Here is a 65,736-nt window from a genome sequence, read left to right as displayed (position 1 = left end):
GGCTCTGAGAGACCCAACACCAAGCTAAAGCTTAGAAAGACCAGACGAGATTTTTCCTTTTATCCTGTCATATGTCCTAAGAGCTTGACTTCGTGGTCAGTAAGAATATTCTCTCTGGTCTTCGCCGCCTGGGTGGTACTTACTGGGGGCACCTTGGTGGCCAAATAGACCTGGGTTCTGATATGTGCAGTTACAAGCAGCACTTTGTACTTTTTACAAGAACTTTGGCTGTGCCAGTTCTCAAGGGGAGTTTCTCATAAAACGTCCTGGTCCATAAGGTCCTGAGCCTTTGTCGTCTTGTCCTTTGTTGCTTGTTAGTGTTGGAAAATTCCATTGTAGTTGTGCCTGCCTGGTGTCACAGATTAGCAGATCTATTCATTTTTGTGGGAGACCGGCAACACCATTTTCACTACAGCATCCTTACTGCCTGTGCAACATAGTCCTTTGCTTAATTAGATAATTTTGGGGAGTAAACTTTTGTATGACAGGGGTTGCATCATCTATGCCCTGTCTAGGGACACATCTTGCACCTTTGATTAAGCCATAAAAGGTCTTATTGTTTTGAGCTGCTACTGAAATTAATAAGATCCTACTTGTCAGTGTCCAGAAGAGAGATCCTTTGAATTGGCTGAATTTGAAAGAAAAAAATTATTTATGGAGAGTTCTTGATTATCTGATTAGTGTAATGACTAACCTGAGGGACTCCCTGGATGAAACGAAAAAAAAAAATTAGACTTAAGACATTAATGTCCAGGGGCGCCTGGGTGACTCGGTTGAGTGTCCAACTTCAGCTCAGGTCATGAGCCCCCAGTTCACCAGTTCAAGCCCCGCATCGGGCTCAGTGCTGACAGCTCAGAGCCTGGGGCATGCTTTGGATTCTGGGCCTCTCTCTCTCTCTCTGCACCACCTCCCACCTTACTTGTGCATTCTCTCTCTCTCTCTCTCTCTCTCTCTCCACCCCCCCAACCTCTCTCTCTTAAAAAAAAAAAAAAGACATTAATGTCCACATCCAACATAAATTCCCTTTTTTAAAATCCAGCCCCATCTGCCTGTGTTAACTTTCCCTAGAAGATTTACAGAGAACACTCTGGTCTAATCTCTAGTTTTAAAGTAGACAGGCTACTCAGGCTAGTCGTGCAAACGCTGAAAGCTAGAAAGGGAATTCAGCAGAAGCACCTGGGACAGGCCATAGGGCTCGCTTTGCTGCAATCAGGCTCTTTCAGCTTTAGGCATTTCTGCGCAGTGACCTTTACAGATGTATCCTAGACCCCGCCATTATAAAAACTGCATGTCTCCTGAACAGCAGCAGATCCTGTGAATTAAAAAGCCTTTTTTCCTCCACTTTCAGAAGATCCTACCAAATTTAGAGAAGAATTAGATTAATGGTTATTTACAACCCCACTCACAGAGACCTTGACTGGCTTCTAAGGTGAGTTCTACCACCCCATGATTATACTATGGTTATTAGTCCAGGCAGGCCCCTGGAGAAACCCTCCCTTCAGAGAGGAAACAGAAGACCAAAATTTCTCATGGCCCTCCTACAAATGAATTGGGGAAGACCAATTTTCAGGCACTAATAGAAGCCAAGGTTAAATTCTGTACTCAGAAAAAAGGCTTTTGTTAAAATGCTTGATACAGATTTTACAAAGGCATAAATCTTTTGATTCCCTTTTTAGTTGAAAATCTTCCTGCTATAAAAAACTAAAACTTTAATTAAAAAGGCAGATCAGGGTGCCTGGGTGGCTCAGTCAGTTAAGCGTCTGACTCTTGATTTTGGTTCAGGTCATAATCTCACGGTTCATGGGATCCAACCCCCGCTTCTGGCTCTGTGCTGACAGCACGGAGCCTGCTTGGGATTCTCCGTCTCCCTCTCTCTCTGCCCCTTCCCCACTTTCTCTCCAAATAAGTAAGTAAAAACTTTTTAAAAAGGAAAAGGCAGGTCAATCCATAGATATTTAGGCTATAATTCATTTCTTTGAGGGACTTGGAAACAACAGTCTTTGTCTTACAAATTGCTACAAAACCAGAAATGGAACTCTAGAAACCATTCAGGCCCACCCTGGGTTTTTTTTTTTAGGTTTTAAATTTTAATTCTAGTATAGTTAAAATATAGTATTATATCAGTTTCAGGTGTACAATATAGTGATTCAACAATTCTACACATTACTCAGTGCTCATCATGGTAAGTGAACTCTGATCCCCTTCACCTATTTCACCCATCTGCCAACCCACCTTCCCTCTGGTAACCATTATTGTTCTCAGTTCTCTATAGTTAAGTGTCCGTTTCTTGGTTTGTCTCTTTTTTTTCTTCTTTGCTCATCTGTTTATTTCCTGAATTCCATATATGAGTGAAATCATATGGTATTTGTCTTTCTCTGATTTCTCTTAGCATTATACCCTCTAGCTCCATCCATGTCATTGCAAATGGCAAGAATTCATCCTTTATTACTAAATGATATTGCTATGTGTGTGTACTACCTCTTCTTCCATTCATCTTCCATGTGTTGGCTATTGTAAATAATGCTGCTATAAACATAGGGGTGCGTGTACTCTTTGGAATTAGTGTTTTTATATTTATGGGGTAAATACCAGCAGTGCAATTACTGGATCATAGAGTAGTTCTATTTTTAACTTTCTGGAGAAACACCATAGTGTTTTCCAAAGTGGGTATACCACTTTGCATTCCCACTAACGGTGCACAAGGGTTTTTTTTTCTCCACAACCTCTCCAACACTTGTTGTTTCTTGTGTTTTTTAGTTTAGCCATTCTGACAGGTGTGAGGTGATATCTCATTGTAGTTTTGATTTGTATTTCCCTGATGATGAGTGATGTTGAGCATCTTTTCATGTATCTGCTGGCCATCTGGATATCTTTTTGGAGAAATGTCTGTTCATGTCTTCTGCCTGGTTTTAATTGGATTATTTGCTTTTGGGGTGTTGAGTTGTATCGATTCTTTATATATTTTGGATACTAACCCTTTATCAGATATGTCATTTGCAAATATCTTTTCCCATTCAACAGTTTGTCTTTTAGTCTTGTTGCTTATTTCCTTTGCTGTGCAGAATCTTTTTATTTTGATGTAGTCCCAATAGTTTATTTTTGCTTTTATTTCACTGGAGATAGAATTTTAAAAAGGGAAAAGAGGCTTTTTTGAAATAAAAACTGCTAAAAAGGCTGTTATGCTGAGACTCTGGCACCTGTGATAAGAAGCCAGTATATCTCAGGGTGCCTAGGTGGCTCCGTCGGTTAAGCGTCCAACTCTTGATTTCTGCTCAGGTCCTGATCTCGCAGTTGGTGAGATAGAGCCCGCGTCTGGCTCTGCGCTGGCAGCTCCGAACGTGCTTAGGATTCTCTCTATGCACCTCCCCTGCTTGCTCATGTTCTCTGGCTCTCTCTCATAAATAAATAAAATTTTTTTTTTTTAATGTTGTGAAAGGTTTATAGCAAAAGAAGCTTTGGAAAGGAATTTTATTTGTGTCCAGTACTGGCTAAGATTAAAATAAATTTCCTTAAGGATGTGTTTTATCAAAAGTACACTGTTGCAAAATTAGAATTTGGTTTTTCTCTGTTGAAAACAGGGGCACGTGGGTGGCTCAGTAAGTTTGGCTCAGGTCATGATCTTGTGGTTCATGAGTTTGAGCCTGGTGTCAGTCTCTGTGCTGACAGCTCTGAGCCTGGAGCCTGCTTCAGCTTCTGTGTCTCCCTTTCTCTCTAACCCTCCCCCTCCTTGCACTCTCTCTCTCTCAAAAATAAACATTAAAAATAAAAAAATTTTAAAAAGGAAAACCTTTTCTTAAGTTACTGATTTGCTTTTTATAAAATTTGTATACAAAGTTTTCCTTTACTTTTAATGTAATCTGCCTAGAAAAACAAAGATTCTATGTTTTGTCTCTGTTGGGTCTTTGATTATCAAAAAACCCAAGTCTTGTCTAAAAGAGCTAAGCTTTACTCACAACTATATAACCTTCTGCACTTGCCTTTGAAATCTTTTATCACTTTGGTTAAACAGACAAGTATGGTTTCAGAATGATCTGTGAGCCTATTTAATCAAATGTTCAAACCTTCTATTTTTTGAGAAACTTGCCAGGATTAAAGTCTAAAATGAAGTCTTTTGACCACAACCTTTTTTTTTTTTTTCCTTAACATTTATTTAGTTTTGAGAGAGCATGAGCATGAGCGAGGGGAGGGGCAGAGAGAGGGAGAGAGAATCCGAAGCAGGCTTCAGGCTCTGAGCTGTGGCTCGAACCCACGAACTGTGAGATCATGACCTGAGCCTGTCTGACACTTAACCGACTGAACCAGGTAGGTGCCCCTCTTTTGACCACAATCTAACTGAAATATTCCAGAGGGCCCACGGAACATTTCAGAAGATCTGTTCTCCATATAAAAAAGTAGGTATTGAGCTAATTGGGCTTATTTATCATGTTCAGTTACATTGGAAGAATTGTCAAAGAAGTGATACTAAACCCTCTTAGATTATATTTGTGTAGATATGTTATTAAAATGTTTTAAAAGTTGAATGAAATCTTATATGTGCTAATATGTTATTATCTTGATGTGTTAGTTGTCACAGCAATAACCAAATTTATTCGTCAAATGCATTACAATTCATTCTAATCAGATATTTTACCATGGCCATTTTTTTTCAACATTTTTTTTTAAATGTTTTTATTTTTTGAGAGAGAATGAGAAGGGGAGAGGTGGAGAGGGAGGGAGACAGTGGATCCAAAGCAGGATCTGCACTGACAGCACAGAGCCTGATGTGGGGCTCAAACTCACAAACCATGAGATCATGACCTGAGCTGAAGTCAGACACTTACCAGACTGAGCCACCCAGTCGCCCCTCATCGTGGCCATTTTTAAATCTTTTCTCATATACAAACAATTCTACTTTTACTTAGATGCTTTTACAAAAGCTTCCTGCAGATGGGTTTCATCTTCAGTGAGACTTGTGGAAACAATTCTGAGTACAGGTTTCTGATGACCTTAAGATTATAAAACTGAACTGGGTAAGAATTTCTGGAACTAGTGGAAAAATTGGATTCAAGCAGAAGAAATAATAACATGAGCCTGAATGAACTAAAGAGGAAGATTATAATTTCTATGACATTTTTATTAGAACCATTAGTGATTTTTTTTAATATTTTGGGTTTTTTTTTTCAAATTTAAGGGAAGTTTTTCTCTTACACTATGACTTACAGCAATTTGATAAATGTTTCAATTTGTTAACAAAGGTATATTTTATCTTTTTTCCCCCTACCTGATTGTTCCAGAGTTCCTAAACTCTCAGTGAGTATTCTTACATTTTCATAATAATTTTTATTTCCATAAGTTCAGTAAAAATCTGTTCTCCTTGTAACAGGACACAATTGGAAACATTGGTTGTATTACCAAGGTTTTCACTGAAATGTCGTATTTGAGGGAGACATGCATAGACTCAGACATGACCAGAACAGCTTTAAGGTTGACTGTATGGAATAAAGCTCCTTAGAAAAAGCTGGATACAGGTTTCCCAAGCAGTCTAAGTGAGTAAAGAAGGTCACTTCGTTGCAGGTGCAAGAACCTCAGGATTCTTTGGGGACCTCAAGAAGAGAGGACTTAACCCCAAACGATAGGTATTACAGGCGAGGTCTGATGGCAAATATTTGGCTTGGCTTCTGGGCCTTCAAAGGCTGTTAAAAGTCCAGAGATTCCTTACAAAAAGTTTAAGCAAAGCAGATTTAAAAGAGCCTGTATGATCCATCACTATTCTTGCTGTACTTCTGTAAATAATCAAGCCAAGTTTATTGAAACTATATTTATTCTGCAAATAAATTAGCCTTACTCTGGTAAAAATAAGGGTGAATATAGAGGGAAGAATTTTATTTCACTAACACACCTTTGTGTAAATTAGATTCTAATACAGTTCATTATAAACTGGACTAGATCCTGATTCCTTTTAGTTTCCTCTAGTGCCTGGCTACCGCCCTTCAAATGAGCGAATGAATGTCTTCTATTTTTTTCCCATCCTTTGACTTGGAATCATTTGAGAATTAAAACTTCTTTTTCTTGAAGCTCTGCCAACTGAATAGATCACCATAACAGCTCATATATAATCTTCATGCCTGTTGTTCTATGGGCCACTCAAAACCATCACCAGAAACATGCAAACTACAAAGAAAATCTGTCACATTGCCAGACCTGCCCTAAAAGCATCTATCTGAAGATGCTTTAAGCCTGCATCTAGAAATCCTTCTTGACTAGCTACCCTCAGAACTCAGAAATGGGTTCACAATTTGGTTCAATCGTTAACCATTGTTTTTCTTTTATTTCCATAAAAGTGCCTCTTATTACATGATTTTTTGAACCATAGGCTTAACGTTGAGAAGACACCTGTGTTCTGAAATGAGTTTAAGTTGGTTGACCTATTGTCAGTATTAAGACACTGATTCAACAAGAAGGAATAGTCTACCAGCTCAACTTGTAATGTGTGAAACTTCCAGGGAAGCTTCGGTGGAAGGAACTGTAGGAGCCAAGGGCAGGCCGCCCCAAAATGTCCTACTGTGGTATATTATTTTAAGTAAAAATTACTTAAGACCATGCAGGAGAGACACTGGGATCCCCTTCTGTCTTCCTGAAATCAGGAAATAAACACCCCCATGTGAAAAGGAAATAAATACCCTTCTTCTATCACAAGGTAAAGAGACATCCTTATCAGAGATAGGAAATTTAGAGCAAAGAAGTCTGTACAGAAAACGTTTGTTACTTGTTACTGACTACCTGAACCCAAATTGTTTAGAATTCCTTATTAATTGGGGTGCCTGGGTGACTCAGTTAAGTGTCCTACTTCAGCTTAGGTCATGATCTCACGGTTCGTGAGTTCAAGCCCTGCATCTGGCTTTGTATTGACCACTTGGAGCCTGGAGCCTGCTTCAGATTCTGTGTCTCCCTCTCTCTCTGCCCCTCCCCTGCTCACACTCTAACAGTAAAAAAAAAAAAAAAAAAAAAAAAAAAAAAAGAATTCCTTAGCAATTGAAACTCCCAAAGTTTTCTTTGTCCTGTCAAGTCCTTATAGATTTATACTCTGTCTTCAAAGTATAAAAATTGACTGCCTTCATTTCTTGAGGTCTCAAGTGCATTATTGAGCCTCTCTGCACATGTAGTAAAACTGTTTTATTTTCCTCCTGTTTATCTTCCCCTTTAATTCTTAGACCAGCTGGAAGAACCTTGATGGGTAGAAGAAAATTTAAATTCTCCCCCTACAAAGGATAGGAATTTTGAGAGGCAAATGATGGCTACGTTTCCTGGATCACTTCTTCCTGCCTTGGGGAGGTACTCCACTGAATTTGATTACGGTACATATTATATTTACTTTTATAAATTAACTTAGGCCAACACTGGGGTGCAAATTGTCATTATAGATGAAAATTGTACATATTTGATAGAATTTCAGTTACATCACTATTTAATACATTTGCAGACACTCCGCTTTATCCATGAAACACTTTATTTATAAAATTTGAATTAAGCAATATTAAGAGTTCATTTAATTCAGTTTAGCACAAATTTTGCTTATGGATACAAATCTCTATAAACACACACAACACATTTTATATAGAAAAGTAGATATCAAAAAAAGAATACTTGCTTGAAATGATAAAAAAAAAAGTTTGTTCTAAACTGGTATTATTTTCCCTGCAATTTGCTTTCATTGAACTATATTTTTTATATACTAAGTAGAAGGAATTTAGCAACAGAAAATAGTTGGCTTTGCTATGTTCAAAGTAATGAGAAATACAGCTTTAAAGGTAAGACCATCAATTTTTGTTTTGCTAAATACTGACCCAATTACAGTATATACCAATTGATTGTTCTTTTACATTTTAGGGCTGAAACCCTGAGAAACTTGTGGAGTAAACTGTTTAGCGCTGAGCAGAGTTCAGTATGCCTGTGTTCCCAGAATTAACAAAATAAACCAAACCAATCGAAAAACAAAAACCCCAGCATCTTTTAATTGTTAAGTATTATAACTGCAGGCTTTCTAAAAAATATTACAATACTTTATACCTTACCTATTTTGCCAGAATAATGATTTACACTATTTAATAGAGTCATTTTGTTTAGAATTTGGTATAAGCAGACCTTTTTTCTTTTCAGAAATTATTGAGCTCTGTTGGTGCCACAGCTGAACCTTCTTCAGTTCCAGAGGCTTCTTCTGGTGTCTGTAGCTCTTGACAGTGGTACTTCACTTTAAGTGGTTTGCCAGGGTACCAGACCAAGTGAATACGACAAGGAATGATTTCCTGGAAAATAAGAGTTCTAAAGTACTATGATCTGCAAAAATTTCTGGCAAAAGCATTTCTGTATCATAGGAGTGCTGACAATACTGACTCCGTCTTTGACCCTCCGTCTTGCTCATGTCTGTGCACTGACCTCCCTCAGGAACATGTTCCAGGTCCCTTGGAGGTAATAGGCCCTGCCCCAAGTGCAGGAAGGCTTGTCTTGATCTCCCCTAATGTTTTGGTAACTAGCAGAGCTTGCCTAGTGCCCATGCCCCCAACCCTGATGGTCCACGAGGTCTGTGAAAATATTAGACCGCTGACCTCACCACAGTGACCTCTGCACATCCCCTTGCTCTATAAAATCTGTGCACTAACAGTCCAGACTTTGCAGAGAACAGCTGCGCAGCGCCTCAGTCATCACCTGCCGATCCTCCCGTCAGTAAGTCACCCTGACTAAAACTCCGTGTAAACTGGGTGCAGCTGCCTGCTGTGTTTTTTGGTCTCCAAGTGCCTTCTCAGTTTGTACGATACTTTACTGTTTCCCTCCTCTACCTTCTAACCTATATACAATTCTATGTTTTACCTGTGTTGAGAATTCATGGAGTAGAACGGTATAATCAAAATCAATTGCATCGTCATTTGTTTTCTAGAGAAAGAAAAAGAGAATTAGTGTAATAAACGGGATAGATTTATATTAGTTCAGAGTTTGGAGGGCTTCTATCATTATAAATTCTTGTTTGGACGAGTGCCTTGAATCTCCTGCTGCCTCTTCAATCCTAGCCTCAGCTCCTTTAGTAGTAGCCTGCAGGCAAATATGAAAGCCAGGGTTCCTTACTGTTTTGTCACCAAGTTAGATGCAAATCTAGTTGACTGTCTTACTATCACTTGTTCTAATATGTATGGCTAAGTCCTGTGGGAGTAGGGAGAATCTTTGGACAGCCTTTGGAGTCTAAATACTGTAGATGCACCTGCATTTGTATGTTAACATCAATATGCCAGACACCTGGACAAGGGGCAGGGCAGGTGGCATTCTAAAATGCCACCATGGACCAAGTTCTGTGCTAAAAACTTTATACATTCGTCATGTAATTCTCTGTCTTGTAAGAATATGTACTACGGGCCTGGCTTTACAGGGGAAGTAACTTGAGGTTACAGCTGGTAAGTGAAAAATGGGGATTTGAACCCTGATTTACAATTTTCCTTTTAATTTAAATTCAGGTTAGTTAACATATAGTGTAATAATGGTTTCAGGAGTGGAGTTGAGTGACTCATCACTTACATAAAACACCCAGTGCTCATCCCAACAGGTCCCCTTCTGAATGCCCATCACCCATTCATCCCACCCCACCCCCTTCCCCTCCAGCAACCCACATTCCTTACGCACTGCTTCTAAAAGCTGTATGCTGGATATTTATAGGTAGGCAGGCAGACTATTTATGTATTTGTATAGTTTAAAAATTGGTTTTACTTATAAACTTGAAGTATTTTCTCAAGCCAATACCTTTTTATTCTGTTTTGGAAAATAGTAATCCTGAAGAAAATCCTAGCAGTGTCTAGAGTTTAGGCAAATCCTGAAACGATGAGTTTGCAACTTAATTTTATAAACTTTATTGCTAAATACACAGTGTTACATATTTTTTAATACAAAAGTTTGGATTATTATAATGCTTTTAAACCCTGTACCATTTAATTAAGACCTTCCTCAATAACATTATTAAACCTTTACAGTTTTGGTTTTATAGATTCTGCCTCCTCCAGGAGGAAGCACTCTTACCTCAAGCCCAAAAGCAGGGCTTATTAAAAAACCCAGAGAACGGGGGGCGCCTGGGTGGCGCAGTCGGTTGAGCGTCCGACTTCAGCCAGGTCACGATCTCACGGTCCATGAGTTCGAGCCCCGCGTCGGGCTCTGGGCTGATGGCTCAGAGCCTGGAGCCTGTTTCCGATTCTGTGTCTCCCTCTCTCTCTGCCCCTCCCCCGTTCATGCTCTGTCTCTCTCTGTCCCAAAAATAAATAAAAACGTTGAAAAAAAAAAAAAACAAAAAAACCCAGAGAACGGGACACTGCACATCCCAGCCTGGCCAAGTATTCCCGGGTTGGGCTGCCCCCACCAAGGCAAGCTCTGCCGAGAAGTAGTTATTTTTAATGTTATTCAGATATAATCTCCTTGGCTTCTATTCAAATTATCACAAATGCCAAAGCCTTATAATCCAAATTGATGATTTCCTGTCACATTTTCCAGTAATTCAGCACTTTCACCTTCCTAGAGGCCGACTGGAAGTGTTTTGTTTGTTCCCTCTTCCTTACTCGTGATCTCCACCACAACCAGTGTGGTTTTAGTTGAGTCAGTAGGCTTATATTATTAGTATATGCTATCCAAAGTAGACTTCTTAGTCGAATAAATAAGGTAGATAACAAGGTTTCTATAATGCACCCTTGGCTAGCGGGGGCCTCTAGGTAGGGGAAGGCCTTGGGCTGACTGCTAGTGCGCAGAATACTTTGGGGTGCTGATAGTGATTGGTATGGACAGATAAGAGAACAATGCTCACTTTTCCTTTTCTCAATTCATACTTAAAGGTTAAGCGTGTAGGGAAGGTCCTCATCTGTTTTGTTTTGTTTTCCTAGCCACCAAATACCTCCCTTGCCCTTGGCACAGTCCTTATGGCATTAGGAATAACACCCACTCTTGATTTCCAAAGTAGTAACTGTGCCAGTCAGATGGGTCTTACTTTGTATCTGTATTTTAGTCGTTACCCCCTCTTCTTTCAGGCCTTGTTCATTTGGAACTGTGAGTTTGTAAGCCTGCACTTCCTTACACTGTTGCATTAAAAGGAGACTTTAACCCTGAGTGTAAAGGTAATAATTCCCACCCTTTAAAAAGCTTTTGAAAAACTATAATCTCTATACTTTGCTAAGCCACAGGGCACCTGCAGTCACTTCCTGCCTCTGTGTTGTCTTGGCTTTATCAGCCCCACCACCTTCCTGTAGCTCGTCTCCTAGAACAGTATATAGATCTGATCTCAGTGACTTTTTAAACAGTTTCTTGTTTTGCTTGTTGCTGCGTTGCTTCTTTTGCTGAGAGATCATGAGAATCCTTAGTGGCTACCAAATAGCAAAATCCGAAAATCTATGTGGATATGTGCATACTTTTCTTTAAGGAAACTGACAAAACAGGAAAGAGTATCCAATGGAAAAAAGAAAGTGTCTTCAGCACATGGTGCTGGGAGAACTGGACAGCAACATGCAGAAGAATGAAACTAGACCACCTTCTTACACCATACCAAACTCAAAATGGATGAAAGACCTATGAAACAGGAAACCATCAAAACTCTAGAGGAGAAAGCAGGGAACAACCTCTTTGACCTCAGCCACAGCAATTTCTTGCTCGACACACCTCCAAAGGCAAGGGAATTAAAAGCAAAAATGAACTATTGGGACCTCATCAGGATAAAGGGCTTCTGCACAGCAAAGGAAACAATCAATAAAACTAAAAGATAACCGATGGAATTGGAAAAGATATTTGCAAATGACATACCTAAATGTGTATCAAATTTGAAATCAAATTTACCAAGTGATTCAGTGATTTAGATTTTTGTTAATTTCAAAGACTTCAGTAAATTTGTTAATCCTCACTTAATAGGTCCTAAGAGATGAAGTCATCTGCCTTGGGTGGCACAGCAAGCCAGTAACATTACTCAATTATTAGTTGTCTAAAACCAAAATCCCACAGGGTTAAAAAAAAAAAAAAAAAAAAGCTAAATTTCCTAAGTGATGGTTCTCCCTCTGCATTTAAAAAAAAATTTGTTTTAATGTTTTTAATTTATTTTTGAAGGAGAGACAGAGACAGAGCATGAGCGGGGGAGGAGCAGAGAGAGAGGGAGACACAGAATTTGAAGCAGGCTCCAGGCTCTAAACTGTCAGCACAGAGCCTGACGTGGGGCTCGAACTCACAAACTGTGAGATCGTGACCTGAGCCGAAGACGGACGCCCAACCGACTGAGCCACCCAGGCGCCCCCTGCATTTTTGTTTCCTTAACTCTACAATTACGTCGGTCCCAATTTGGGTGAGTGATATTAATGGACACATGACAGACATCAAAGGCCAGCTACAAGACAGAGATGGAGCTGCTGTATCTGGCCATACTGTGTCCCAGTGGTTGTTAGTTTGGTAGTGTGTTATGTACAATGGCAAATGAAAAGAAAGCACTGACATTAAAAGAGCCTAAGGAGCGGGGAAGATGCCAGAGTGGGAGGGCCCTGAGCTCCCTAATGTCATGGACACACCCAAGCAACAACCACATGTGTTACAGCTCACTCTGAAAACAACCTGAAGCCTGCAGAATAGAGCTTCCACAGCTGGTTGTAGAGAGGAGGCCACATCAAAAAGGCCAGCAGAGGGGCGCCTGGGAGGCTCAGTCGGTTAAGCATCTGATTTTGGCTCAGGTCATGATCTCACAGTTCGTGATTTCGAGCCCCACGTCGAGCTTGCTGCTGTCAGTGCAGAGCCTGGAGCCTGCTTCGGATTCTGTGTTTCCCTCTCTCTTGACCCCTCCCCTGCTTGTGCTGTCTTTCTCAAAGATGAATAAATAAACATTTATTAAAAAATGTTTAAAAATAAACAACAACAAAAAAAGACGAGCAGAGGTGGAGACACAGTTGGGAAGCAGACCTGACATGACTAAGCACAAATGACAGGGATATCACAAGCACAGAAGAGTGAAAGGATCGGACCCCATACCAGGCACCCCTGGCCCTGGGCATCCACCCTGGAAAGAGTCTCCATAACATTTACCTATGAAATAAGTGGGGCTTAACTCTGGGAAAGATGGAGGGGCCACAGGAAATAAAGTTTCTGCCCTTCAAGAGCCAAGATGCTAAATAATAAGGCCAAGACATAGCACAAAAGGAGCACTTTGCAAAGCACCTGGCATATATGTGAAGGGGATTTAGTGACTAATTTTAGGACATGGGCCAAAGGGACAGGGATCTACAGAAGATTTCTCCAGGAACAAAAGTGGTGGGTGTCATTTTCTTGTCCTCCTCAGCCTAGACAGTCAGATGCTTGTGGGAGCCAGTTCTGATACTTTCCATCTACTTTGCCAGGACCATGTGCCCAACCTGGAGTTCCTTTGTAGACCCACCCAGCAGGCAATGCTGGTAAGGACCAGTGCCCCCTCAAAGTGATTCCTACCCTGGGGAGGGGAGGCAGAGATAACCCTACAAACCAGCATACCCACACTTCCTGGGGCTGGGCCTCTCATCTGTGCAGGGAGAAAGCCCCCTCGCACTTTGTGTGCCTACAGTTTGTGCAATGGCTAATTGCATACAGCCATGCTGAGGGCCAGCCCTGCCCACTAGTGATCCCACAGCCACTATAGACAGGACTCTCAACAGCATGAAGAGCAAACCTTGCCCAGTGTGTCCGCAATAGGCAAAACAGGTCCCTGCACCAGCTGGGCTGAGGGCCAGCCCGGATCACTGGCATGCCTACAGCAATCACATCTTGGCAAAAAACAGGTGTGCACACAGCCCACACAGGAGGACATCCCTGGAGCATGTGATTCTGAAGATGGGTTGGGGGGATTGTGCTACAGGATATCACAGGACTGCTTCTATACAAGGCCACTACGTTCAAGCCCCAAAAGACTTAGACAAAATGAGGAGACAGAGGAATATATCCTAACTATAAGACAAAAATCACAGAAACTTAAGTGACCACCAACTTAATACAGCTATATATAATGTATGTATAATATATATATTATACATATATATGTATGTGTTATACATATATATGTATGTGTTATATAATATAATATACATTAATACCACGGTAACCACAAATCAGAAACTTGTAATACATACACAGAATGAAAGAGAAAGCAATTCAAGCATAATACTAAAGAAAATCATTAAACCACAGGGAAAGACAGCAAGAGCAGGAACACAGAGAACTACAAAAACAACCAGAAAACAATAAACAAAATAGCAATAAGTACATGTCCATCAATAATTACTTTAAATATAAATGCTCTAAAGGCTCCAGTCAAAAGATAGAGAGTGACTAAGTGGATAAAAAAGCAAGACCCATCTATACTCCACGTACAAGAGACTCACTTCAGACCTAAACACACAAGCAGACTGAAAGTGAAGAGATGAAAAATAATATTAAATGCAAATGGAAGCAACGAAAAAAACCTGGGTAGCAATACTTAGACAAAATAGACTTTAAAACGAAGACTGTAGCAAGAGACAAAGAAGGACATTACATAATCAATTCCACAAGAGCATATAACATTAGTAAACATCTATGCAACGAATATAGGAGCATGTAAATATATGAAGCAAGTATTAGACATAAAGGGAAAACACAATAATAGTAGGGAACTTTCACACCCCACTTACGTCACTAAATGTATCATCCAGACAGAAAATCAATAAGGAAACAGGTTTTGATCAACATATTAGACCAGATGGATTTAAATTGTTGAGATTTGTTTTGTGGCCTAAAATGTGGTCTATACTAGAAAACGATTTGTGTACATCCAAATTATGTTTTTGGATGTAATATTCTGTGTACACAGAACAAAGCTCAAAGTCATTAGGAGGAAATAAAGACTAGACGGAAATAAGAAAAAAAAATAGAAAAGATCAATGAAGCCAAGACCTGGTTCTTTGGAAAGATAAACAAAATTCATAAACCTTTAGCCAAGCTCATTAACAAGTAGAGAAGACTCAAATAAATTAGAAATGAAAGAAATAATAAGTGACACCACATAAATACAAAAGTTTATAAAAAAAAATACTAAGAAAAATTAAATGCCAACAAATTGAACAACCTAAAAAAATGCATAAATTCCTAGAAAAATACAATCTTCCAAAACTGAATCAGGAAGAAATAGAAGTCAGAACAGACTGATAACTAGTAACAAAATTGAATCAGTTAAAAAAAAAAAAAAAAAAATCACCCCACAAGCAAAAGTCCAGGACCAGAAGTCTTCATAGGTGAATTGTACCAAACACTTGAAGAAGAATTAATACGAATTCTCCTCAAACTATTATAAAAAATAGAAGGGGAGGGACAACTAGCAAGTTAATCTGAGTCTAGAATTATCCTGATGCCAAAACCAGACACTACAAGAAAAGAAAACTATAGGTCGATATTCCTGATGAATATAGATAGAAAAATAACAAAATATCAGCAAACTGAATTCAACAATACATTACAAGGATCATTCAGGAGGAGGGGCCAAGATGAAGGAACAGCATGGAAGTTTTGTTTTTTTTTTTTTTATGTCTGTCGTCCCTGAAATGCAGCCCGATCAACACTAACCATCTTGCACACCTAGAAAACTGATTTGAGGATTAACACAACAATCTGCCCAACCTAAACCACAGAACTTGGCAGGTACACAGCATGGAGAGGTGAACTAGGGGAGAGAGAAGCCACGGAGGGCAGGGAGCTGTTTTTGCTTGTGGAGAGAGGACAGAGATGGGGAGAGTATGGGAAAAGCTCTGCCCACACACACCCAAAAGCAGCTGGACAGAAAGTGGAAAAGTGGAAACAGCTGCAGGGACTGAACAAAAAAAGGAGAAAGGAGAGGGTCTAAATTCCATTAAGACTCTACAAACAGGGGGAGCACAGAGTCTGAAACTCCACAGCTTGATACCCGGTGGTGCTCTGCTCCTGGGGATTCGCCCTTCCCACCAGAGAGTGAGGTTCAAGGGGTCTTCGGGCCACACAGGGGAGAGGCAGTTCCCCTGCTGGGAGGACATTTGGTAAAGGCTGTGTGGCTACCCCAGAGGCAAAGGTCCCAGCGGACCCCAGAGAACCACCATATTCATTGGTGCTAGAAGAAGGATGTTAAGGGGAAAGCCTGGTGCCAGACATGTGTTGTGATTTTCCATAAACCCTGAAATGCTGCTGCTACAAGACCACACTAACTTTTTCTGGGGCAGACTGGCACCCAGCCGCAGTCTCTGAGCATTGGCAGCAGTGCAGTCTCGTCAGTGTTCCTGGGGGTGGGCCAGCACCTGGCCATTGCTCAGTGAGACCGTCCCCCAAAGGTCTGAGCGGGTCAAAGCTGCAGTCCCTTGGAAGTAAGGGTTTGGGAAACAGCCCATTTGAGATAAAACTCAGGAGAGAGGTGCTGTGTGGCAGGCTGACTGCTTAGTCACAGACAGTATAGAAGTGGGGAGTGGACGGAAGCTGGAGACAAAGGAGGGATGCCCGATTGCCAGTCGTGGAGAGCACAGAGTTCCAATACTAGAGGCTGGGTAGCTGGGTGATGCCATTTTCACTCCTCCCGCACATGCGCATACACGCCTACACCGCCACAGCAATCCACCCCAGTAAGCTGATCAGTGCCATCTAGTGGATAATGGAGTCATTACACTAAACCCCATCCAACTTGGCCAACAGCACTCTTGACAAACACAAGTCTCTCTGCCTGCTTAGTTTATGGGCTATAAAGTGCTTCATAGCTTGACTTCTATGGGAAACCTGTAATTTCAATTGTATTTCATTGTTTGCTGGTCCTTTTATTCAACATTTTTTCTTATTCTTGAATACAGAAAGAAAAAAATATATATTTTTTCCATTTTTATTAAAAAGATTTTTAATTTTTTTCTACTATGTTTTACTTTTGTAAATTTTTAAATTCTACTTTGCTTTCATCATTTCATTTTATTATATTTTATTGTAGTCATTTTTAAAATTTTTCAAATGTTTTCCTTTTTTCTTTTCTCATCTTTCCCTTTATCTCTAATCCATCAAGCTTCTTTCAACAACTAGACCAAAACACACCTAGGATCTAGCATCCTTCATTTGATTTCTTTCTGTTGTTTTTAATTTTTAATTTTTTTTACTTTATTAATTCCTTTTCTTCCTCCAAAATGATGAAACAAAGGAATTCATCCATAAGAAAGAACAGGAAGAAATGACACCCAGGGACTTAACACAGATACAAGCAAGATGTCTGAACCAGAATTTAGACTCATGATAAAAAGAATACTAGCTGGGGTTGAAAATAGATTAGAATCCCTTTTTGTGGAGATAAAAGACATAAAAGCTAGTCAGGATGAAATAAAAAATGCTATAACTGAGCCGCAATCTCTAACGGATGCCACAGCGGCAAGGATGGATGAGGCAGAGCAGTGTATCAGCAATATAGAGGACAAACTTATGGAGAATAATGAAGCAGAAAGAAAGAAGGAGACTAAGGCAAAAAAGCATGAAATAAAAATTAGAGAACTCAGTGACTCATTAAAAAGGAATAACATCAGAATCATAGGGGTCCCAGAAGATGAAGAGAGAGAAAAAGGGGTAGAAAATATTTATGTGAGCAAATCATAGCAGAAAATGTTCCTAACCTGGGGAGACACAGACATCAAAATCCAGAAAGCACAGAGGAATCCCATTAGATTTAACAAAAATCAACCATCAACAAGGCATATCATAGTCAAATTCACAAAATACTCAGGCAAGGAAAGAATCATGAAAGCAGCAAGGGAAAAACAGTCCTTAACCTACAAGGGAAGACAGATCAGGTCCGCAGCAGACTTATCCACAGAAACTTGGCAGGCCAGAAAGGAGTGGCAGGATATATTCAATACGCTGAATTGGAAAAATATGCTGCCAAGCATTCTTATCCAGCAAGGCTGTCAGTCAAAACAGAAGGAGAGATAAAGAGCTTCCCAGACAAACAAAAATTAAAGGAGTTTGTGACCACTAAACCAGCACTGCAAGAAATTTTAAGGGGGACTCTCTGAGAGGAGAAAAGATGGGGGAAAAAAAAAAAAGACCAAAAGCAACAAAGACTGGAAAGGACCAGATGATACACCATAAACTCCAACTCTACAAGCAACATAATGGCAATAAATTCATATCTTTCAGTACTTACTCTAAACATCAATGGACTAAATGCTCCAATCAAAAGACATAGGGTAACAGAATGGATGAGAAAACAAGACCTACCTATATGCTGTTTACAAGAGACCTACTTTAGACCTGATGATACCTTCAGATTGAAAGTAAGGGGATGGAGAACCATCTATCATGCTAATGGTCGCCAAAAGAAAGCTGGAGTAGCCATCCTTAATATCAGATGATCCAGATTTTAATATAAAGACACTAACAAGGGATAAAGAATGTCATTATATCATAATTAAGGGGTCTATCCACCAAGAAGACCTAACAGTTGTAAATATGTATGCTCCAAACATGGAGGCACCCAAATATATAAATCAATTAATCACAAACATAAAGAAACTCATTGATAATAATACCATAATAGTAAGGGACTTCAACACCCCACTTACAGCAATGGACAGATCATCTAAACAGAAAATCAGCAAGGAAACAATGGATTTGAATGACATACTGGACCAGATGGACTTAACAGATACATTCCAAACATTTCATCCTAAAGCATCGGAATACACATTTTTCTCCAGTGCACATGGAACGTTCTCCAGAACAGATCACATACTGGGACACAAATCAGCCCTCAACAAGTACAAAAAGATCAAGATTATATATACGATGCATATTTTCAGACCACAACGCTATGAAACTTGAAATCAACCATAAGAAAAAATTTGGAAAGATAAATACTTCGAGACTAAAGAACATCCTACTAAAGAATGAATGGGCTAACCGAGAAATTAAAGAGGAAATTAAAAAGTACATGGAAGCCAATGAAAATGATAACACCACAGCCCAAAACCTCTGGCACGCAGCAAAGGCAGTCATAAGAGAAGTATATAGCAATCCAGGCCTTCCTAAAGAAGGAAGGTCTCAGATACACAACTGAACCTTACACCTCAAAGAGCTGGAAAAAGAATAGCAAATAAAACCCCAAACCAGCAGAAGACAGGAAATAATAAAGATTAGAGCAGAAATCACTGCTATCGAAACCAAAAAAAAAAACAAAAAACAGTAGAACACATCAGTGAAACTAGGAGCTGGTTCTTTGAAAGAATTAACAAAATTGGTAAACCCCTAGCCAGTTTGATCAAAAAGAAAAAGAAAAGGATCCAAGCAAATAAAATAAAGAATGAAAGAGTAGAGATCACAACCAACACCGCAGAAATACAAACAATAATAAGAATATTGTGAGCGGGGCGCCTGGGTGGCGCAGTCGGTTGAGCGTCCGACTTCAGCCAGGTCACGATCTCGCGGTCCGTGAGTTCGAGCCCCGCGTCAGGCTCTGGGCTGATGGCTCAGAGCCTGGAGCCTGTTTCCGATTCTGTGTCTCCCTCTCTCTCTGCCCCTCCCCCGTTCATGCTCTGTCTCTCTCTGTCCCAAAAATAAATAAACGTTGAAAAAAAAAAAAATTAAAAAAAAAAAAAAAAAGAATATTGTGAGCAATTACAGGCCAATAAAATGGGCAATCTGGAAGAAATGGACAAATTCCTAGAAACATATATACTACCAAAACTGAAATAGGAAGAAACAGAAAATTTGAACAGACACATAACCAGTAAAGAAATTGAATTAGTAATCAAAAATCTCCCAAAAAATGAGTCTAGGGCTGGATGGCTTTACAGCATAATTCTATCAAACATTTAAAGAAGAGTTAATAGGGGTGCCTGGGTGGCGCAGTCGGTTAAGCGTCCGACTTCAGCCAGGTCACGATCTCGCGGTCCGTGGGTTCGAGCCCCGCGTCAGGCTCTGGGCTGATGGCTCAGAGCCTGGAGCCTGTTTCCGATTCTGTGTCTCCCTCTCTGCCCCTCCCCGTTCATGCTCTGTCTCTCTCTGTCCCAAAAATAAATAAAAACGTTGAAAAAAAAATTAAATAAATAAATAAAGAAAGAAGAGTTAATACCTATTCTCTTGAAGCTGTTCCAAAATACAGACATGGAAGGAAAACTTCCAAACTCTTTCTATGAAGCCAGCATTACCTTGATTCCGAAACCAAAGACCTCACTAGAAAGGAGAACTATAGACCAATTTCCCTGATCAACATGGATGCAAAAAATCCTCAACAAGATACTAGTCAACCAATCCAACAATACATTAAAAGAATTGTTTACCATGACCAAGTGGGATTTATACCTGGGATGCAGGGATGGTTCAATTTCCTCAAAACAATCAATGTGATACATCACATCAATAAAAAAAGGACAAGAACCACATGATCCTCTCAATAGGTGCAGAGAAAGCATTTGACAAAATACAGCATCTTTTCTTGATAAAAACCCTCAAGAAAGTAGGGATAGAAGGGTCATACCTCGAGATCATTCAAGCCATATATGAAAGACCCACTGCTAATATCATCTTCAGTGGGGAAAAACTGAGAGCTTTCCCCCTAAGGTCAGGAGCAAAACAGGGGTGTCCACTCTTACAACTGTTATTCAACATAGTGTTGCAAGTCCTAGCCTCAGCAATCAGACAACACAAAGGAATAAAAGGCATCCAAATCAGCCTGAAGGAGGTCAAACTTTCACTCTTTGCAAATGACATGATACTCTACATGGAAAATCCAAAAGATTCCTCCAAAAACTGTTAGAACTGATCCATGAATTCAGTAAAGTTGCAAGATATAAAATCAATGCACAGAAATCTGTTGCATTTCTATGCACTAATAATGAAGCAACAGAAAGAGAAATCAAGGAATCGATTCCATTTACAACTGCACCAAAAACCATAAAATACCTAGGAATAAATCTACCCGGAGAGGTGAAAAATCTGTATACTGAAAACTATAGAAAGCTTATGAAAGAAACTGAAGAAAACACAAAAAAAAAAAGGAAAAATATTCCATGTTCCTGGATTGGAAGAACAAACACTGTTAAAATGTAGATACTACCCGAAGTAATCTACATATTCAATGCAATCCCTATCAAAATAACACCAGCATTCTTCAGAGCTAGAACAAACAATCCTAAATTTAAAAAATTAATGTTTTTATTTATTTTTGAAGGAGAAAGAGAGACAGAGCATGAGTGGGGTAGGAGCAGAGAGAGAAAGAGGGAGACACAGAATTCGAAGCAGGCTCCAGGTTCTAAGCTGTCAGCACAGAGCCCAATGCAGGGCTTGAACTCATGAACTGTGAGATCATGACCTGAGCCAAAGTCGGACACTTAACCGACTGAGCCACCCAGGTACCCCAATCCTAAAATTTGTATGGAACCAGAAAAGACCACAAATAGCCAAAGCAATCTTGAAAAAGAAAACCAAACCTGGAGGCATCACATTCCCAGACTTCAAGACATATTACAAAGCTGTAATCATGAAGACATAAGATACTGGCACAAAAACAGACACTCTGATCAATGGAACAGAATAGAGAACCCAGAAATGGACCCACAAACATATGGCTAACTAATCTTTGACAAAGCAATAAACAATATCCAATAGAATAAAGACAGTCTCTTCAGCAAGTGATGCTGGGAAAACTGGACCACTTTCTTAACACCATACACAAAAATAAACTCAAAATGGATGAAAGACCTAAATGTAAGACAGGAAGCCATGAAAATCCTCTAGGAGAAATCAGGCAAAAACCTTTGACCTCAGCCACAGCAACTTCTTAATCAACATGTCTCCGGAGGCAAAGGAAACAAAAGTAAAAATTAACTATTGAGATCTCATCAAAATAAAAAGCTTCTGCCCAGCGAGGGAAACAATCAGCAAAACTAAAAGATAGCAACTGACAGAATGGGAGAAGATATTTGCAAACGACATATCAGATAAAGGGTTAGTATCCAAAATCTATAAAGAACTTGACAAACTCAACACCCAAAAAAACAAATTATCCAGTGAAGAAAAGTGCAAAAGATGTGAGCAGACAATTCTCCAAAGAAGACATCCAGATGGCCAACAGACACATGAAAAAAATCCTCAACATTAATCATCATCAGGGAAATACAAATCAAAATGACAATGAGATACCACCTCACACCAGTCAGAATGGCAACATTAACTCAGGAAACAACAGATGTTGGTGAGGATGCAGAGAGAGAGGATCTCTTTTGTGCTGCTGGTGGGAATGCAAATTGGTGCAGCCACTCTGGAAAGCAGTATGGAGGTTCTCAAAAAAATAAATATAGAACTACTCTATGACCCAACAATCATACTACTAGGTATTTATCTAAAGGATACTGGTGTGCTGTTTTGAATGGGGCACATATTTATAGCAGCTCTATCAAAGTACGGAAAGAGCCCAAATGTCGATTGATAGATGAACAGATAAAGAAAATGTGGTGTATATATACAATGGAATATTACTCAGCAATCAAAAAGAATGAAATCTTTCCATTTGCAACTACATGGATGGAACGGGAGGTTATTATGGTAAGCAAAATTAGTCAGAGAAAGACAAATATCATATGACTTCACTCATATGAGGACTGTAAGAGACAAAACAGATGAACATAAGGGAAGGGAAGCAAAAATAATATAAAAACAGGGAGAGGGACAAAACATTAGAGACTCTTAAATATGGAGAACAGAAGGTTACTAGAGGGGTGGTGGGAGGGGGATTGGCTAAATGGGTAAGGGGCATTAAGGAATCTACTCCTGAAATCATTGTTGCACCATATGCTAATGAACTTGGATGTAAATTAAACAATGATTTTTTTAAAAAAAGGATCATTCATCACAATCAAGTGGGATTTATTCCAGAGATGCAAGGGTGGTTCAGTATTTTTAAATCAATGTTAACACGTTAACAAGAGGAAGGATAAAAACCATATATTATCACTCCAACAAATGCAGAGAAGATATCTGGCAAATTCAACATCTGGTCATGATAAAAAAACCTCAACAAAGTAGGCTTAGAGAGAACATATCTCAACATAATAAAGGTCACATGTGAAAAACCCACAGCTAACATCATAATAGATCAGGAAGAAGAGAAGGATGTGCAGTCTCACCACTTTTATTCAGCATAAAGTCACATGAAGTCCTAGCTGCAGCAATCAGGCAAGAAAAAGAAATAGAAAGCATCCAGCTTGGTAAGGAAGAAGGAAAACTTTTGATATTTTAAGATAACCTGATACTCTATATAAAAAGACCTTACAGACTCCACCAAAAAACTATTAGAACTTAGAAACAACTTAAGTAAATTTGTAGGATACAAAATGAATATACAGAAATCTGTTGCATTTGTCTACACTAATAAGGAATTAGTAGAAAGCAAAATTAAGAAAATAATTCCACTGATGATTGCACCAAAAGAATAAAGTACATAGGAATTGATTTAAATAAGGAATTGATTTAAACAAGATTTCAGATATACTCTGAAATCTACAAGACATTGATGAAAGAAATTGAAGATGTAACAAATGGAAAGATATATATCTTCATGAATTGGAAGCATGAGTATCATTAAAATGTCCCTAATACCCAAAGCAATCTACAAATTCAGTGCAACCCTATCAAAATACCAACAGTATTTTTCACAGAACTAGAATAACCTTAAATTTTATTTGAAACCACAAAGGACCCCAAATAGCCAAAGCAATCTTGAAAAAGAACAAAGATTTAAATATCTCAATTCCAGATTTCAAGATATGCTACACAGCCACAATATTCAGAACTGTATGGTATTAGCACAAATATAGACATATAGATCAATGGAACATGATAAAATGCCCAGAAATAAACCCACACTTATATGGTCAGTTAATCTACAACAAAGAAAGCAAGAATATACAATGGGAAAAAGACAGTCTTTTCAAAAAAATGAAGCTGGGAAAATGAGATAGCTACATGCAAAAGAATGAAACTTGAGCTTTTCTACACCATAAACAAAAATATACTCAAAATGGATTAAAGACCCAAAAATGTGAGACCCGAAACCATAAAACTCCTAAAAGAAAACATAACAATTAACAAAACAAAAAGGCAACCTACTGAATGGGAGAATATTTCTACATGATTTATCCAATAAGGGGCTCATTCAACTCAACACCAAAAAACCGCACAAAATACAAAACAAAACAAACACCTCCAACATTCCAATGAAAAAATGGGCAGAAGAAGGGCATCTGGGTGGCTCAGTCTGTTAAGTGCTGGACTTTTCATTTCAGCTCAGGTCATGATCTCACAGTTTGTGACTTCAAGCCCCATGTTGGGCTCTGTGCTGATAGCACCCCCCTCCCCCAAACATTTTTTAAAACTGGGTAGAGGACATGAATAGACATTTCACAAATAGACCTACAGATGGCCAATGGACACATGAAAAGATACTCTACATCACCGATCAACAGGGAAATTCAAATCAAAACCACAATGAGATACCACCTCACACCTGTCAGAATGGCTAGTATCAAAATGTCGGTGAGGATGTGGAGAAAAGGCAACCATCACGCACTGTAGGTGGGAATGTAAGTTAGTGCAACTGCTGTGAAAACAGTATGGAAGTTCCTCAAAAATTTAAAATAGAAATACCATACGATCCAATAATTCCACTCCTAGATATTTACCCAAACAATATGAAAACATTAATTTGAAAAGATAAATGCACCCCTATGTTAATTACAGCATTATTTATAGTAGCAAAGATATGGCTACAACCTACGTATCCATCTATAGATGAATGGATAATAGAACAGGGAACTTTACTCAGCCATAAAAAAGAATGAAATTGCCATTTGTAATAACACGGATAAATCTAGAGAGTACTATTGTAAATGAATTAAGTCAGGCAGAGAAGGACACATACACCATATGATTTCACTTATATACGGAATGTAAAAAATAATGAAACAGATACATAAATACAGAGAACACACACTGCTCATTGCTAGAGGAGAAGGAGGTGGGGGCAGTAGGGAAATAGGTGAAGACCATTAAGAGGTACAAACTTCCAGTTGTAAAATAAATAAGTCACAGATGGAAAGTACAGCATAGTCAATATAGTCAATATTAAATTATGTATTTTGACAAATGGTTACTATTCTTATAGTGACAAGCAGTAATGTATAGCCCTGTTGAATCATTATATTGTTTACCTGAAACTAATGAACACTGTACGTCAACTATACTTGAATAAGTAAATAAATCACTTCAATAAAATAAAGTGTTTGAAAAAAATTCATTTTTTTCCCCTCTGTTGTGTCTATATTGCTGTATTCTTATTGTGTTTTTGTCTCACATTCATTAAAATTTATTCTAAATTATCTTGGCATAATTTTCTACACTGCAAACCAAAAAGTTTCCCCTAAACTTCCAGTTAAGGTAAAAGTCTCTTGTATATATAACCATTGTGAGGAATAAGCTTAGGAATTCCCTGAGCCTGCACTGATGGGTTAATAAGGCATAAAGAATTACAAAGCCATAGGATGCTCACACCCAAGTTTGGGTAAACAACATTAGGTAAATAAGTATAGAGAGGGAGGGGCAAAGGCCCCAATACAAAGGTATATGAGGTAAATAAGATTAGGTATTCAGGGCAGATACCTCCCCCCCCCTCCCCAATTTAGTACTATAGCAGAAAGCTGCTTTCACAGGAAGGAAGAACCAAATTAGGTAAACAGGTAAATAGGGCTATAGACTGCTGAAGGGTGAAGCTGCCCAGAGCAGAGCTAATTAGCAAAAGAAAGGTGCCTTGCTGACCCTGAGGTAGCATGCTCTGTCTTACCCCTAGGCTAGCTAAGATAAACAGATGAGGTGCCACATGGCCTCATGTCTGCCATTAACAACCATCTGCCTGGCGCCAGGATTTTGTTATATATTGACCCAATTTTAATAATTAATAAAAAAATGTATTTCTCATTGTCTGTTTTACAAGTGGTCCTTGAACAACACACCAAACTTACCATCGTTAATAATGCTTACTTGACCTTGTGTGAGGGTCCAGTATGGCAATGTGGGAAGACCCTGAACTCACCTCCTCCATGGATACACGGAGTCAACACCCATATAGAGAACAATTCCTCTTAAGGAGCTTGAGGGGTGACTGAACAACTTATATACAACAAAAGATAAAGGGATCACAGAGAAAATGGCAGGAGACACGGTAACCTTGGGAACCCCAGCCCCAAGGCTGCAAAGTGCAGTGAGAAGGGATAATACTGATGGACTGGGAACAAATTCATCTGCCCTGGGCCACAGGAAAAAAAAAAAAAAAAAAAAAAGCCACAGATAAAGAGTTCAAAGACAGTTCTCTCCAGACTGTAGAGAAGAGTGGATGAACTTAGTGAGATCTTCAACAAATAGAAAATATAAAAATAGAACTAATCATAGTTGAAGAATACAATAACTGAAGTGAAAAAACACACTGGGGAGAATCAACATCAGATTGGCAGATGCAGAAGAATGGGTCAGTGATCTGGAAGACACGGAAATGGAAAGCAACCAAGCAAAACAGCAAAAGAAAAAAAAAGAATGAAAATAAAATCAGGACAGATTAAGGGATCTCTGAGACAACATCAAGTATACTAACATTAGCATTATAGGGATTCCAGAAAAAGAAGAGAGAAAGGGGCAGAAAACTTATGGGAAGAAAAAACAGGTGAAAATTTGGCTACTCTGGGGAAGAAAACAGACATACAGTTCCAGGAAGTACAGAAAGACCCAAACAAGATGAACACAAGGAAGTACACCAAATAATTAAAATGTCAAATAATTACACAAATAATTAAAATGTCAAAGATTAAAGATAACGAGAATCTTAAAAGCAGCAGGAGAAAAGGGACTAGTTATGTCCAAAGGAAATCCCATAGTTACCAGCTGATACTTCAGCAGAAAATGTGCAGGCCAGAAGTGGGTCATTCAAAATCCTGGAAAAAAAACCCTACAACCAAGAACACTATATGTGACAAGGTCATCATTCAGAATAAAAGGAGAAATAAACAGTTTCCCAAACAAAAGTTAAAGGAGCTTAACACTGCTAAACTGACCTTATAAGAAATGTTAAAGGGACCTCCTTAAATGGAAAAAAAAAAAAAAAAAAAAAGGTCCTAAGTAGAAGAAAAATGTAAAAGGAAAATATTCATGAGCAAAAGGAAACTTACAATAAAGTTTGTAGACCAATCACAGGTGACACTAGTACAAAGGTTAAAAGACAAAAGTAATAAAATCAATTATATCAAAAAAATTAGTTTAGGGACTCGTAAAATAAAAAGATGTAAATTATGGCAATATATACATAAAATGGGGGACTAAGACTATAGTGCTTTTAGAATGTGTGTGAACTTGAGCGACTGATGAGGGAGCAGGAGGTAGGCTGAGAACAAAGCATAAGCTTAGCACACACCCCACCCCCACAGATGGGATATGTGTGATATTCCTTGGACACTCCCAGCTACCCAAAAATGGGAAAGGACAAAAAAAAAAAAAAAAAAAAAAAAAAAAAGGTCAAACTGCTAACAGTCTCTACCAGTTTACAAGAAAAAGGCAGTATCATCATAGCTTAAAGTCCAGGAACTCCCTACTGTCTTAATGTTAGTATCTTGCTGGAGGGGAAAACAACTTTAGCTTAACAATAGCTAGACCTCCAGTAAATCTTTAGCAAGTGAAAGTTTCTTTGGAAACTCCCTCTTGATCTGGACTCCATAAAACAGATTGTCCCCCACAGTACAGCTCTTCCTGCCCAGAGGTCCTGTCTCTGTCCTTTAATAAAATCACCGTTTTGCACCAAAGACGTCTTCAAGAATTCTTTCTTGGCAGTCAGCTCCGGATTTCCCCTATCACCTCAAAACTTCGTCAAGACCATCAATTAATAGAGACTACAATATATTTAGATTATATGTGAATCACATAGTAAACATATGTGAAAAACCTGTACTAGATAGCAAAAAAATAAAGAGAAAGGAATCCAAGCATAACACTAAAGAAAGTCATCACAGGGGCACCTGGGTGGCTCAGTCAGTTAAGCATCCGGTTTCACCTCAGGTCATGATCTCAGGGTCCATGGGTTCCAGCCCCGCCTTGGGCTCTATGTTGACAGCTCAGAGCCTGGAGCCTATTTCAGATTCTGTGTCTCCCTCTCTGTCCCTCCCCTGCTCACACTCTATCTCTCTCAAAAAATAAACACTAAAAAAAAATTTTTTTTAAAGTCATCACAAAGAGAACAAGAGGAATAGAGAAGAAATACAAAACAACCATAACAATGAACAAAACTGCACTAAGTACATACCAATTAATAACTTCAGATGTAAATGGCCTAATTGCTCCAAAAAAAACGTATTTTTAAATCCAGATTAAAAAAAAACCCATCTCTATGCTACCTACAAGAGACTCACTTCAGACCTAAAGACACAAGCATACTGAAAAAAATATTCCCATCATTCAGGGATGATCAAAAAAAAAAGATATTCCTTCCATGCAAATGGAAGCAACAAAAAAGCCATGGTAGCAATACTTTCATCAGACAAAAATACACTTTAAAACAAAGACTATATAGCAAGAGACAAAGAAGGATACTACATAAAGATAAAGGGACAAATCCTACAAGACAAGGTAACAATTATAAATACCTATGCAACCAATATAGGAGCACCTAAATACATTCAACAAACATTAACAGATATAAAGGTAGAAACTCACAAATATTAAGACATAAAGGCAGAAATACAGTAATATGGTTGGCCTGAAACACAATACATAATCTTCAGTTTGAAAAGTACCTGGGGGCTACATGAAAAACATGTATTTACTAATCTAAGAACATGCCCTGGAGGAATAGGGATCTTCAGGAGATTTTTCCAGGAACAAAAGTGCTGGTACTGCCATTTCTCTTCCCCTCCCCCAGGCTAGATAGTAGGACACTTGCAGGAACCAGTGCTAATACTCACCATCTATCTTGCTAACATGATAGGTCCTGCCCCAAGCAACTCACCAGCAGCAGCAGGTGTCCCTCCAAAGCAGGTCCTGCCCTACCACACCCTGCAAGCAACTCTCAACTGGGACAGGTACCACCACTCCAAAGTGACTCCTGCCCTTGGAGAGGTGGGGAGACAACCCCACACACTGGAAAGCCTACAGTTCCTGCAGCTAGTCCTCTTTGCTAGCTGCCCATGGATCAAGTCTTGCCATGTTGGGTATGCCTGCAGCTGTGACAGAGAGGCAGACTGAAGACACCTGGTCTGACTACTGGTCCCATCCATCAGTGTGCCTGTAGCGGCCTCAGAGAAACCTCTCAACAAAAAATATGCTGCTGGTGCGGAGCCTGCTTGGGATTCTCTCTCCCTCTCTCTCTCTGCCCTTCCCCTGTTCTCTTTCTCTCTCAAAATAAATAAATAAACCTAAAGAAAAAAAAAAAAAAGACAAAGGGTGATGGAATGAATAAAAAAGCAAGACCCATCTCTATGCTGCCCACAAGGGACTCATTTCAGTCCTAGACACATGCAGACTGAAGGTGAAGATATAGAAAAAGCATTTATCATGCAAATTGAGAGAATAATAAAGAATAGCAATACTTATATCAGACAAAATACTTTTGAAAACAAAGACTTTAATGAGACAAAGAAGGACAGTATGCAATCACTCATAAAGGGAACAATCCAATAGGAAGTTATAAAAGTTGTAAATATTTATGCACCAAACATATATAAACCAGCTAATAACAAACATAAAGTAAGTAACTGCTAGTAATGCAGTAAGAGTAAGGTACTTTAACACCTAACTTACATAAATGGATAGACCATCCAAACAGATAATCAACAAAGAAACAGTGGCTTTGAATCAAACATTGGACCAGATGGATCTAACATATACATTCAGAGTATTCCATCCCAAAACAGCAGAATACACATTCTTTTCATGTACACATGAAACATTATCCAAAATAGATCACATTTTAGGCTACAAAATCAGTCTCAACAAATTCAAAAAGATCAAAGTGATACCATGCATCTTTTCTTACCACAATGCTATGAAACTAGAAAGCAACCAGAAGAAAAAATCTGGAAAGACCACATACACATGAAGGTTAAATATGCTACTAAACAATGAATGGATCAACCAAGAAATCAAAGAGGAAATAAAAAATACACGAAGACAAATAAAAATACAACAGTCCAATATCTTTGGGATGCAGCAAAAGCTGTTCTAAGGGAGAAGTTGATAGCTATACAGGCCTACCTCAAGACGCAATCAAAATCTCAAACAACCTAACCTTACATCTAAAGGAGTGAGGAAAAAAACAAAACTCAAGCCAGTATAAGGAAGGAAATAATAAAGATTAGAGCAGAAATAAACAAAATAGACACTACAAAAAACAATAGATCAATGAAACCAGGAGCTGATTCTTTGAAAAAAAATCAACAAAATTGATAAATCTTTAGTCAGACTCATTAAAATAAAGAGTGAGAAAGAAGACTCAAAAAGAATGAGAATTAAAAGAAGAGGAATAACAACTGACACCACAGAAATATAAAAGATTATAATATTATGAAACATTATATGCCAACAAACTGGTCAACCTAAAAGAAATAGATAAATTCCTAGAAACACGTAACTTCCCAAAACTGAATCAGGAAGAAAATAGAAAATTTGAACAAACTGATCACTAGCAATAACATTGAATCAGTAATCAAAAAACTTCCAACAAACAAAAGTCTAGGACCAGAAGCCTTCACAGGTGAATTCTACTAAACATTTAAAAAAAGAGTTTATACCTATTCTTCTCAAAGCTATTTCAAAAAACAGGAGAGGAAAGAAAGCTTCCAAATTCATTTTATGAGCATTACCTTGATACCAAAACCAGATAAAGATGCTACAAAGAAAGAACTAGAGGCCAGTATCTCTGATGAACATAGACACAAACACCCTCAACAAAATATTACCAAGAAAGAAAGCTTACAAATTCATTTAATGAGCATTACCCCAATACCAACACCAGATAAAGACACTAAAAAGAAAGAACTACAGGTGAATATCTCTGATGAACAAAGATGCAAATATCCTCAACAAAAATTATGGAACTGAATCCAACAATACATTTAAAAAAGCATCCATCACAATCAAGTGGGATTTATTCCCGGGTTGCAAGGGTAGTTCAATATTTGCAAATCAATTACGGTGATTCATCCCATCAAAAGAGAAAGGATAAAAACCATATGATCATTTCAATAGATGCAGAAAAAGCATTTGGCAAAGCACAACATACATTCATGATAAAAAGCCTCACTAAAATAGGCTTAGAGGGAACATACCTCAAGATAATAAAGGCCATGTATGAAAAACCCACAGCCAACATCATACTCAGTGATTAAATACAGAGCTTTTCCCCTAAGATCAGGAATAAGACAAGGATGTCCACTCTTCCCACTTTTATTCAACACAGTACTGGAGGGTGTACACAGCAGCCAGACAAGAAAAAGAAATAAAAGGCATCCAAACTGGTAAAGAAGAAGTAAAACTTTCACTATTTGTAGTTTTTTTTTTTTTTTTTGTTTTGTTTTTTAATTTTAGAGAAAGAGCATGAGTTGAGGAGAAGGGCAGAGGGAGGGAAATAGAGAATGTTAAGCTCCATGCTCAGCACAAAGCCCACCATGGGGTTTGATCCCACGAACCTGGGATCATGACCTGAGCTGAAATCAACAGTTAGATGCTCAACTGACTGAGCCACCCAGCCACTCCAAACTTTCACTATTTATAAATGACATGATACTACATATAGAAAATCCTCAAGACTCCACCAAAAAACCCTACTAGAATTGATAAATGAATTCAGTAAGATTGTAGGGTACAAAAATCAATGCACAGAAATCTGTTACATTTTTATACACTAATAACGAAGCAGCAGAAAGAGAAATTAAGAAAACGATTCCATTTACAATTGCACCAAAAAGTATAAAATACCTAAGAATAAACTTAATCAAGGAGGTAAAAGTCCTATTCTCTGAAAACTATAAAGAATTGATTAATGAAATCGAAGATTACAGATAAAAAAGTAAAGACAGTCCGTGCTCATGAATTGGAAGGAACAATATTGTGAAAATTTCTATACCACCCAAAGCTATCTATACATTTATTGCAATCCCTATCAAAATACCAACAGCTTTTTTCATAAAACTAGAACAAATAATCCTAAAATTTGTATGGAAAAACAACAACAAAAACAACAACAAAAGACCCTGAATAGCCAAAGCAATCTTGAAAAAGAAGAACAAAACTGGAGGTATCACAATCCCAGGTATACAGATATATTACAAAGCTGTAGTTATCAAAGCAGTATGGTACTGGCACAAAAACAGACAATGGAACAGAATAGAAAGCCCAGAAATAAACCCATAATTATATGGTCAATTAACCTTCAACAAAGGAGGCAAGAATATACAATGGGAAAAAGTCAGTTTCTTCAACAAATGTGGTAAGAAAACTGGACATCTATATTTAAGAAAGAATCAGGACCACTTTCTCACACTATACACAAAAGTAAACTAAAAACAGATTAAAGACCTAAATGTGAGACCTGAAAACATAAAAATCTTAGAAGAGAACACAGGCATTAAATTCTTTGATATTGGCCATAGCAGTATTTGTCTAGATATGACTCCTGAGGCAAGGGAAACAACAACAAAAATAGGGGTGCCTGGGTGGCTCAGTCAGTTGAACATCCAACAGGATCAGGTCATGATCTCACGGTCTGTGAGTTTGAGCCCCGTGTCAAGCTTGTCTCTCTTTTAAATTTACACAAAAGCAAAAATAAACTATTGGGACTACATCAAAATAAAAAGCTTCTGCACAATGAAGGAAACAATCAACAAAACTAAAAGGTAACCTATGGAATGGGAGAAGATATTTGCAAATGACATGGCAGATAAAGGGCTAGTATCCAAAAATAAAAAGGACTGATACCACTCAACACACACACAAAAAAACTGAATAAATCCAATTAAAAATGGGCAGAAAACATGAGCAGACATTTCTATAGAAAAGACACACAGGGTGTGTGCCTGGGTGGCTCAGTCAGTGGAGCATCCAACTCTTGATTTTGGCTCAGTTCATGGTCCCAGGGTCATGGGATGGAGTCCTGTTTCAGGCTCTGCACTGAGTGTGGAGCCTGCCTGCTGGCTCGCTCTCTCTCTTTCTCTCCCTCTCTCTCTCCTGCCCCTCTCTCCTGCTCATGCTCTCTCTCTAAAAAAAAAAAAAAAAAAAAAAAAAGAAGAAGACAGAGAGAAAGAAAGACATACAGGTCAGCCACTGTGGAAAACAGTATGGAGGTTCCTTAAAAAAATTAAAAATAGAATTACTATATGATCTGGTAATTCCACTACTGGGTATTTACCCAAAAATATAAAAACACTAATTTGAAAAGATATATACACTCCTATGCTTACTGCAACATTATTTACAATAGCCAAACTATGGAAGCAGCCCAAGTGTCCATTGATAGATAAATGGATAAAAAAATGTGGTATATATACATATAGTTGAATAATAGCAATAAAATCTTGCCATTTGCAACAACATGGATGGAGCTAGAGAGTATAATGCTAAGTGAAATAAGTCAGTCAGAGAAAGACAAATATCATATGATTTCACTCATTTGTATAGTTTAAGAAAACAAATGAATAAAGAATAAAAGAGACCAAAAATAAAAAGACTCTTAACTATAGAAAACAAACAGATGATTACCAGAGGGGAGAAGGGTGGGAGGATGGGTGAAATAGGTGATGGGGATTCAAGCATGTACTTATCATGATGAGGTAACGTACAGAAATGTTGAATCACTATATTGTACACCTGAAACTAATATAACACTGTTAACTATACTGGAATTATAATTTATTTATTATTTATTTTTTTAATGTGTATTTTTGAGAGAGAGAGAAAGAGAGAGCATAAGTGGGGGAGGGGCAGAGAGAGATGGAGACACAGAACCCGAAGCAGGCTCCAGGCTCTGAGCTGTCAGCACAGAGCCTGACGCGGGATTCGAACTCACGGACCGCGAGATCATGACCCGAGCCAAAGTTGGACACTTAACCAACTGAGCCACCCAGATGCCCCAGCTATACTGGAATTATTATTTAAAACACACAAAGATATTTCAAAGTAAGCGCACTACAAAGAATGCCTGCATAAACAAACATCTGAGATTAAAAAAAAAGAGATACCAATTGAATTTACATTTATTTATTTATTTTGAGAGAGAGAGACAGAGAGAGAGAGAGACACAGAGAGAGGTGGGGGAGGAGGAGGAGAGAGAGAAGAAAGAGAGAATCCCAAGCATCTGACAGCACAGAGCTTGATGCGGGGCTTGAACTCACAAACCGTGAGATCATGACCTGAGCCAAAATCAAGAGATGGATGCTTAACTGACTAAGTCACGCAGGTGCCCCCAATTGGTATCTCTTGAATAACTTTTCCTGAAAGAAAGGATTTATTTTGGGGGTTAATAAAGTCAAGTTTGTTTAGTGTTATCAAATGGCATAAAGGAACTAACAAAATGACTGTACAAAAGGAATGTCACATATTCTTTAAAAAGTTTTGTTAAATTTTATTTATCAATTTAATACTGATAATAAAATAACAGACATCAAAACCAATGATGAAAAAAAAAAGAGGAACTTCATATGGAAAATAGCTTTTTAAAGGAACCAATGATAAAAAGAAATACAAATCTCAAACAACAAGCTTATACCTACAGAAACTAAAAAAAGAAGTACAAACAAAGCCAAAGCTAATAGAAGAAAGAAAGAAATATTAGAGCAGAAAGAAATGAAATAGAGACTAAAAAAAACACAAAAAAACAAAAACCAGAAAAGATCAATGAAGCCAAGGGCTGCTTCTTTGAAAAAATAAGCAAAATTCATAACTCTTTAGCCAGAATCATCAATAAAAAAAATATTGATCTCAAATAAAATCAGAAATGAAGCAGAATAACTAATGACACTACAAAAATACAAAGGATTAGAAGAGAATATTGGATAAATTTCTAGAAATACAATTCTCCAAAACTGAACCAGGAAGAAATAGAAAATCTGAACAGACCAATTACTAGTAATAAAATTCAATCAGTAATAATAAAAACTCCCAACAAAAGTCAGAACCAGGCCGGCATTACCCTGATACCAAAACCACATAAAGACACTACAAAGAAAACTAATAGGCCAATATTTCTAGTGAATATAGATGCAAAAATACTTAACATTATTAGCAAACTGATATCAACAATACATTAAAAAGATCATTCAACAATCGAGTGGGATTTATTCCAGGTATGCAACAGTGGTTCAAAATTCGCAAATCAATCAACATGATACATCACATCAACATGATACAAGGGAAAGGATAAAAACCATATGATCATCTCTATAGATGTAGGAAAAACATCTGACAAAATATAACATCCATTCATGATTAAAAACTCTCAACAAAGTAGGAAACATCCCTCAACATATGAAAAGCCCACAGCTAACATCATACTCAATGGTAAAAAACTGAAAGATTGTCTTTAAGATCAAGAAGTAGACAAGGATGTCCACTCTTACCACTTTTATTCAACATACTACTGAAGTCCTACTTGCGTCAATTAGACAGGAAATAAAATCATCCAAATTGATAAGGAAGAAGTAAAACTTTCACTATTAGCAGATGACATGATACTGTATGTAGAAAACCATTAAGATTTTACCAAAAAATGATCAAAGTAAGTGAATTCAGTAAACTTGCAGGATACAAAACTAATTACAGAAATCTGTTGCATTTCTATACACTTATAATGAAGTAGCAGAATGAGAAGTTAAGAAAACAATCCCACTGACAATTATGCCAAAAAGAATAAAATACCTAGGAATAGATTTCACCAAGGAGGTGAAATACTTAAACTCTGAAATCTATAAGATACTGATGAAAGAAATTGAAGACAACACAAACAAATGGAAAGGTATACCATGTTTAGGAACTGGAAGAATTAATATTGTTAAAATGTTCATACTGCCCAAAGCAATCTACAGATTTAATGTAATCTCTATCAAAATACCAATAGTATTTTTCACAAAACTAGAACAAACAACCCTAAATTTGTATGGAACCACAAATAGCCAAAGCAATTTTGACAAAGAAAAACAAAACTAGAAGTATCACAATTCCAGGTTTCAAGATATACTATAAAGCCACAGTAATCAAAACAGCATGGTACTTGCACAGAAATAGACACATAGATCATTGGAACAGAACAGAGAACCCAGAAATAAACCCACACCTAAATGGTCAATTAATCTATGACAAAGTCAAAACTTGACAATGAGGAAAGGCAGTTTCTTCAACAAATGAAAGCTGGACAGTTACATACAAGAAGGAAACTGGACCACTTTCTTACACCATACACAAAAATAAACTCAAAATGGACTGAAGACCTAAATGTGACACCCGAAACCATAAAACTCCTAAAAGAAAGCACAGGCAATATGTTTTAGACACTGCTTTTAGCAACATATTTATGAATATATCTCCTGAGGCAAGGGAAACAAAAGCAAAAATAAACTTTTGGGACTACACCAATATAAAAAGATTTTACACAGCAAAGAAAAACATCAACAAGACAAAAAGGCAACCTACTGAATGGCAGAAGATATTTAAAAATGATTTCTCAGATAAGGAATAAATATCCAAAATATATAAAGGACTCTTTCAACTCAACACACAAAAAAATTCAATCTGATTAAAATTGGGCAGAGGCCTGAATGGACATTTCTCCAAAGAAAATATATAGGTGGCAAACAGACACATGAAAAGATACTCAACATCACTCATTATCAGGGAAATGCAAATCAAAACAACAATGAAATATCACCTTATACCTGTCAAAATGGCTAAAATAAAAAGACAGGAAATAACAAGTGTCGGCGAAGAGGTGAAGAGAAGAGAACCCTCACACACTGCTGGTGTGAATGTAAATTGGTGCAACCACTATGGAAAACAGTATGGAGGCTCTTCAAAAAATTCAAAATAGAAATACCACATAATCCAATAATTCTACTATTTGGTATTTACCCAAAGAAAATGAAAATACTAAGTGGAGAAGATATACACACCTTTTGTTCACTGCAGCAATTAACTAACATATGGAAGCAATCTAAGTGTCCATCAATAGATGAATATATAAGAAAGATGTGGTGTGGTATGGAATGGAATGGAATATTACTGAACTATAAAAAAGAAGAAGATCTTGCCATTTGCAACAACATGGATGGACCTAAAGGGTACTATAGTAAATAAAATAAGTAAGGCAGAGAAAGACACATACACTTATATGTGAATGTAGAAAAACAAAACAAAGAAAACAGACTCAGAAATCCAGAGAACTGGTGGTTTTCAGAGGTGGGGAATGGGCAAATGGGTGAATTAGGTGAAGGGGATTAAGAGGTATAAACTTCTCATCATAAAATAAATAAATTGTGGAGATGAAAAGTACAGCACATGGGGTACAGTCAATAATACTGTAATAACACTGAATGGTTATAGATGTGCTAACAACAGTTTTTGTGGTAAGCATTAGCTAATGTGTAGAATTGTCCAATCACTATGTTGTGCATCTGAAACTAATATAATATTGAGTATCAACTATACTGAAATAATAAAAAAAATTTTTTTTTTAATGCTTATTTGATGATGGGCAAATCTTTGTGCTCAGAAGATATTCACTGACGATCCATCCATAGGTGAATCTATGGCTTCATGCATCCATGAAGAAAATGGATTTTAGAAATTTGTACTTAAGGTTACTGAGCTTGCCTCTCTTGGAGTAGTTGACTTTGTTTACTGTGCAAATGCCCCTCCCTCTCTACATCACACTTGCCTGACAGGAACCCCACATTGGGCTACATCCACCTCTGGCCTACTCCATGCCCACACCCAGACAGCTCGGCATGACTGGTCCTCCTTGAAATTCACGAGCCCAGATCTTCAAGGGGCCTGCAGCGGCGCACAATGCCAGGTCCATGCATCCCCCACACTTCCAACACCTCCGCTCTTATCCTTCTCCGACCTGATGACTTTGTCTTTTTCACTGAGAGCACAGAAGCAGGGAGAATTTCCAAGGGCTCCCGCCAGGATATCCAGCCCCCTATGCCATTGCTTCTGCCCTCCCTCCAGGTGAACTCCTCACATTCCTGTCTAAAAGCAGCTCCTAGATTGATCCTATTCTCTTGCCTACTCAAAGATAGGAACTCCAACAATTCTTCCTTTGCTTTCCTGTAAGTCCTACTTTGCCCCTCTCGACTGGATTTTTCTCAGCACCACATAAATATGCTGTTAAATCTCCCAGCCTAAAAATACAACAGAAAATAAACTCTCTTTCAACCTTATGCTCACCCATCCTGTAGCTATAGCCCCTTGTTTTCTGTTGATCCTCGTGTGCAGGATGGTTTAGTGTTGATCTGGCTGTATCTCATGGATGTGAGACACACAAAAAAACTTCCATGCTGTTCTGCCATCTTGGCTCCTCCGCCCCTTGCTTTCTTATACTCCCCTTTACAGCTAAATTCCTTGAAAGAGATGGAATGTCTATTTCTCTTTTCCCAGTGTCTCCCAACATATTCCGCTCAGGCTTTTGCCTGCAATGTGCCAGTGAGATAGCTCTTGACAAGCTCTCCAATGACTTCTGACAGCCTAAATCAAATGGTCAGTCTCAGGCCTCTTCACACACAATTCTCCAGCAGCACTGGATACAGCCAAGCCTCATCCTTAAAACACCTTCTTTTCTTATATCTTCAACCTCTAAAGTTACAAGTGTAGCAGGACTCTCTCAATACAGACCTTCTTTTCTCTATCTACACATTCTCTGTGATGTCATCCACTTTTGTGGCTTTAAATACTACACATGTGGTAGTTTAGTAGAATTTAGAATGCCCCAAATCAAGCTAATTTCTTCCCAGATCTGTTCCTCCTGCAGCCTTCCCCAGTCAGTAAATGAAGACTCTGTCCTTCCAGTTACTCAGGCCAAAGTTGTAAGACTTTTCTCATTCTCCTTGACTTTTTTCTCCATGACTTTTCTCATTCTCAGATATACCCACATCAACAAATAGGGTTGGTCTAACTTCAAAATATATAAAGAATCCAAACACTTTTCACCACCTCCATGGCTACCACCTGGTCCAAGGCACCCCCAGACCTTGCCTAGATTTTTGCAATACTTTGCTGGTCTCCCTGACTCCACTCTTGTCTCTGTGTGGTCTGGTGTCAACATAGCAGCCACAATGATGGTATTGTAAGTCAGATCATATCACTCCTGGGCTAAAAACCTCTGAAGAGTAAAATACAAGGTCCTTCCACTGGCCTGCGAAGCCTTACAGGAACTGGTCCTCTCCATTTGATTTCATTTCCCAGTACCCTCCCCTTGCTGACTCTGTTCCAGCCACAGTAGCCTCACTGCTATTTCTCCAACCCATCAGCCACATTGATGCTTCAGTTCCCTGCCTGAAAAAAATCTTCCCTTGTGGAGGCTTGGCTCACTCACTTCTCCCAGGCCTCTGCCCCACTGTCACCCTGCTCAAATTAGAGGGGCCTTATTTTAGACAATATAAGTAGTAATTCTAACAACACCTTGCATTCCCTTCTCCCTTACTCTTTTTCTATAGCAATTACTACCACCTTTTGATACATATTAATTATTTATTAGTTCACCATCTTTGTCTTCTCTCACTAGAGTTTCAATGAGGGCAGCTACACTGTGTTTTTTCTTCACTGCTATGTCCACAGTCTCTAAAACTATACCTGGCCCATTGCAGGCACAGAAATATTTATTGAATGAATGAAACTGTTGGCATAAAATTAGAAATTCACATTAATTTAGTTTTACAAAACTGCATCGGTTGTATCTCTTGTGACATAAAAATGACTTTCAGTTTTTTTCTTACCCATTGGTTAACACTGCTGAGCTGTGCCATGTAGTAATGTAAAAACTGGGTTGTCTTTTCCCACATCACATAAGAGCCACCAAGAAAAGCCAAATCCCAAATGGGTCTCAGAGAGGGATCAATATGTCCGTGGCTATCTGAAAGAAAGAAAACGAAAACACACTTGGGTTATGACATTTTGGGGACAAAATTTCAAATGTTTCAGTACTGAAATAGGGGCGTAACCTTAAGTCACATCCGTCATCTCTTACAGCAAGACCTTGAGCTGAACACATGACTTGTTCTTACCTGTTTCTACATCATATGAAGATTTATGTGCTTCAATTTGTCCTACTGAGTAAAGCTACTATAAAAATCTTATTTGCTGTACTATATTAATGTACTATATTAGTACACTAGTATAGTATACTAGTACAAATGTATGATATTAAGGCAAAGTAAGAACTACAATGATACTCAAAGTTGAAGTCTTGTTAGTTGAGAAGCATCTTTAAATTAGATGGAAAAGTCTATCAATTATTTTTGCTACCTTACCTTCTGTCTGGGTCTACAGTCAATGCAATGGTCTTTGCCAATCTCCAAATATCTTTATCTGATCATTGGCTTTAAAGCTAATCAATGAATTGGTAGTATTTCTGTCAGCGATTTTGAACACATGCAGAAATCAAGAGGGTTTTTTTTCTGTGGTATTGTTTTTGGAATTGCAATCTTTTTATTTCAGCAAACACTTATAAAAACCTACTTAACTACACTGCTTGAGGTGGGGTTAGTACATTACATTAACACATTACTTTTTGTGACTTTTAGGAACTCAAATTTTAGCAAGTGATTAATTTATGAGATAACTGTTCATGGACCAACATTTCATGAAAAATGGTGGAGATATTCTTGGCTTAAATATAAGCCCAATAATAGTATAATATGTAAGGAATAAGAACAAACTTACTAGGAAACTAATCCTTCTTGGTAAAATAATCATTAGCATAAATTCCTCTCTGTACTGTGGAACTTGGCTGGTTTGTAATGGTAATCAATTCAAAGATCATTCACAGACTGCAGGGGTGATGGGAGGGACACGAAGATGGGTCCCTACCCTCTACTTGTCGACAGTGCAGAAACACAGCTGATACCTTCCGCAAGAGAAGGAGGATCAAAGATCTGATAGAGCACATGGAAGGGAGAGGGACCTTTGGGCTGGAGAGATTTGGGGCAAACTACACAGATATGATATTTGAACTGAGCCCTGGATTCCTGTTGTGTATGTAGGGATGGGAGGGAGACAGTGAAAGCTTCCTTCATCCAGCTCCCCATCACGTGATTCATCTTCCAGTGTCATTGTGAGTTCAACAAAACCCGTTACTAGAAAGCAAGTCAGTTACCCCAAACACTGTGAACAGCGTGGACAATTGAAAAGTATAAACGCTGGCAGTGCTACTATAGAATCACTCAGGTGACAGGACTCTGGCTGGTTGTCCCAGGTCTTCAGTCTTTTCCTTTGTAGAGTACTTGGGCTCATGTATAGGAAGTTTGTAAACTCATCAGAAAAAGTGAAAACTGTACTCATAAAAAAAAAAAAAAAAAAACCCACAAATACCTTTTTTGGGGAAAAATAGTTTGGAGCAAGGATATCCTGAAATGGATTTAGATAGCCTCACCTAGCAACTGTAGAGCAAGCTGGACTACAAAACCCCAATGTCCTGGAGGAGTAAATGCTGAATAGAAGCTGCTGGGATTTGAACTGGTTAATCCGAGGAGATTGCCACAGTTTTGACTGACTTTTGTCTAAAACTGAGCCTTTTCCATTTTAATAGTTTTACCGACAAGCTATAAACAGTGCCATCATATGCTTCCGCTGAATTTAAAATGACAACAGAGGGGCGCCTGGGTGGCTCAGTCGGTTGAGTGTTTGACTTCAGGTCATGATCTCGCAGTTCATAGGTTCAAGCCCCATGTCGGGCTCCGTGCGGACAGCTAAGAGCCTGGAGCCTGCTTCAGATTCTGTGTCTCCCTCTCTCTCTGCCCCTCCCCCTGCTTGCTCATGCTCTGTCTCTCAAAAGTAAACAAAAATAATTTTAAAAATGCTAACATAACTTGTAAATTCTGTTAATAAAAAGGTGCCCTCTATTAAAAAAATTTTTGGAGCTTCAAGCCACAAGTTACATTGTTACAGAATGATTCTTGTGGGCACATAGGACTTATTAACTGAACATAACGCAGTTTATCTGCACTATCATAAAGTGTCCAGGGGCGCCTGGGTGGCTCAGTTGGTTAGGCATCCAACTTTGGCTCAGGTCATGATCTCACGGTTTGTGAGTTTCAGCCCCGAGTCAGGCTTGCTGCTGCTTCAGAGCCTCTGTCCCTCTCTCTCTCTCTCTCTGCCCCTCCCCTAGCTGCACATGTGTGCCTGCGAGTGCACTTTCTCTCCCTCACAAAAATAAATATTTCCAAAAAAGAAAAAGTGTCCAAAACCTAGTGATCCTGTAGCAAATATTCAAAGAAAAGGTCCTATATAATTTCTAAAATTTGTGTTCTAAGGAAAATATATAAAATCTTATTTCCCCAGCCAATGCTAAAAGAGAAAAAAAATCCCTAAATAACTGTAGATTTTAAGCATTAGTCATTAGCCCATTTATTTCAGACACTACTAAATACACACAAATTCTACCGCAATATAAGATTTGAATTGTTCCTCATAATTCTTTGGAACAGAATTCAAGCGGAGTTGTCAGAGAATCACTATGAGAAACATCCTAAAGCTTCTGAATTTTAGAAAGGCAAGGAACAATATTCTGCCTGCAGGTTTTTTTTTTTTTTTAATGTTTATTCATTTTTGAGAGACAGAGACAGAGCATGAGCAGGGGAGGGGCAGAGAGAGAGGGAGACACAGAATCTAAAGCAGGCTCCAGGCTCTGAGCTGTCAGCACAGACCCGGATGCGGGGCTCGAACCCACGGACTGTGAGATCATGACCTGCACTAAAGCCGGACGCTCAACCGACTGAGCCACCCAGGCGCCCCTGCCTGCAGGTTTTTAAGAACACTTGGTCTCCACAAATGGACAGAGCACGGACGCACTCAGGAGTGAAGACCTCCGGTCGTTCCACGTTGACACGGGTCTGTTGTAGTTGCTGGGAAAACGAGTGAGCTGCGAGAGAGTGTGGGATGGGGCGGTGGGGGGGGAGCCGCGGTGCTAGAGCGGTCATATGTCGAGCTCAATACCCAAGCACAAGTCCAGAGATGACTTTTGTGGTTTGGAAAATTGGATTTTCCAGTAAGTGCAGTCTCAACGGCCGCCCACATGCTCTCCTGAGCGCCAGAACAAACGAGCTGTGCTGTGCTTCAGCTGAGTCACTTCAGAGGGCAGGGCTCATTTCTTATTAAAGACGGCACCACTGCCCATTAGCTCTTGACCTAAAAGGAGATAAACTTGATTCCACTGCAGCCTCCGAGCAAGGCCCTGAGACAGGCTGGCTCTCCCAGCCCTGGTGTGGAAGTCTGTGGGGGGCACAGTGGGGATCTGGAATGGTGTCTAATCACTTAAAGTTTCCAAAGCCGTTACCAGAAATCTTTAGAAACGTTGCCTCAGGCTCTGGGCTCAACTTGGAAAACTGCACCCCTACGTGCATATCCTATTACAGAGACCTCTACCTTTTCTTTGAAGGTTCAGCTCTTGCTGAACCTTGTCTAGGATGGGAAGTGGGGAGATTAAAGGGGTCCTGATAGCTCTTGAGGGCGTTACTATAGCTTCCTGGAGACAAAGAATAGGAAAAGGATACCTCTGCATTTTGTTTCAGTAACAAGGTCTACCACATTCTGAGTTCAAGTGCCACTATGGGGATAAAAATTTAAATGATCATTCTTTTTCTTTTTAATTTTTTTTATGTTTTTATTTATTTTTGAGACAGAGAGAGAGAGAGCATGAGCAGGGGAGGGGCAGAGAGAGAGGGAGACACAGAATCCGAAACAGGCTCCAGGCTCTGAGCTGTCACACAGAGCCCGACACGGGGCTCGAACTCAGACTGTGAGATCATGACCTGAGCCAAAGTTGGATGCCCAACTGACTGAGCCACCCAGGTGCCCCATAAATAATCATTCTTTTTAAGATTTAGCAATTATATATATTCCTTAATATAGAAATTCCAGACATTGATTCATACCAGGTATGCTGACTACATCCAAGGGGGTTTTGAGTTGCTTCATGTGCTTGTAAAGCAGGTAATCCTCCTGTTGTCTTTTGTTCTTCTCAATGAGTCGTGTACAAGTCACATTAACGGCCGGTCTGGGTTTCTGATTCCTGAAAAACACTCGAGCGGAACATTTCCCCAAACGTTCCTCACCTTCCTGAAATAAAGATTTTGGAATTAAACACAATGGCTACTGATCCCTCCCCACCCACTCCAATACAGAGATACACAGAAGACTGAGAAATTCCCTATATGTGGCAGGATGCATTGGCATTAACAGATGCAGGAGTCTTGGCTTTGTAGAAAGTGATTTGTGTGCTCACAACTGAATACAACAGTCCTTCACTATTTGCTGTTATTTAAAGTGCTTCTGACAACCCCCTTATATAATCATGCTGGCCTTACTCCAAAGAAATATCATTGATGTCTATTGAGTACTGCTTGGTTCAAACCTCAAGGTTCTCTACCGTGGACCAACAAAATGCTTAGCTGGACCTCAAGCTTGCTAACTCAAACTAAAAGATGACACTGTCCCCATTAACAAAAATGACAACAGCCTCATACTGCTTTATGAAGTCGGTCCTCCTATTCCAATTTTACAGAGCGAGACACTGAATCTAAAGAGGAATTTACTCCATGTCTCACAGCTAGTAAACGGTAAGCCAGGAATTGAGCTCCTGTCTGTCTGATGCCAGAGCCCTGCCTCTATACTAATTCCATCTCTCTACTCCAGGATCTCATCTGAAAGGAATGTAGGCAGATGCCACCCAAATGGGACTAATTCAAGGGATGTTTTTTGCATTCACATTTAAATGCAGACATCTGAGTATTCTGGGATCATCCTCACTTGGTTTCCAATCCAGAGACATCTGGATCTGGACAACTGGGTGCTGTAAGTAAACATCAAATGTAGGACTCAACTGTCAGACAGTCCTTCTCCATCCTTACAGGTCACAGATTCCTTAGCCCAACAACAAAAAAGCCAGGAACCTATTCCCAGAAAATTGCATGTATGCTCAGAGCATCGACACTGGGCCTAGAATTTGAGGAAGTTTGTGGCCACTCATCATGGCCCCACCCAGACCCATCCATGGGCCCCTAGTTAAGAACACCTGTTACAGAGTGCTTGGTTGAGCAGTTCATATCTTTGTACTTTTACAGTTGTTTACACTGGATGGTCGTTTAACCTGGATGGTAACAACCAAAAAAGAAGCGCCCAAAACTATTTTGGTTTCAACCAAAAAAGAAACAAAAAAGCACAAATTTCAATCAAAATTGGATCTGCTTAATAAGCCCATTTCTAACACAGTGTTAACTCAAAAAAACTGAGGTGTGCTTTCCAGTGGTTGACTCCCCTCTCCTCCACCCCGAATCCCATGAGTGCTAGTTTGAATGAGAAGGAGCTTTGGTGGTACATTAAAATCTGAATTATCGGCACAACATAGAAAAAAGGTGAAGGGGGCATCTGGAAGAGGCTTATGGAAGGCAGAAGAAGAGAGGGCTGGCACACAATCTCCTTTGATGTCTAAGCCGTTTCCAGGGAAGAGAAAAGGAACCAGTTTTGTTTTCTTCTTACTTTCCTTTTTGTCGCCTCAAAACAGCTCCACAGAATCAAAGCAAAGCACTCTCATCCTCTGAAATGGAACATTTCAATTAGCTAGCTATGCTCTTTACAGAAACCTATTGCCGGTCAAAATGATCTAGGAAATGTTTTCCCTTTAGCTTTAATCTAACACTTGCAGTTTGCAACGCTAGAATCAAAGGGGTCTTCTTTAAGCTTTAAGAAAATGCTTAATTCTTAGGTGAAGTAGCAAAGTCAGAATACATTGTTATTTTGTTACAACTTGTCTCTATAGACTGGTAAGCATTCCTCCAGAAGACTCAGTCTGGGTTGTGAGGTGGGGGTCCTGCCCACCCCCCCAACCCCCAGGAAGGAAGCTCTGCCCCCCTGAGACACTTGAATGTGATGCCGCCTGCTCTGACTCGGCACCACACAGAGAGCATCTGGGCTGGTCTTCTCTCCACCCATGTTCCAGCTGCTGACGCCCAGTTTGGCCCAGCACATGGAAGTTCATCTGGCTCTAATTTCTGTGTGAGTTTTCTGTTTACTCCCTTCCCAAGAATGAACGGGTAAAGGAAACTTGGCAAACCATGGCCTGCTCGGTCAGGATTGTAGGGACTAATAATGCCTGTGGCATACGTTGGTACTGCTCTGTGTTTTACAGAAGACTTCTGTAGGGAAGCTCCTGGGTTGGCCTCGTGCTAAGTCGGCCCGCTAACAAGAAATGTCACCAGCTGACAGGAGGAAGGCAGGTTGACATTTGAGAGTGAGTCATTCTAAGTATTCAGAGGTGCTAGAAGAGACACCAAGGGGACTGTGAAATTTCCTCCCAGGGGCAAAGGAAGGAGGTGATGGTGGCTCTGTGGGCTGTTTTAAAAGTAGCCCTGCATAAGGCCATGACGTCGAAGGCCTTAAATACTGAGTTCCTGCCCAGCTCCGTTCTCCAGTTCTGGAGAATAGAAAACGAAGCAGAACAAAACAAATGCAAACCTCTGGGTCACTATATATTCAGATTTTCACCTTTTGTTTTTTAAAAAATTTTTAATATTTATTTTTGAGAGAGGGACAGAGTGAGCTGGGGGAGGGGCAGAGAGAGAGGGAGATAGGGAATCCAAAGCCGGCTCCAGGCTCTGAGTTGTCAGCACAGAGCCCGACGTGGGGCTCGAACTCAGGAGCTGTGAGATCATGGCCTGAGCCAAAGTCAGATGCTCAACAGACTGAGCCACCCAGGCACCCCCAGATTTCCCCCTTTAAAAAAATAAATCCATAGGAGTTGCTAATTGGATACTTCACCAATTATGGCAGCTTACCTCTGGGTTATAGTGATCTGTGGTAAACACCAGGTCAACCTGACATTCCTTCTTTGGATTAACCTGAAACATAGAAACCGAATCTTAGCCTGTTAGAAGTTTTGTTAACATCTTCCTATCCAAGAATCACTCTCTTGGGATACCATGGCATGCAAATGGCAGCTATAGCATTTATACTGGAATAAAATCAATGACTTTTTAGAAGGAGAGAATATCTCAAATTTTGGTCTCATCATGACACTCTGCTTGGTAGTTTGACACCTACAAAGGGGGGTTGAGAAAGGGAAACGGTTGTACTGAGGCAGCCAGGTGACTTTGTGAGAGCAGCTAGATGAGAAACAGACGCGTGCACGCGGGTTGGGGGTGAGCACCTCTCCACGGCCTTCCCTGGGCGCAGGGCTGCAGCTGTGAGGCAGGCGGGGGCGGCAGGGGTGGTCAACAGGGGAGCCAGGAACAAGGGTGTACCCGGTAATAAATAAGGGGTTTTCTGATGGCGAGAAGTGAAGACAGAGAGGTGGGGCAGGAGTGGCTACTTTCTCTAAGGCGGCTGAGGAGCTGCCCTGAAGGGGGCCTCAGCTGAGCTGGAAGGGACAGCAGGGAAGCAGCCACCCCCAGACCCAGCAGGCAGACAGGACCTGCCAGTGAGGCAGGAAGTCTGGGACAGGATGGAGTACCGACCCTGACGCTGAAGAAGTCCTCAGCTTTATGCCCTCTCCTTCCCCCAGCAGCTTTCACCAGCAGGCACACTTCTAAACTTTGGGAATGCCTGTTTAGCCTTTTAGACTTTGTAATCACTTCCAATGCCTATTTTTAGAGTATACAAAGCCATATCACTGAGGCAATGTAAACGGTTTAGAAGAGCTTTATGCTATTTGCCATTAACCTTTTTTTTTTTTTTTTTTTCAGAGAAACATGATCATTCAGTACAAGGAATATTTTCTAGAGGACATTTCTGCTGCATGGAGCTGAAGTTATTTCATATAGTCTTAAGGTAGACTTTGGAAACATTGATTTCCTTTGAATCTTAGCCCAGGAACACAACAACCAAACAGGACTGTGATTTTAAATAGGCAGATATCATCCACTCCTAGTTCAGATCCTTAAAAAATTCTAGAAAGCTGGAGAATGGAGGGATAGGATTCTCTGGCAACTGTTTGTGTAAAGAATATTTAAACATGTGAATGTACAGATGTTCCTGGGGCAGAGGGAGCCCCAAGAGCACTACACAGGGGCAGTTTTCTTAGGGCTCATTTTCAACCTTGAAAAAGTTCTGGTGTAAGTTGAAATATTGATTTCAGTTTACAGAATTCATACACACAAATTTATCTTCACTCTCTTTCACTGTTTGCCACAGACCATGCCAATCACAGGGTGGGGGTGGAGTGGGGAATGGGATACAAAGAAATACAACAGCCAGTCCAGCCTTACCAGAGACCTACTTCTTGTGTGGGAACAGGCAAGTCAAGAGAGACACAGAGTGCTCATCAGTGTGGCTGACAGCTGCACAGGTGCAGGGTGCTAAGTGCGGAAGGCTTTCTATGGAGAGTAGGGCCTGAACCAGTTCTTTGAGGAAGAGGTACTGGCCAGGCAAGGGTGTGGGAACAGAATATAGGGGCTGGCATTCCAGGGGAGGCAATGAAGCTAGAAAAAAGGCTGTGTGGGGAGGTTGGCACAAGGTCATGGAAAGCCTTTTTTTTTTTTTTTTTTTTTTTTTTTTGAGAGAGAGAGAGAGAGAGAGGAGAGAGAGCATGCAAGCAGAGGAGGGGCAGAGAGAGAAGGAGAGAGAGAGAATCCCAAGCAGGCTCCGTGCTATCAGCACAGAGCCTGATGCAGGGCTCCAACCCATGAATCGTGAGGTCATGACCTGAGTTAAAATCCAAGAGTCGGATGCCTAGCTGATTGAGCCACCCAGGCATCCCTCACTTCTTTCTTATTTTTTTTAAATGAAGAGAATTTGGAACTTCATCCTGAACTTGGGGGTGTCCCAGTAAACATAATTACAGTAGTTAGAGTGTTGGGAAGCCTAAGATAGGGTATTAAAAGGGCTTAGTGCTTGGGTCAGGGTAAAAGTTTAGTGTATGTTCACTTATCGTTAGTAAAATCTATAGACGTGAAGGAGAGAAAAAAATCTGTGCTAGAAATGAGAGTCTGGCCACGTTCCAGGCTACGGAAGAATGTCAACACGGTCTCAAGGTTGCTTTTACTTTGGTTTACTCCTGCCTGGAGCTCCCTGTCTCCAAAACTCCAGAAGTTTGGGGTCTTTGCTGCCCAAGTTAAAGAAACACAGGGAACTGTGGGCTTGCTGCCTGTGACTCCCACACCACACCGGCACCCACAAAGAACCAGTCCTCACAGAAGGTAGCACCTCTGCTCGCCAGCAGGTTCTATGCCTTGAATCATTTGTTGCACCAGCCCTGGGGCCCTCTCCCCAGCTACATGGGGGACCTTTCATCGGCACAGAGGCCCCCTGAGTGCAGCCCTCCTGCACAGGAGTCAGGGACCCCCTCAGGCTGCTAGTGGGGGGATGGGTGGGATGGGCAGTGAGACCATTCATGAGAAAAGCAGGAGGAGGCAGAGTTGACAGGTACAACCTTTGGTGCCCAGGAACATGGAAGAGGAGTCCGAGGGCAGCTGAATGTTACAGAGGTAGATTCAGTGGAGGTAGAGTGGGTGAAGCCAGGGAATTGGATGCAAACCCCCAGGGGAGACATACGTGTACATAGAGAAGAATCCTGAGGACCACCAACCTTCAGATCAATAATACATTAGGGCATGCTTATTCACCATACACAAGGATTCACAAAGGTCTTTCTTATCCTTGACACAACTGTGCAGATTTTAAATAAACTACCCAAGGTAGTATTTGAAAACAATTTTTTTTTTTTTGAAAACACATGGGGGCAAAGTGAGGTACATACTCTTTGTAGGGAAAGAAACAACTTGATTAACAAAGGCTGCGAGCTGAGTCAGAATGGAGCCTGTCCATTTGAAGAGTTATTTTCCTTGCTGATTTGATTTCCTTAGTTTGTTTTAATGAGGCACTCTTAAAAGCATCTACATTTTGTCCAAAATAAGATTTTTATATTTTGGGTTGGACTTTATCATTTATCAAGACACAGCGCTTTTATCTCCCAAAAAGGCCTCTCCCTCCTCCCTTGATGAGTCACGAGCTCCTCTGAGGTAGCTTTGCCGGTCCTCGTGAGATAAGGCCTATGGGCACCGGCAGCAGGAGCCAGTGCCTTCTCTATCTGGGACAGTGTCTCGTGCTCCTCTGGCCTGCCTGCTGCAGGACTGTGTTTCACTCTGGCTGTATTTATTTTTTTGAGAGAGAGGGCACAAGTGAGTGAGGAGCAGAGAGAGAGAGAGAGAGAGAGAGAATTGGTGCTTACCCAAAGTGGGGCTTCTGTGTTACCTGCAGCAGGACTCAAACTCATGAACCGTGAAATCATGACCTGAGCTAAATTCAGATGCTTAATGACTGAGCCACCCAGGTTCCCTTTTATTTTTTAAAATATCTTATGTTTTAGGGGCACCTGGGTGGCTCAGTTGGTTAAGCATCCAACTTTGACTCAGGTCATGATCTCATGGTTCATGGGTTTGAGCCCATGTCGGGCTCTGTGCTGACAGCTCAGAGCCTGGAGCCTGTTTCACATTCTGTGTGTCCCTCTCTCTCTGCCCCTCCTCTGCTGGCTTTCTCTTTCTCTCTCTCTCGCTCTCAGAAATAAATAAAAATATTAAAAAAAATTTTTTTAAATGTCTTATGTTTTACAGTAATCTCTACACCAAACATGGGGCTCGAACTCACAACCCCAAGATCAAAAGTCGCACGCTCTGACTGAGCCAGCCAGGCGTCCCTACTCTGGCTGTCTTTGATTAAAACTGTTCTGTGGTAACCTGGCCTTGGTTGTTAACACCCAGTGCAGGATTCATAGCACTGTGCTGGGTGCTGGAACACGGGGCCAGAACAGTGGTAGCCCATGCCCTCAGCGCAATCAGTAGGGGAGAAGGACTTCAAGTGGATCACTGTAGAGCTGGTGATTTGATTACAGAGGACGGAAGAGCTGTGACAGGAGAACTGGAGGGCCGCTCCCGTCTAAGAATCAGGGAAATGAAATCTAAGCTGAACTGTGAAGATTGAGAAGGAAGGGACTTGGTGGGGTGGGGGGCGGTGCAGGCAAATCATTCCACATGGAAGGAACAGTGAGGAGGAAGGCCCTGAGGGACGGCGAGTGGGGCCAGAGGGCAGAGAGACCGGAGTTGGGACCAGGAGGGGCCGCCCTTCCTGGCAGGCTATGCCGAGGACTTCATCATAAGAGAAATGGGAAACCACGGACAGAAAGGAGAGATTTCTAAAAGATCCCTCTAGCTGTGGTGTGGAGAGTTGGTGCTGGAGTGCAGAGTTGTCCAGAGTGACTGCCGAAGGCTGGCGGAGGGGGTGGATGAAACAAGGTGGGGACAGTGGACATGGAGAGAAGTGGACAGTGGACAGAAAGGAGTGCTACACTAGAAGGTACACCATGAATGAATTCAAGGCCAGAAATATAAGCTTCATAATAGGACAACATTATTAAACCGTCATTTAAATGGTGCTTGTATTTACAGAACAACAACAGACACCCTGTTAGGTCTGTGCTGAGTACTGTTCTAAGCACTTCACATGTCTTAACTATGCTAACAGCTCTGAAGGCTGGTTCAAACTCATGAGTAATCAGAAATGCAAATTAAAGAATCAATGCAGTATCACTGTACAACTATCAGACTGACAATAAGTTAGAAAGTGGGTCAGGCTAGCTGCTGGCCAGGTTTGGGGGCTTGCCATTTGGCTGGTGGCAGAGTAGCCCGGTGCAGCCTGGCTAGGAGGCAGTCTGGCTCACTTGGCCAGATGAAGCTTGCATATACTCTACAAGCTAATACCCCACTTCTGGGTATGCATCCCAGAGAAACGGTGATACTGGTTCCAGGGGATTCAGGAGGAGGCTCCTTGAGGCACTGCTTCAAGGGGTAGGAGTTGGGAGGTGACCTGGTGTCTATCCCTGGGGGGTGGGCAGGTAAAATGGGAGTGCCCGCCACAGAGTGATGTTCAGCGGGATGGAGGGGCGGGGGGACAGGACGCACACTAGCCCATACAGCAATGTACGTAGACTCTAAATTCTGTGAGTGAAAACAAAAACAAAAACATGTATGGCAGGATACCATTTGCAAATAAATTTTAAATAAAAATTTGCACCCAAACCAACAGTATCTTTTATAAGAATACTTACAAACAGATGAATATACAACCAGACTTTTTTGAGTGGATGCCCGTGGGAGGGTGGGGTGAATGGGAATGGAGATAGAAGAATAAATCCAGAGGGGAGCCTCCACGGACCAAAGACAAAAACAGACCCTGATCTGAGGCATGATCCTCCCTCAGCTTTGTACCTGGGACCAAGAGCACATGAAATGGCTTTTAAAAAGACTGAAAGTCATTTAAAAATGTTAAGTCCAGGGGTGCCTGGGTAGCTCCGTCAGTTGAGCATCCGACTTTGGCTCAGGTCATGAACTCACGGTTCGTGGGTTCGAGTCCCACGTCAGACTCTGTGCTGACAGCTCAGAGCCTGGAGCCTGCTTCAGATTCTGTGTCTCCCTCTCTCTCTGTCCCTCCCCCACTCATGTTCTGTCTCTCTCATTCTCTCAAAAATAAATAAAAACATTCAAAAATAAATAAAAATGTTAAGTCCAAAGTAACACAGTATGGATATCCTCACCCCATATCTGAAACTTAGGTCTTTGTTTTTCACAGTTAGTGGGATTAGATTTGAGGAGTGTGGTAAACTCATTATACGTGGTTTCGAATTTAGAAGTTCTGTTCCCGGCATGGAGCCAACCTCTTCAGGTTGGGTGGTCCTCCCTCTGCAGCTGGCACGAGGGTTGCTACAGACACATGGTGCAAAGCTAATCCATTCATTCACAGCTATTAAAAAAAAAAAAAAAAGAAAAAGCTAAATAGACATTTTTTGAAAGAGCCCAACCTAAAACTGGGACAACAGTTCTGGCTTTTCTGAGGGAAGAAGTGTTCCTGGAATAGCAGGTCACAGTGCTCATACCCTTACATCTCCACATTGCCCACGTGTCCAAATAGGAGGCACATTAGGAAGTTTTATATCTGTTTCTTAAAGCACAGCAAGAGGTACAACACACTGTTCTAATATTTTCTGGAATATTCTTTCTTTCATGAAAAGTCAGCAAACAAAGCAAATGACCATGTGACTGTATAACCTGAATGAATTAGCAGCTCTTTGCTACAGATTTCTTTTTAATTATGTATAAAGGAGGATTTATGGGCTATAGCCTGGAACAAAATGCTTTATAATCAGGGATGACTAATGACATGGATTATATCTAATCTGGTTTGTGTGTGTGTGTGTGTGTGTGTGTGTGTGTGTGTTATTTTCTAGGTTTCTTGGTTTTGTCCCCTCTGGCCATGAGGAAAGGCAGCCACCTCCCATGTGTACTTTCCACATGCTGAGCCTCACAAGGGCTCTTTAGGGGAAAGATTAGCACTTTGATTTTGGGCTTCCCTTTCAATAGGGAGGGAAACAGGCTGCTTTTAAAGTCCTGTTTGAGAAAGCGTACAAAGGAAAGTATACAAAGGATGACTGAACTCAGCACACTAGGCTTTTGGGGGCAGGGTAAGAGAAATGCTCCTCAAATCCTTACCCAATCAGTATCAAGTACTCGCATGTGAAGCACCCTGCTAAGGACAATGATAAAGCTATAATATATACAATAAGCTCTCACTACATGCTTCTTGTGGTTCTACACAGTGCCTTGTATGATCACATCACAAGAGCCCTTTGGGGTAGATACTACCGTTGCCTGTTTTAAAGATGAAGAAATGGAGTCAACCACCCAAAGTCACAGAGCTAGTAAATAATAAAGTCTGGCTCCTGATTGCTGCTTTTCCCTTATATGGCTTGAAGGTTGTACAAACAGAACCAGCATCCTCCAAGAGAGGATGGAAAGAAAGCTCTGTAATGTGTGCATGGGGTGGAGGGAGGGGAGGGGGCAGGAGGAGGGAGACTGACTGGTTCCCACAGACAAGACCACCAAGCCTGGAAGGGAGACAGCCAGACCTGGCATGTGTATCAGTTTCCCAGGGCTGCTGTAACAAAGAACCACAAATTGGGTGCCTTAACAGAAACTGATCCTCTCACAGTTCTGAAGGCTACAAGTCCCAAATCAAGCTATTGTCAGGGCCATGCTCCCTTGGAGACACTGGGTGGAATCCCTCCATGCCTCTCCCCAGCTAGCTTCTGGTGGTGGCCGTCAATCCCCAACATCCCTTGGCTGCAGCTGCAACATTTCAGTCTCTGCTCTGTCTTTAAATGGCATTTTCCTCTCTGTGTCTTCATGTGGTCATCCCCTATGGACATCAATCATCAGATGTAGAGCCCACGCTAATCCGGTATGGCCTCATCTTAACCCGACTGCATCTGCAGAGCCTCTATTTCCAGGGAGGGTCATGATCACAGGTAGGCAGCTTAGGACTTCAATATATATTTTTTTTGAGGACACCACGACCCACAACAGCATGGAAGTGAAGATGATCTGATTTTTGCAAGCAGCCCTGGATACACTGTGGCAGGTAAGGTATAAAGGGGCGCACGAGCCAGTGCAGGTGGGGAATTCTCCAGGGAGGAGAGAGACCGAGAGAAAGGGAGCAGGCACCCAGTACAAGGAAGGGAGTGTGAGCCCTGGCATGGAGGTGAGCAGCCAGGTTGGGAAATTGGCAAGTTCGTTGAGGGATATACTTGGAGTCAAGGTTAAGAGGGTAGATTGGGGCCAGCTTAGAGAAGGCCTCTTGTGGAGACTTTGTTCTGGAGTGATAGCTCTAAAACAAGCTGCAACAGAGACTCTTAGAAGGCCTGCTAAAGCACAGCATGCTGGGCCTCACCTCCAGAATTCTGATTCAGCAAAAGTGGGATGAGCCCTGAGAATCTGCACATCAATGAGTTCCAGGGGATTCTGCTGCTGCTGCTCTGGGGATGACCATTTGAGGCCTTCTCTCTAGGCGCAGAGTGAAATCACTGGGGCTCTGAGGGAGGGGTAGAAGTGACAAGTACCTCTCCATGTGACAGTCACTAGAATACAGCCGAATGGGGAACTGAGCACAGGACAATTCTGAGGGCCAGAGGCTATCATGAGGACCAAATGCAATGGAGGAATGTGAACTCAAGGTTTGGTTGATGTAGTGCTTCTGGCAATTAGGTCATGGGGCCTTATCCAAAGGATAAGGATACAAAAATGCTGATTTGAAGGGATACATGCACCCCCCCATGTTTATAGCAGCACTATCAACAATAGCAAAGTTATGGAAAGAGCCCAAATGTCCATCAACTGATGAATGAATAAACAAGATGTGGTATGTGTATATATATACATATATATACATATATACATACACACACAGAATGGAATATTACTTGGAATATTACTCAGCCATCAAAAAGAATGAAATCTTGCCATTTGGAACAATGTGGATGGAACTATATAGGGCATTATGGTAAGCAAAAGCAGTCAGAGGAAGACAGATATATGATTTCACACATATGTGAAACTTAAGAAACACAAGAGATGAACATAGGGGAAGGGAAGGAAAAATAAGATAAAAACAGAGGAGGAAAACTATAAGAGACTCTTAAATATAGAGAACAAACAGGGTTGCTGGAAGGTGGGGAGTGGGGATGGGTTAAATGGGTGATGGGCATTAAGGAGGACACTTGTTGGGATGAGTAATGGGTGTTATATGTAAGTAATAAATCACTAAATTCTACTCCTGAAACCATCAGTATACTATGTGTTAACTAACTTGGATTTAAATAAATAAATTTAAAAAAATACTCTAGGGAAAAAAAAAAAGTGAAGATGGAGGGTCTAGCCCCTGTTTCAGGGAGTGTAATCGGTAAGCTCTATGACCACACAGGATGTGCTCTTTTGCAAGCAGGAGCATTCAAAGAGGGCACTCTGGACAGAAATAGTTCCAGTTAACAAAACTTGAAGAAAGTTCATTCCCTGCCTCCTATTACATGGAGAGCTACTTTGACATGTAAAGACATTTACATACGCATCAAGAAGTTAAAACTATCCATTCTAATACTCTACGAAGTCATGGCTTATTTTCAGTAAAAAAGCTGCTTAATATAAAACACAAAGGTTTGTTTTCATGTCAATGGATCAAAGACTTTTCTTCCAGCGTGTATCTGGACTATCTTTATATTAGATACTACCCCATGTTTGTTTGTTTAAAGTCAAGTCACTGAAATATTGATGTGGATATGAGAAATAAACCTGAGGAACTTAATGAGGGATAGAGAATATTTATTGATTCCATTTTAGAAACCTAAGACTGCCTTTATTTATTTTTTTTTTCAACGTTTATTTATTTTTGGGACAGAGAGAGACAGAGCATTAACGGGGGAGGGGCAGAGAGAGGGAGACACAGAATCAGAAACAGGCTCCAAGCCATCAGCCCAGAGCCTGACGCGTGGCTCGAACTCCCGGACCGCGAGATCGTGACCTGGCTGAAGTCGGACGCTTAACCGACTGCGCCACCCAGGCGCCCCTAAGACTGCCTTTAAACTCACTCAAAACTTGGAGCCAAGTAAAGAGCAGGGATGGCATCCCCAAGAAGCTTTGCTGTCACCTGCCATGGGGAGGCCATGAAAATGCTGGGACTCTGGGGGTTTTTAAAGACACGATTCTGCCAAAAGCTAATCCTTAGAAAACAAAACCCTGTGCTTTGGAGAAACGCTGTCCTTGTTTTTCCTCTCTTTGCAGTTGGTTGCTAAGTACAGTCCCTTCATGTTGCTTTAGAGGCAGTGGTGACAACTTTAAGCGTCATGCTTTCAGGTCAAGGGAGTGGGTGGTGGGGACACCTCTAGCTGTCAACCAGTTCCCAGGTGATTCTAATATCCCTTCCCACACACACTGGGCCTTGCTGGCCTGACAGACTCCACTTCTAAATGTCCCCTCCATCCTTCACATTTGGTAAGAAAATATAAATGCCATGCCATTTCAGTAAAAGCAAACTTCTTCATTTTGTAAGGTTAGTTTTATGAGTCAGGCTTAGTTGGAGACAAGCAAACAAATCATTTGTGGATAAAAATTGCTGTGCTGTTCTTATGTTCTGGACAGAAAGAGCTTCAGTACATTATATTATACTCTGGAATTATTGCATTTTCTGTCTCTTAGGCAATGCCAGATAAAGCAAAGTCTATAGAGCAAAAGTCAGTGACCTTCAGATCACGCCCCATCCCATGGGGTCCAAGGAGACCTTTGCACGTGGACACTTTGCTTTATTAGGTTAAGTAGCAGTGGATAGAAAGACACAGAATGCTGTTTAGCCAACTCTGGTTACAAGTTCTTGACCCTTCTAAAGAAGTTAAAGTGGAAGTGGCCAGAGACAATGTTACCCTTGGTTTCCCCTCTAGCTCAGGGTGTGGCTGATTAGAAAAGGTGGTTGTAAGAGGGATACTAAGTGTTGGGTCCCCCTCATTCCTCTAGAAGGGCTGGAATAGGTCAGGGCCTGGCCTAGCTTGTGTTCCAGAGGGCCAATGGTCCCATCACCCTTCCAGTTACCTTTAATTTCATTGAACAAATACATAATAATTTGTCTCTTACAGGACCCTCTGTCAGAAGAATGGAGGAAACAGAGAGGTTGTCTTCCATAGTATAGAAACAGACATACTCCTGTTGAGGAGCGAGAACAAAGCTGCCTACGGTCAAGTACCAAGACTGTGTGTAAAGGGCAGACATGTTTGGAGGCGAGGAGATCACTAAGGCTGCAGAGATCAGCCAGACAAGAGGTGTGAGCAAGAGCTGCCATTTCTTGGGGACAGTCCCATGTCCAGCAGTGTGGTAAGTACTTGCATGAGCCCACAGCTACCCCAGAAACTGGGTGAGGTAGGCCGAATAATGGCCCCCAGAGATGCCCACCTCCTAATTCCTGGAACCTGTAAATATATTACTTAACATAGCAAAGGGGACTTCACCAACCTGAGGCTTGAGGATCCTCCAGTTAAGGATCTTAAGACGGGCAGACATCCTGGATTATCCAGGTGGAATACTTGCAAGAGTTATTAGAAGCAGACAGGAATGAGGCACCTGTGTCTTTCTCTCTCTCTGACCCTCCTCTGCTCACGTTCTGTCTCTCTATCAAAAATAAACATTAAGAAAATGAAAAGAAGCAGATGGTAGTGTTGTATTCAGGAGATGCTTTGCTGCTGGCTTGGAAGATAGAAGCATGAGCCAAGAAACTGGACAAGGCAAGGACACAGATTCTCCCCTAGAGTCTCCAGAAGGAACGCAGCCCTTCCAACACCTTGATCTAGCCCAGGGAGACTCACTTGGACTTCTGACCCCCGGAATTGTAAGAGAATAAACGTGTGGAGTTTTTTAACCTACAAAGTTTGTGGGTATTTGTTACAGCAATGAAACTAGTTATAGATGTTAGGGATTCTTTTTAATGTTTATTTTTGAGAGAGCGAGCGAGTAAGCAGGGAAGGGGCAGAAAGAGAGGGAGACACAGAATCCGAAGCAGGCTCCAGGCTCTGAGCTGTGAGCACAGAGCCTGACGCGGGGCTCAAACCCATGAACTGGGAGATCAAGACCTGGGTCAAAGTCTGACGCTTAACTGACTGAGCCACCCACTAATATTAGTGATTCTTTATGTGTTCTGCATGGGCAGGTCCTTTTGTGACCATCATGGTTTTACATACCCCTTGCACACAGTTACAAGACCCCTTGACAACTTGACTTTACTGGTTAGAAACATCCTGAATAACCAAAAGAAGTCACTTAGAGTGCAGACTTGCTATGGCTACTGTTCTCAACCACTCCTGTGGGACCAGCTCTGTAAAAACTCCTTCAATTGAGGCACCACTGCAAAGGCAACTAAATGCCAAGGGTGCATGTGAGAGGATAAATCTCTAGGGTGACTCATTGTCCATACACTGAGATCAAAGGTCAGGTTGGATTTGGGACACTGTGTGTGTGTGTGTGTGTGTGTGTGTGTGTGTGTGTGTATTTAACATTCTGTGCCTCGTTAATCAGTCATTTTAGTGTTGAGAATTTATATTCTATCTCCAGCAGAACAGCCTAGGCTGTTCAAGGAAGGATGTGCAACCAAGCCAGACTCCTGGTGGTTAGGTTCATGACCCACGGCCAGTGATCTTTAAATGGGGCCGCTGCTCATAATCTGTGATCACACACATCCCTGGCTATGACACCACATGTGGCGAGACAAGTGGAAAGTGTTGTGGGATGGTAAAAAAAATATTTATGGTTCAAAAACAATTCATTACAAGCTGGTCAAAAGCATTCCTACTTACTAGCTCATCTGGGTGCAGTTGGCTTGGGTGAGTGGGGCTAAGTGCCAAAGAGGCCAAGGCCTAAGTTTATCATCTGGGCCAGATGGCCTTTCCCATCCCATGCTAAACCCAGACCCTGCAGTCAGAGTCTGCAGACCAGATGGGTGCTGTAGTGAGAGGTTGGGTGGAGACCTTGGGTGCACCTGTGCCTTTTCAGCACAAGGGATGCCTGGGAAAGAAGGAGAGAGTGTATCTCTGTTTTGTGGTCTCAGGATCATTATGTTTCATTTCCCAGAGCAGGGTGAGGGCAGTGAGGAACACTATACTCATCTTGCAAATCCCACCCGGGTTCTTTCGTGATGGCTGTAAAAGCAGTTAGGAGACTTCCTTAAGTGAAAGTATAGATTGGAAAGTGATAAAGGAAGGCTTTTCTTAGTAGAGCAAGTGCTCTCCTAAATGCCTGTGGCTCAGCCGACAGGCTCTGTGGGTGGGTACCCACAGTAGCCCAGCCTGTCTGTCCCACTGGTGGCCCGAGACTTACCAAAAGTCCATTGTTTTGCTCCCAAACTTGCTCCTGCCAGGTGTGCCTATTATCTAATTGCAAATTAACTGTCAGGTAAACTGATGAAGCGTGGGTGTGAAATAGAAGTGTCATGTCCACAAAATCCAAGGTAAATTTGTAGAAGGAATTGATGAAGTCTCTAAAACTCTTGCTGTTGAATTGGGTGTGGGTGAGTCAAGACTGAGCAAGAAAGAAGAAAAAAGGGTAAAAGTAGAGGATTATGCGCTGTATCCTTTGCAAGTGCTCCCCTGCACTGTAAGTAAACCAAAATGAAAGACATGGATGATCCATAACGGCTGAATTTTCTTGCTACAGAAACTGCAAGGGGTGACAGTTAAAAGGCCCTTGCCCTGTACCAAAAAATAGGTGATTCATTTATATTTATTGATTTTAATTTAAATAGAAACATTTGGGGTATGGGCCTAACCTCCCTCCCCCAAACAAATGAACCAAGAAATGTAAGAGGGCATTCACCCTAAGTGACCAATCCTCAAACAATAGCTGATTCCTGAATGGGTGCCTTTCTCATGAAGTATGTGCACACAAAGATCTTTAAATGTCAGGGAAGGGCTGGCTGGCCTCTCATCAACTGCTAGGGGAAGTGGTCTCAGTACTTGCTGAGACTTGTCTCAGTGTAAGGGGCAGCCTCTTAAGGAGAGGGAGGAGTCAGGAGTGGGGCTGATCCAGGATATCCCGGTTATCAACCCCAAACTCTCCCACCACCCTGCACTGTGGGTAATGAGGCTGTGCTACATGGTATCAGAAAAACAGAAGTTCCCTTGGTGGTGGAGGGTAGTATAAAGCCAGAAAAGAGATGCCACCAGGTAGGGCAGTGAAGGAACACAAGCTGTGGTGTGTGATCTCTCCCTACAATTCGTAAACAAAACAGAATGCCTCTTTCAGCAGCTAGCATTGATTTCTTTTCAAAACTTGGCTACATTTCCTACCACAGCTATCACTGCATTTCACCACGAGAGGGCAACAGTGTTTCTAAAATGAGGGATTTTTGCAGAACTAAGAAATCACTTAGAATCCAGGAAATTTCCAGGCTAGAAGAGATCTTAAAAATCATTTGGTTTACTGGCTTTCAAAATCTTCTTAGCTGAAACGAAAATCAAGAATTTCATTCTCCATAATGACCTAGTTCATACATGTCTATTTGAAACACATTTTAGATACTATTTACTCTTACTTTCACAACACACTCCAGTAGTCTGTATTCTAAACAATTTTGTCAAAACATCTACAACCTACTAAACTGATTTCTTAACCCACTATGGGGGCCATTATTTTGAAAACTCCTGACTTGGTCCCTGCTTCTCATCTTACAAAGGGGTGCAGGGACCTCATGGGTGGAGAGGGCTCCCTACTGGCTACACTTCTCACACATACCCAGCCACCTGCTCACCCTGGGCTCAGTCATGGATGAGGGACGTTGTGTACCAAGTGAGCACTCACTCTGGAAATGCACTGATTGAATCAAGAATGCAGACCCGTTTTGGGGATCTACTATTTTTTACTTCTTGTCCATACTATGACTGTTCTTGTAATTAAAGCAGAAATTCCTTAAGCCACTATGCTGAAAGTTCCATGCAGGTGGTTGGTGTCTGTGCTCCTCATTCAGGTAGCTGAGACACTGCTTCAAAACTGAGTGAATCTCAAAGAGGGTTTCCCCGATGATCCCAGCCCAATCTGAATTGGGGCCATAATGTGTAGCCCAATGTCTGGCGCATAGTAAGTGCTCAACAAATAACTCATAGATAAATGGATAACCCTCAGACAGTATAATGATAACTCACATTTTTATACTTTACCACTGGTACTTGTATCATCTTATAGAAAGAACTCTTAAAAATTGCCTAGCATGGTCGGCAGAACATGGATTATTTCCACTCCAAATGAGGGTATAACCAGAGAAGACATGATCTTTCTTCTCTAGGTTGTGTGGCTCACTGGAGGTAAAACAGGGGCTAGAATAGGGGTTCCCTACAACACCACACCAACTGGTCACCCACATTCTGGAAAGGCAACCCATGGCAGCTCCCCAGTAGAAACAGCACACACACTCAAGCCGCCCCTGCACTGCTTCTGCTACCCCACAGGATTCTGGCAGGCCACTGCCACAAATTTAAGACACACTTTGCCCCTGGCTGCCTTGATCACCCTTGAAGAGGGGGGGGGGGGGTCTGTCTTCACTTAGTGGTGATGTTTCGAGATAGCAAAGGAATGGAGGGAAAATTTCACCAAATTGCTGGGAAAAACTGAAAACACTTTAGCCTCTAGAAATTCTTGGCCCTGAAAGTCACTGAGCTAGCTTTCCCGGCTCCTTGACTTAAAAACACTTATGGGGCTCCTGGGTGGCTCAGTCGGTTAAGCATCAGATAGGCTCAGGTCATGAACTGGTGGTTCGTGAGTTTGAGCTCTGCATTAGGCTCTGTGCTGACAACTCAGAGCCTGGAGCCTCCTTTGGGTTGATTCTGTGTCTCCCTCTCTCTCTGTTCCTCCCCCACTTGCACTCTTTCTCTCTCTCAAAAATAAAGATTAAAAAAAATTTTTTTAAACATGTATAACCATTTTCAGAAGAAATGTAAAGGTAAACCAAATGACAATAGGAAGTTATCCTTTCTTAGGGTCAGTGCCCTGGATTCCCCTACTTATTAACTCTTCCTCCCCCATCTCATGCATATCTGCCTCTAATGTGTTGATTTACTCCCCCGCCGGTTTTTTGTTTGTTTGTTTTCGTCAAAAGGAGAATCTCCTTAAAATTCAGGAACGTTATACTATTACTGATGAAAAACACTGAGTTCTTTGTGGAAGAGAAGAGGAATTTTTACTTAACTCATTTGTGTTTTGAGAGCTTAGTTTATTTTGTGAAAGATGCCAAGTATTTAATCTTTCTTTCAAGGGGATGACTAAACGCATAAAAAAGCAAAGTGTTATTATTTAGCTTTTATGGTTTTGGAAGGAAGAAAATAATTCCTGAATTTGAAAACCGAGCTTGGTTTTCTGTAAGGAACCCTCCTCAATGAAAACCAGGGAGCAAATCTTCAGGGACAGTCTTTTTGGGCTCTGGGAGGTGGCTACTTGGATAGAAAGTTCTCAAGCTCTGTTTCTGCACTTCTCTGTTGGACTAGTAAAACTGAACAACTTTCTCCCTGAGCCAGTAAGGATTGTCAAAACAGGTGAGGAGAGTAGGTTGCCTTTTTCTAGGAAAAATTTTATTTCAGCGGTCAATAAATTTAACAACCTCAGGTACAAGATTAAGTCTTTGACGAACCAAGGCTGAGTTTCCAAAATGTCCTCTCCACCTCTGTATCTGACACCAAGTCTAGAGCAATCTAGAACAAAAATCCTACTGCCACTCTTTAGAACTAATTTATAGGAATTCCCGGGTGGCTCAGTCGGTTAAGTCGTTAAGGGTCATGCTCTTGGTTTCAGCTCACGTCAAGATCTCATGGTTCCTACAGCCAGAGCCTGGAAATTAGCAACCAAATAACGAGCTGCTAAATTCTCATTCATTGCATTCACAGGGAAAACAGCTCTGGTGCATTCACTCCCCTTAAAGCAGACGCCCGTATTACCAAGGTTTCTGCCCAGGCCAACGCGTAAATTCCAACCACATTATCCTGAAGCCCTTGCAGGGTCGCCTGCAATTAAAAGGCACTCCGTCCACGGTCCGCAGGGGAACTGGCATAGTTTTTGGAAATCCCGCCCAGGACTTCTGCTGGGGCCATGGTGGGCCGCGCAGCGACCACCCCCTTCACAACCACCTCTGGGTACTCCCAGACAAGATCCAGCCTTGCCTTTGGGGCCTGTTCTTCAGTTTCCCCATGCACCTCTTTCCCAGGAATGGGAGCTGCCCTGTAAAAAAAAATCTATGGTCTCATAAATGCCGAAAGGGCCACCCAGCTTTCTGCGAACTGCGCACAACCACGGACCGCTCCACGGCCTGAACGCTTCGCGGCCGCCGATCTCCCCCAACGCCGTACTCCTCACAGACCCACTCTCGGATCCGCCGCTGGGCGGGCAGGCGCGCACAGAAGTGTCACTGCCCCCACGGTGAGCCGCCGCGTGGCGCCAGCACTCACCCTGGCGCGGCCCTCCAGCACGTCGGCGAGCACGCGCAGGGTGCTGGGCGAGCCCGCGCGGAAGTTGACGAAGTGCAGCGCCGCGCGCGCCGCCTGCTCCAGGAGTCCGCGCGGGAGCTCCGGATCCCGGCGCCGAAGGGAGTGCTCGGGCTCCCCGGCCCCCGCGGGTGCCGCCGCCACCCCTTGCAGGGCGAGCGACAGCAGCAGCGCGAGCGGCAGAACCGCGGCGCGCGGGCGCCTGGTCCCAGAGGCGGGCGGCGGTTGCAGGCGGGGCGGCATGGACGCGGGCGGGCGCGGCGTTCGACGGACAGGCTCCAAGTGAGCTGCGCCGGCGCTTGAGGAAATAAGGCCGCGGCGGGCCACTCCCCTCCGCCCTCGGGGCGGCCCGCTGCCCGGAGCCCGGGTCCGTGCCCGGCCGCGCCCTCTCGGCGCTGCTTCCAGCCCCTGGGCCCCTCCGCCCCGCCCCACTCCCACTCCGCCCGGGCCCCAGCTCTCAGGCTCCATGCCGGGACGCGGCGGCGCCTCCGCGGCGCGGGGTCGGGGATGTCCAGCCCCGGCTGCGCTGGCAGGGGACGAGGGGGGCAATGGAGACGCCTTCCCCGAGGGAGCACGACTTGCCCGCCGCCACCCTGCGCCGCGCCCCCAGCCCAGTTCGTGTGCCGGCTTCTCTCCTCTGCAGTTGCTGCGATTTCGAAACCCTTCGGGTTTTAGAAAGAACCTGCTTCAGTTCTCCAAGGCTTGGAACTTCGGTTTCGCACACAGTGAAATTGGGGGCCGTGGAGAGAAGTGGGAGAGACGCAGCCAGCATTGATGGGGGTCCCTGTGGCACAGTGACGTTGGAACTGGGACAGGTCTTCAGAAAGCTGGGGCTGGAGAGGAGGTTGTAAGTGGTCAGCAGGACCTTCACCCCCTGGTCATTGCGGGGGTGGGCGTGGTTCAGGTGTAGACTCAGGCCCCTATTTGGGTGAGTGAGTCATGAATTGTTGGTGAGGTCTTGGAGGGAAGCTGCTCCTCTAGAGAGCGAGCCCTCCCCTTGCTGCGCCTTTGAGAGGAAGCCTGTAGCCCCAGAAGATGCTGGTGCGATCTTGCCACCCTCAGGAAAGAAGGCATCAGGGTGAAGACAACTGCGGGGGGGGGGGGGGGGGTAGGCAGGAATGAGGCATGGAAAGAAATCAAGTCCTTGGAGATGATTTCAAGGTGAAATGAAGTCCTGCTGACTCAAGACCCACCTGAAGCCTGCCCTAGCTCTAGACTTTCGAGTTTTAAGAACCAATAAACCAAATGTATTGTTTAAGCCAACTTGAGCATGAGTTTGTTATAACAGTTGAAGAATTCCTAATTTTTCTGCTAAGGCGGATACTACTAGCAGGAACCAAAGTTATAAGGCTGCCGTGTGTGTGTGTGTGTGTGTGTGTGTGTGTGTGTGTGTGTGTGTGTGTGTAAGGGGTCTGCTTGTGCCAGCACTGGAGGACAGTCTGGGACTACCTCAGCTACTCCCTACCTTGAGAAGACCCTATTGGCAGATCCCACCAACTTTGGGCTGAGCCAGCTGGTAAAGGTTAAGCTGGTTAAGACCAGGCTGGTTCTTAAGGAGTGACAGCTCCCAGGCTGGAAAACGGTCAGCTCCAGTCTCTCAGGCTCTTCTCTAAGAGCAGATCAGGAGG

The 65,736-nt window shown here is 41.4% G+C and overlaps 1 protein-coding gene across 1 annotated transcript; it reads right to left on the bottom strand.

Annotated features, from left to right (window-relative positions):
• Positions 1-7,468: 7,468 nt before the first annotated feature.
• RARRES1 (retinoic acid receptor responder 1) lies at positions 7,469-64,576 on the bottom strand. The gene is made up of 6 exons (XM_045503139.1): positions 64,073-64,576; positions 47,073-47,135; positions 44,175-44,358; positions 40,020-40,156; positions 8,845-8,907; positions 7,469-8,282 (listed from the first exon to the last, which is right to left on the bottom strand). Exons 1-6 carry the CDS (start codon positions 64,574-64,576, stop codon positions 8,133-8,135), a joined length of 1,101 nt encoding a protein of 366 aa, XP_045359095.1. The 3' UTR covers positions 7,469-8,132.
• Positions 64,577-65,736: the final 1,160 nt, after the last annotated feature.

Source organism: Leopardus geoffroyi, chromosome C2 (genome assembly GCF_018350155.1).
Source record: "Leopardus geoffroyi isolate Oge1 chromosome C2, O.geoffroyi_Oge1_pat1.0, whole genome shotgun sequence".
Lineage (NCBI taxonomy): Eukaryota > Metazoa > Chordata > Mammalia > Carnivora > Felidae > Leopardus > Leopardus geoffroyi.
The sequence above is the reverse complement of the archived record's forward strand: the minus strand, read 5'-3'. Positions and strand labels throughout refer to the sequence as shown.

Bases quoted from the DNA above. Each gene is read 5' to 3' on its own strand.
- RARRES1 (XM_045503139.1), bottom strand. From the start codon at position 64,576: ATGGAGCCTGAGAGCTGGGGCCCGGGCGGAGTGGGAGTGGGGCGGGGC. The intron at 47,136-64,072 runs GTGAGTGCTGGC...TCTATGTTTCAG, and splicing joins TGCTGGAGGGCCGCGCCAGG to GTTAATCCAAAGAAGGAATG. The intron at 44,359-47,072 runs GTAAGCTGCCAT...TCTTTATTTCAG, and splicing joins CAGATCACTATAACCCAGAG to GAAGGTGAGGAACGTTTGGG.